Source organism: Oryza sativa, chromosome 1, assembly GCF_034140825.1.
Source record: "Oryza sativa Japonica Group chromosome 1, ASM3414082v1".
Taxonomy (NCBI): Eukaryota; Viridiplantae; Streptophyta; class Magnoliopsida; order Poales; family Poaceae; genus Oryza; species Oryza sativa.
Genome location: NC_089035.1, coordinates 12422681 through 12493780, shown reverse-complemented (window position 1 = coordinate 12493780; position 71100 = coordinate 12422681). Strand labels below are relative to the sequence as shown.

Here is a 71100-nt window from a genome sequence, read left to right as displayed (position 1 = left end):
CGTCGCCGTCGTCAAGCCGAAGAGCGCCGCCGTTTCAACCTCGTCGCCGTCGCCGTCCGTTGGTCCTCCGCCGTCGCTTTGGTCGCCGGTGAGTTCGCCGTGCCGTCCGCTACCCGTTGGTGCCTTCCGTCCGCGTCGCCGTGCCGTCGTTCGCCGGCGAGCATGCAAGCCCGAGCCGCCGAGCCGCCGCCGCCGGTGGTGACGTCATCGCTGACGTCATCGGGGCCGTTCGCTGTGAGCCGGTCGTAGACCGATCGATCTCGGCCGTCCGTTTTGGATTGGTTCGATCTCGGCCGTCCGTTCGCGTGAACCGTCGCTCGTGCGCCCGGTCCACCAAACCCTAGCCGCTGACGCAATAAACCTCTTTTCCTTTTCAAAAATAATTCATTATTGCGTCATAATTCAATTTAAATCGATATAAGTGTTTTAATCCGATTTAATCTTCAAAAATTCATAACTAATTCATCTTAGCTCCGATTTAGTTGGTTCAAGTCTCTAAATTTTTCTAAAATTGAGATTTACACATTAAAAATATCCACATGTACTGTTCATGCTTGTTTATGTGCTGTTTTGGTGATTTTGCTCTTTTCTGCTTAGATTCCGTCGTTTCCGGAGAGTCCGTTTTCGCAGAAGAAGAGTTTGAAGAGTTCCAAGGCCAGCAAGGCAAGTCACACAGATCCCAAACAACCCTTTGAGCATGTTGATCCTATTTAAAGCTATTGTTTCTATTCAACTATTGCATCTATTTTCGAATGTCATTGGGTAGAATTGACCTATTCTTTGTTATGGCCCTTTTGTACATTGATTACCTTATTCCTTGATACCTTGGGATATTATAATTTGACTAGTTGAGCTTTATTTATATTGGTTCAACTAGATATTAGATATAATTGCTTAGCCCTGCTTAGAAACATTAGCTCACTTATGGGATAACTAATGATTCACTATTATTTAATGATGGTTTCATGATAGTTCACGATGGTCTTTCGTGATTAGTTAATTAATTAATGTGCCAACTAAAACCTGGTAATGGTGGGTTGTGAGCACATGGTTTTGTTGGTCGTGCTCATGACAATTAAGGACCGGTTCACGAGTTTCGGTTGTGAAACATTAACCGTGCCAACCACAAGCCAGCATGGGCAACGGCTTTATCTTTTGTATAGCATGGTTCATTGCGGGGCACCAGACTGAGAAGTGGCGGAGATAAGCCCACGGGGGTCGCTGGGGAGTCCATGCCTTGTTTATAAGGGGGTGATTATGATCCAGGAAGGTGCGCTGCAGTGGATTGTGTTATGCGAGGGGTATTGTCACAACTCCTTTCCGAGATACCGTGGTGGTATTGAGGCACATGGTGACATGATGTGGGGTTGTGTCTTGTGGGTACAGTGGTACACCTCTGGCCAGAGTAAAACTATTCGAATAGCCGTGCCCGCGGTTATGGGCGGGTCTAACAATGTCTTTCGTGATTAGTCTCACACCTCTCATCATTGTAAAAGATGCTTAAACTGGTAATAATTTGTTTAGCTCCTGGTTCGGAATGGTATATTCCTGGTTTGGAGATAGAACTGTGCAGCCGGGGTGGTTGTTCAGAATGGTTGGGCCTATACAACAGGGTATGTTGTATAGCGTTGGATTAATATTGTTTAATTACTTAACTGTTTTATCAAATTCTCAAATGTTTGTTAAATGCTGCTTTTGCAAATGCAACCCTATTATGTCATCCTTTGTTATCCTGTGCACTTGCATATTTGCCGCGTGGCTTGCTGAGTATGTCATATACTCACCTTGCAATCATTCATCAGAGGAAGAGTTCTACAATGAGGCTGATGGTGTGGAGGATTAGGTGTAGCCTTGGTCAAGCTGCCTGTGGAGTGGAGCCGTCTGCGCCGTTTATTTATTTTCCGCTGCTTAGATCTTTATTGATTGAGAGGAACTATCTACCTCTATAATGACAGTTTATTCGCTTATTAATTAGAGTAATATTTGTACTCTATTATCAATTTGTTATTGTGTGCCTCGGCTGATTCCTGGACGAGGGTTCACACACATGTAAGCGTTTGGAATTTTGGATAGAAATTCCAGGCGTGACACTGATCTTGCACCCAAACCAACCTCAGAAGAAAAGGTGTGTGCAATGACAGAGAAAATTGTTTGTGAATTTGGAAAAGTGACTAAGAAACCATCAAAGGGGCAAAGCGCAAAAAACCCGAGAAGAATACGAAACAAGGGGATAGTAAGAAGCAAGATGATAGTTCGAAACCAGATGATAAAGTCCCTCCCCCATTCAAGAAGCATTCCATATTTTTTAAGTACCTCCTGTACTAGAAAGATCTGGAGGCTCGACATGCCATAGACGTCATGCATCTAGAGAAGAATGTGTTTGACAATATAGTTGGAACATTGTTGGACATGCCGAACAAGACTAAAGATGGTCTGTAATCAAGGATAGACCTAGTCGAGATGGGAATCAGGGAAGAGTTACACCCTCAAGAAGGAGAAAAAAATGGCAAAGTATATCTTCCACGAGCCTGTTTCACACTGACACCTGAGGAGAAGAAGTCATTTTGCAACTCACTCCGTGATGTCAGAGTGCCCATAGGTTTCTCATCAAACATCAGTCGACTAGTTTCAATGAAAGATTTGTCGGTATCTAGTTATAATTCACACGACTGTCATGTCTTGCTCACCGTGTTTCTTGCAATTGCAATAAGGGCCATAAAACCGCAGCATTTAAAGGTTGCTATCACAAGGTTGTGCTACTTTTTCAACGCAGTGTCATAGAAGGTCATTAGTCTCGAAGAGTTAGGAAATCTCCGTACATTCGCACATGAGACACAGTGCCAACTTGATATGTGTTTCCCTCCGTCATTTTTTGATATGATGGAGCACCTCATTGTTCACATAGTGCCGCAGATGGTTGCGCTTGGCCCATTGTACTGTCGCGACCGAGAAAATTGCATTTTCCCGAACGCTAGTGTATTAATCCCCGTCCCAGGAAAAGCCGGGGTACACCATACAAACATGATATAAAAGACACATCTTTATTATATCGATAATATTTACATTATTACAAAGGCACTTAAGGCCTGACAATCAAAAATAAACAGCAGCGGACTAGCGGGCCTACGGCTCCATCTTCACAGGCGCTCAACTTGGGTATAAGCCAGGACTCCACCTAAGACTTCTTCTCCAAAGCTTCTCTTACTGAAGGGGGAAAAGATTGAGCAAGAATGAGTACAACCACAGTACTCAGCAAGCCACACCGGAGATGCATAATTAATGCAAGGGAGTACAAGGGGATAATAATATAGGGGTTAAGTTTTGCAGTAAACAGCATTTAAAAGTCACTTAGTTGCCCAAAGCCATTTTATAAAGACGATCCTAGAGCTACACAGTATTATTAATCAAGGCCGTGAACCCACACGAACCTGCCTTAACCCAAGGCCTACGATGATTCAGACCGAACTGGCAACCCGACCCTGGGTCCCAGCTCGTCCCAAGCCAACCCAGGCCAACCATTCCACATTTTAGTTGTTAAGCAGGTTTTAAGAATTAAAACACTAACTTGGGTACATTGCTCGGCTTGCCCATAACCGAGGGCGCGGCTATTCGAATAGATTATACTCTGATCAGAGATGTACATCTTTACCCACAAGACACATCTTCCTCACGTGTAACCACGTGCCACATACCACCACGATATACGGACGGAAGACGTGACATAGTTTCCAACCCATCCTAGCCATAGACAAGAGTACCGACCCAACCCCACCTACGGCCGGAACCTCCGGGACAGGTAGGCAGGAATGAGCCCCCAGCAGCAGGACACCAGCCCTGTGCCATGACATCTCGACTACCGGGCCGCAGCTCGTGTAGCCTTCATTTGTCCTAGAGATGTCCATCGACCCCCGACTTCGTCCATCTCCATCCGTGTACTTTTGTTTATAACCAGACTGAGCCACAAACTAAGCCTTACCCACTAGACATGTGGAAGTACGGTAGTGCTTTGCAACAGAGGCCCGAGCTTAATCCTTATAGTGGCCGGGGTGCTACTTCCCACAACTGGCATGCACCCAAACCCCACCGAAAAACAGGTTTTAGGGGCTTTGAAAGAGGAAGAGAGGGGATGTCCAATTCCACCATAATCCAACAATTCCATAATGTCCAAATGATATGAGAATTCCCAAAGTCTAAAGTTATAAAACCACCTAATGTTGCCTAATTAATCAGCGAAGCATCTACCTAAATTCATACTAGTGGAACCATGAATAGAGTACCCACTAGTTGGGGTTTTGTTTTCCTAGGGTGAACAAGGTAATAATAACAATAGCAATAATAAGGTCTTAACAAAGGTAAATAGGCATGGCTAAATAAAACAGTGATAACGCGGGAATTTAAATAAAGCGATAATGCATTAATTTAAATCAAAATAATTTTATAAACTGGGATTCAATATGCTCAAGGATGATGTGACTTGCCTTGCTCGCTTTCCCAAACGTCGGCTTCAACCTCCACGAAGAGCGGATCTTCCGAAGCTGCAGCGTCTACACGACCAACGGAAAGGAAAAAGGCTTTTACTCTAATAAACTCCATATAACAAGCAGAAACAAAGCACAAAAATGGGTTCTTGACTTCTTAAGGAAAAATTAGAGACTTGAACGGTCCAATTCCGAGTTCAAATGGCCAAGTTATGGCCATTTGAAGGTTATATGCTCTTTAAATGAATATTTGCGAATTTCTTTATTTAAATTTAATTTAAAATCGGATTTATTGCGTCAGCCGAGGGGAGGGGCGCGCGGACCGGGTCCACGGGGGTGGGGCCCATGCGGCAGCCTCACGGTCCACGGTGGACCGGGTGCACCCGGCTCACACCAGCCGGCGCCGTGGGTCCCACGCGTCAGCCGCACCCGAGGGCGCGGGCGGCTGACGGCCGGGCCCCACATGGCAGCCGCGGGGCGCGCCCGAAGGCGGCCTCGCCGGCACAGCCGACGGGAGGCGGCGCACCCGCGCCCCGTTGGTCGCCGCTAGCGACCACCGGCGCGGCGGAGCGGCGCCCGAGAGAGGGGAGGGAAGGGGGAAGCGAAACGGCGGTCCACGGCTCACCCCGGGTCGACGGCGGCGACGGGAACGGCGACCGGAGCGGAGGAAGGCGGCGGCGCGGCTCGGGTAGATGGGGACGGCGGCGTTCCGGAGGTTGGCGACCGAAACGGAGAGGTGGACGAGGTCGGCGAGGTCGCGGCGAACCCAAAGAAGGCGACGCCGAAACGGGAGAAGGTCCGGGGCGACGACTGCGGCGGACCGGAGCTCGGCGACGACGGCGGAGAGAGAGAGCGAAGGCGCGAGCTCGATTCCGACGGGGAGAGGGAGCGGCGAGTGGCGGAAACGGTGGAGGGAGGCACGGGGAGCGTTTATATAGTGTTGGGAGGGGGAGAGAACGGCCGGATGAGGGGGAATCGGCCGCGGAAGATCCGGCCGCCATTGATGCGCCGGTGAAGTTTAGGGGGAAACGTTTCCGAACAAATCCGAGGGAGAGAGAGAGGGAAAAGTGGGGGGAAAGAGGGAGGGAATCACGGGGAGTGATTTCCCCCTCTTTATTGCGCGCGGGGATGGCGGGAGGCGGCGGGATTCGCGGCGGCGGCGGCGCTAGGGCGCGGGCGGGGCGGCGGGAGCGGCGGGAGGATAGGGATGACAGGTGGGCCCCACCCGTCAGCGAGGGTGGCGGGCGGGCCCGCCCGTCAGCGGCGCGCGCGCGGGGAGAGGCCGAGTGGGCCGCGGGGAGAGGAGGGAGAGGGGAGGGAGATGGGCCGAGCCGGCCCAAGGGGGAGAGAGGGGGGAAAAAAGGACTTTTTAGAGCTTTTCTTTTTATAAAATCATTTTAACTTTGTTTATTTCTTAATAATTATTATTTGTGCTCTGAAAATTCCACTAAAATTTGAGGGCTCTTTTTAGACCAAGGAGAATTTAACAAAAATTCTCCGGGCCACATTTGAATTTTTCTTGTACGTATTTTAGTGTTTGCCAATTTCTTTTCAAATTTTAATTAATTCTATTATTCCTTTTAGAAAATGATTTTTATTTCGGGATGAATTTATCAGGACGTGACATTGTACCTCCATCAAATGTGGTCATATGAGCGTTACATGGCGGTTTTGAAGGGTTATGTCCGAAATCGTGCACATCCAGAGGGATCAATGGTTGAGGGTTATAGTACTGAAGAGGTTGTCGAGTGCTGAATCGATTACCTCAAAGATGGATATGCAATTAGAGTACCTGTGCCCCAACACGAGGGCAGATTGAGTGGCAGAGGAACGATAGGAAAGAAGAGATTCGTCACCCATGATCACAAATCATTCCAAGAAGCTCACTTCAGCTTGCTTCATCAGTTTGCTATCGTTGAGCCGTACATCGATCAACATATCGAACTAATACGAGCTAACAATAAGGGTCGCACCACCGAGTGGATAATGAAAGAACACAAGCGTCTCTTCATAGATTGGTTGCAAGACCTAGACTTACCTGAGGGACAAACTACCGATGAAATAACTATGAAGCGGTTGGCTTGTGGTCCATCAACTACAGTAAATTCTTGGCAGGGATATGACATTAATGGATACTCGTTTAGTACAAGAGCCCAAGATAATAAGACCTGTACGCAAAACAGCGGTGTCCGTGTGGAGGCAATTGATGAAGCCGGGGAAAAACAATCATACTTCGGGTTTATTGAAGAAATATGGGAAATCGACTATGTGCACACAATGTAATTCCCCATATTTAAGTGCCAGTGGGTAAAATACCCGAACGGGGTCAATGTTGATAAGTTCGGTCTTACTGTTGTTGACCTAGCGAGTGTGGGTCACAAGGATGACCCTTGGGTACTCGCCAATCGCGTGGCACAAGTGTTTTACGTGAAAGACCCATCAAATTTGAAGAAAGATATAGTGCTACCAGGGAAACAAAAGATATTGGGAGTGGATGGGGTTGAAGATGTCGAAGATTACAATCAATACGATAGTATGCCACTTTATAGTCAGTTTGTACAGAAGATTAAGAATGTCGAGACATCTACTCAGAAGATCGTGAAGCCTTACATGTGCATGGACGGTGTGGGAAAAAATGTTAAAGGGTAATGATTGTTGAGTCGCATGTAAGCATATAAGAAGTTAGTAGTTATGTAATGGTGGTATGTAAAGTGATTTGTGATCATATCGCAAATTGACGAACAATTGCACGCAGCATTTTGCATATTAGTTTGTACTAATTTTATGTGCAATTACCATTTGTAGGGTAACATTTACAGTTTTTTATTTTTTAAAAGTTTTTTTAAAAGAGGTTTAAATTTTAGTAGCATTTTGTTATGTTCACTTACCATTGTTTGAAAACTTATTTTAAAAAGTTTTAGAACAATGGTAAGTGCACATATAAGTAATATAAATGTTTGAAACATTTAAGTAATATTTACATTTGAAAAGTAGTAATACTAAGGTTTATCTATTTGTATGTACAATTACCATTTTTATTACAACTACTGTAGACATTTTCAAATCACAAAAATAATTTTAAAATAATTCTGAAATAGAAAGAGTTAGTCCTGCAAAAATCTTCGCAGGAGAGCGGTCCGCCTGCGAAGATTATTATGCCGAGTAGGGTTTACATCTTCGCAGGCGGACCGTCCGCCTGCGAAGATAGTAAAAACGATCTTCGCAGGCGGACCGCCCGCCTATGAAGATCGTTACCCTATATAAGGGCAAGCCCGCAGCGCCAAAATTTCTATGTCCAGGCGGGAACCCTAGAAATTTTGGCGCCGTCAGGCTGCCAAATTTTTTCGCCTCTGTCGTCCTCCGCCGCCGCCCGCCTGCGACCTTCACCCTCCAACCGTCGTCCTCCACCGCCGCCGACCATCGTCCTCCGCGCGCCGCCGGCCTTCGAGCTCGCACCGGCCTCGTGCTCCACCACGCCGCCGGCTGTCGATCCAGCTCCACCGCCGCCCGGCCGCTCCACCGACCGTGCCTCTGCCGCCGCTCCACCGCTCCGCCGCCGTTCCACCGCTCCTCCGCCGCCGCCGCCGTCCACCACGCGCGCGCAAGATCGCACACTAGTGCTCCACCACCGCCGGCCGCTTCCCCCCGGCCCCTCCACCTCGCCGCCGACCTCTCCACTGCCGCCGGCTGCTCCACAGCCGCCGCCGCCATCTCTCTCTCTCTCTCACAGTCGTCCACGAGCGGCTTCATCATCGGCCTTTCGTCGTCCACGGGCGAAGACGTACTCGGCCGAACGGCTTCGTCGGCCGGTTCGTCGTCCACGGCCGAACCTCGTCGTCGGCCCTTCCTTCGTCGTCCACGACCGAAGCTCATCGTTGGCCGTTCGTCGTCCACTGACATGTGTGCATGTGGGTGTTCCTTTTTATATATGTGTGCATGTGGGTGTGAGGGGGTATATATGTGTGTGCATGTGGGTGTGAATGGGAATGAGGGGTGGGTGATATGTGAACGAGGGGTTATATGTGATTGTGAATGTGAATTTGGGAATGTGGGTGATATGTGAATGAAATTGGGAGGGTATGTTCAATTTTGCAGGATATGTGAATTGGTCAAATTTTTTAAATAACATATAGGAGGGTATGTTAACATTTTTTAAAAAAAATTGTGGAGGATATGTTTAAATTTGTAAGTACTAATTTAGCATTATTAATTTAGCATAATAGTAAGTACTAATATATAACATTTCGCAATTTAAATTTGTTTGTACTAATTAATTTAGCATAATAGTAAGTAGTAATTAATTTCGCAATTTAAATTTGTTTGTACTAATTAATTTAGCATAATAGTAAGTACGAATTAATAACATTTCGCAATTTAAATTTGTTTGTACTAATTAATTTAGCATAATATTAAGTATAATTAATTACATTTCGCAATTTCATTTTGTTTGTACTAATTAATTTAGCATAATAGTAAGTATAATTAATTACATTTCAAAATTTAATTTTGTTTGTACTAATTAAATTAGCATAATAGTAAGTACTAATTAATAGCATAAGTACTAATTAATAACATATCTATTCTAGCATAATAGTAAGTGGTAATTAATTTCGCAATTTAAAGTTGTTTGTACTAATTTGAGTAATTTAAAATGTGGAGGATAACTTTTTTTTTATGTTAGAGGTTTGAAACGATGGCCGATAGTACTAAGGGGACTGAAGAGAAGGGTTTAGGGGAGCAAGAGCAGTCCCTTGCTGTTGTGGTTGCTCCGGAACCAATGGTTCCACCAGAAGATAGTTCTGGCAGCGATATAGCTCACGAAGCGATCCTTGTCCAAGCCCAAGCCCGAATAGAAGGAAAAAGGGCGACGGTGAAGAAGGCGACAAAGACTACATTCCCCCTAAAGAAGCGGTAAGTAAACTTAATATGTAAACTGTTCACCGTGATAACTATTAGCCCGAGCTAATTCAAAACTTTCATGTATACCTTCTCGTAGGAAACGGCGCCATGGCGATCAAAACGGCAGCCGAAGAAAAAAGTTCCGTTGCAAATTGACGAGGTACCAGCTAACACAACCGGCTCAAAGAAAAGCGAACGGTCAGCTAAGGCGAAGAAAAGCAAGCGCGAGAGAAGCGTAAATAGAAAGGATGAAGGGTTCCATGTTGTTACCCATGTTTCGCCAAAAGGAGAGCCGCTCGCCCCTAAGACGGCACGTGCGAAATTCAGTTCACAGTGTGGCATAATAGTAACAGAAAAGATCCCCATCACGGTCAAGGACTGGGATCATATATCGAATGGGGATAAGGAAGTCCTATGGAAAGAGTTGAAGAAAATCTTTCAGTTCCCGGATGGATCAGAGGCAGCAGTGAGGAATTGTGCACTGCAAACAATGGCCAAGTCTTGGCATGGTTGGAAAACCACCTTGAACACGAAATTTGTGAAGACGGGACGCACACCGTTTTCGACGTATGCCAACATAACCCCGAATCAGTGGGACGACTTTCTGACGTTGAAGAACTCCCTGGAAGAAATTCAAAGGAGCCAAAAGTATGCAGAGTTGGCCAAGAAGAACAAATTTCCTCATCACTTAGGCTCCGTGGGATACGCACCAAAGTTGAGCAGTGGACAAAAGAGGAGGAGGAAATGAGGAAGAAGGGGCAACCGGTACCAATGGAGGAATGGACACAGAGATCAAGGAACTGGGCAAGAGCTAGAACTCCTAAGATCACGGATGAAGGAAAAGTATCGTTTGAAGATCCGGTGCTGCAGAGCGTTGCCGATAAAATAGAGAATTTATCCAGTTCACAGAAGAAAGGATTTTTCAAGCCTAAGAGGGAGAAAGATGTGCTAAGTACGGCGCTGGGTACTCCTGAGCATGGGGGAAGGGTTCGAGGTGTGTCGAGCAAGATGAGTTGGAAGGAAGGGTTCAAACATGACCCCCACAAGAAGCGTGAAGCGTACAAGGATAAACTTAGAGACGAAGGGGCTGCGGAGTTTGAAAGGCAAATGATGGATTTCTGCGTCAAGCACATGATTTTGCCTCACCCCGAAAGCAAAGAACCTGAGCCAGATTACCCCTTCGATGACCTCAAGGCGAATACACCCTGCAGATTGCATGTTCCCATTGGACGCTTCGGGAAAACTCTTGAGGCCGCTACAGCCATTGCTATCCCTGGGAGAACATACAACGAAGAGTTCATACCCGATGTGTATGCCAAGGTGTAGCTGCAAGTGGTCCACGAAGGGTTTGAGTCCTACGACATTGACTTCCCGACTGCAGATGGTGTATCCGTACTTGGGGATGCGGTCGATCTTGTAATTCTCTGGCACAAGAATCACATATCCTTTGGATTGGGCACTGACGCCACGCAAAAACCTGTGGTGCCAAAACCGGGGTTGGGAAAATCTCCGAGATCTCCTAAGAGGAAGGTGACTGATAAGGTGGAGGAACCCGAGATGCAAAAGGAAAATCCAGTGCGGAAAGTGCCACCGAAGATTGCAGTGCCAGAGGCAGCCATGGAGATTCCAGTGCCGGAAGTGCCCATGGAGATTACAGTGGCAGAACCAGAGGTGCAATTTGTGGCATCAGTCGGGTCAGAAATAGAAGAAGTACCAGGATTGGAATGAGACGGTACAGAGCCAAAAATATTTGAAGACCCTTCTCCTGCGAAAGACCCCGAGGTGCAAGAGACCACGGTCCCTGAGAAGGCCACTACCAGTTCTGAGGTGCCTAGAGTGCTTAGGAGCCACGACTCCAAGTCCAAAGATGAGAACAAGGAGAAATTCATGGTAACCGTCTGCAGAGGGGGTAAGGAACGTGCCAAGCTCAGAGATGATGGCCCCTAGAAGGCCGCTGAACTAGCCGGGCCAACATACTTCGCAACCGATGATTGCCCGGAAAAGTACGAACATGGAAAAGCACTCTTGCCGGAATGGGCACTGAACGAAGGACCATGGGAGATGAAAAGGTTACATACCTTCTACATGGAGGCCAGCAAGAAAGGCTTGGGCAATATAACAGCTCGATCACCGGCATATTGTTTCGGCGAAGAATGTTACGTATGGCTAGATTTCTCAGATCTCCACGCCATATATAGTCGGGATAAGATGGACGTCAACTACGTCGGTGTTTGGTGCATGTGAGTATGAGTTTTAATTAATTATATGAAAAATATGTACAATACAAATCCATGTGATTGTTACTAACAAACTTCTTCTGTAGGATGCAATACATGGATGCTAAGAAGACAAAAGAACCTATCGGCTTCTTGGATCCAACTCGGATCTACCAAACACATCATACCGTGAGGCTAGCACCAGGGTTAGACCAGCTGAAGGACAAGACTCCAAAAGAGATAGCTGAATACAAGAAGGGCTTGCACAAGGAGAAATTGATTACTGTCGCACAGTACATTGGACGAGCCTTCTTGCACTTTCAAAATAAGAGAGTCGTCATAGCCACTTATAATTTTAAGTCGGGTACATTTATCTTCTACACATATGTCTTATTTTAGCTGGTACTAACTAACTATGTTGTTGTTAATATGTAGCGATCATTATATCTGTTTACTCATCCACCCTAAAGACAGAACCGTGGTAGTCTTGGACCCTCTCGATTACAAACACCAGTCATACAAAGAATTTCTAACAATCTTACAGTAGTAAGTGATTATGACTCTTGCATTTTTATATGAATGTATTATGAATAAATATCCTCAATATGAAATGGTACGACATCCATACAGTGCGTACCAGTACTACAAGTTCAAGGGTGGAGAACAGACCCGAACAAGGGAGAAGCTGCTAGTACGTACCTATTGGCCGTTAATACTCCACTCACTTAATGTATACCAATTGTTTCACTAATTGCAATTTTTAACTATCTTTTATGATATGTCCTGAAGTGTTACAAGCAACTGCGAGGAACGGTCCTTTGCGGGTATTACGCTTGCGAATTCCTTAGAGTTAATGGGAGGTACAGGACTAACGCGGAGGATGTAAGTCTCTATACTATGTGCTAGACAACTTCATATATTTATGATACTAATATATTGTTTATCTTCAATGCATGCAGTTGCCAAGATTAGAATGTCGAACAAGCTTTAACGATACATGCATCAAAAATGTCCAGCGTGATCTGTGTCACTTCATCCACCATGAGTGCTGTCATGTGAAAGGATATTTCTTCGACCCAGAGGGTGCCTGTCACGCCCGGAATTTCTATCCAAAATTCCAAACGCTTACATGTATGTAAACCCTCATCCAGGAATCAGCCGAGGCACACAATAACAAATTGATAATAGAGTAAAATTGTTACTCTAATTAATAAGCGAATATAAAGTCATTACAGAGGTAGATAGTTCCTCTCAAACAATAAAGATCTAAGCAGCGCAAAATAAAATAAACGGCGCAGGCGACTTGTCACGTCCTGATAAATTCATCCCGAAATAAAAATCATTTTCTAAAAGGAATAATAGAATTAATTAAAATTCGAAAAGAAATTGGCAAACACTAAAATACGTACAAGAAAAATTCAAATGTGGCCCGGAGAATTTTTGTTAAATTCTCCTTGGTCTAAAAAGAGCCCTCAAATTTTAGTGGAATTTTCAGAGCACAAATAATAATTATTAAGAAATAAATAAAGTTAAAATAATTTTATAAAAAGAAAAGCCCTAAAAAGTCCTTTTTCCCCCCCCCCCTTCCCCTCTTGGGCCGGCTCGGCCCAGCTCTCTCTCTCTCTCCTCTCCCCCGCGGCCCATCGGCCTCCTCCCCGCGCGCGCGCCGCTGACGGGCGGGCCCGCCCGCCACCCTCGCTGACGGGTGGGGCCCACCCGTCATCCCCTACCTCGCGCCGCGCCCGCCGTCTCGCCCGTGCCCTAGCGCCGCCGCCGCCGCGGAATCCGCCGCATCCCGCCGCTCCCGCGCGCAATAAAGAGGGGGAAATCACTCCCCGTGATTCCCTCCCTCTTTCCCCCCACTTTTCCCTCTCTCTCTCCCTCGGATTCGTTTGGAATCCTCCCGCAAACCTCGCCGGCGTCTTTGATGGAGCCCGAGATCGCTGCGCCGGTTTCCTTCCGCTCCGGCCGCCCTCTCTCCCTCCCAACGCTATATAAACGTTCCCCGTGCCTCCCTCCTCCGTTTCCGCCGTTCACCGCTCGCTCTCCCCGTCGAAATCGAGCTCGCGCCGTCGTCCTCTCTCTCCGCCGTCGCCGCCAAGCTTCGGTCCGCCGCCGTCGTCGCCCCGGACCTCCTCCCGCTTCGGCATCGCCTCCTTCGGCTTCGCCGCGTCCCCGTCGACCTTGTCCACTCCTTCGTTTCGCCCGCCGACCGCCGGAACGCCGCCGTCCTCGTCGACCCGAGCCGCGCCGCCGCCTCTCTCCGCTTCGGTCGCCGTTCCCGTCGTCGCCGTCGACCCGGGGTGAGCCATGGACCGCCCTTTCGTTTCCCCCTTCCCTCCCCTCTCTCGGGCGCCGCTCCGTCGCGCCGGAGGTCGCCGCCGGCGACCATCGGGGCGCGGGCGCGTCGCCTCCCGTCGGCTGTGCCGGCGAGGCCGCCTTCGGGCGCGCCCCGCGGCTGCCGTGTGGGGCCCGGCCGTCAGCCGCTCGCGCCCTCGGGTGCGGCTGACGCGTGGGACCCACGGCGCCGGCCGACGTAAGCCGCGTGCACCCGGTCCACCGTGGACCGTGAGGCTGCCGCGTGGGCCCCACTCCCGTGGACCCGGTCCGCGCGCCCCTCCCCTCGGCTGACGCAATAAATCCGATTTTAAATTAAAATTTAAATGAAGAAATTCGCAAATATCCATTTAAAGAGCATATAAACTTCAAATGGCCATAACTTGGCCATTTGAACTCGGAATTGGACCGTCCAAGTCTCTAATTTTTCCTTAAGAAGCCAAGAACCCATTTTTGTGCTTTGTTTCTACTTGTTATATGGAGTTTATTAGAGTAAAAGCCTTTTCTTTTCCGTTGGTCGTGTAGACGCTGCAGCTTCGGAGGATCCGCTCTTCGTGGAAGTTGAAGCCGGCGTTTTGGGAAAGCGAGCAAGGCAAGTCACATCATCCTTGAACATATTGAATCCCAGTTTATAAAATTATTTTTATTTAAATTATTGCATTATCGCTTTATTTAAATTCCCGCGTTATCACTGTTTTATTTAGCCATGCCTATTTACCTTTGTTATGACCTTATTATTATTGCTATTGTTATTATTACCTTGTTCACCCTAGAATAAACAAAACCCCAACTAGTGGACACTCTATTCCTGGTTCCACTAGTATGAATTTAGGTAGATGCTTCGCTGATTAATAGGACAACATTAGGTGGTTTTTATAACTTTAGACTTTGGGAATATTCATATCAAGATAAGGATTGTTGGATGAAACCCATAAGGGTACCCGCCATGCCTCTACATTGATAAGTTCGGATATACCTACAAACAGTTAAGAAGATCCAGGAGACATCAATATTTGAGAACGTAGTAGTCGATGGTTGGTAATTAGTCTATCAGGTATCAGAAAAGGGTCAAAGGTGATATGGCAGAAGAACAATTTGGATGCTCCCCATCTCGAGGAAGCACTAAAGATGATCATCGGCAATTAAACCCTAGTGGCATAGATACAGATAGCAAGCAATGTATTTCCCTGAAGGTAGTCAGTGCAGCTTTTTGACAAACCACATCAAGGTTTCACTGAAAGGCAGCAAGCCAAAGGACCTCATCGTCCCCAGAAGCGTCCGCAATCCACATTAAAGAATACCACCTGTTAGAGATAAGCCGAAAGAAGATTGATAAAAGAGATTGGCAAAGATGTTCTCTAGCATGAAAGAAGTAGGCCGAAAGGTGATTGATAAACAGAAACATGCTCTGCATCGCTCAAGGAAGACCCCTGATTGTAATTGCCCCGCAACAGTCACCTTGTCATTAAGTAAGCAAGATGACCTAGGTAAAAGTGTTTCTATGAAGGCAAAGAGTGAAATCTTCAACTCGGTATCAGATGCTACACGGAGTGAAAAGTGCAAGCACCGGTTACCAGGCAATGCCATGTCTTGGGAGATGATCCAATGGGAAAGAACACATCAAGGTTAAAGGTGTAAAGGAATACGTTGAATGCTAACTAAGGACAACCTGAAGAGAATAGTGGAAAGTAAACTGAACATAAAGAAAGTGAATCCGAGTTGTCTGTTCGTGGGAACTATTCCCAGTTATGAACCAAGTGATATGTTCGAAGATAGTCTACAGAGGTCAGATTAAAATCACATCTAACAACGAAGCTTCAAATTTGGCAGGATAATGATTAGACAATAACAAATCCAGCAATAAAGCCATTTGGGAAGACGTCAAAGTATCGCAAGTGGGATAAGTTGGTTCTCTTGGGAAGCATAATTCAAAGGCAAAGTTACCGACCCTTGCATCGAATAGCAGAAGTAGCTAGCACCCGGAGAGCAGGAAAGCTAATATGAGGCAGTTGGTGGCAAGTTAGAAGTAAATGACAAGCATGGTATTCTCATGATGACAAGCATGGTATCTTAGTAATGACAAGCTAGTGTTGACGCATGACATGAAGTGGTAACTTGTATGAGGGTGACTCCAAAGATATGAGTTATAAGAAGTTCTGGAACTGAAGCCCCATCTTCCAATGCCGCAGCCAGTCGAAATCAGCTAGAGGTGCAACCAGGGAAAAGTCATGTGAAGAGAAGATTCCATCCGCAACAGGAGGTCAAGCCAAGCAGTTCCGAGTGGTGAAGTTTTGCTGAAAGTTTGTGAAGACGGAGCGGAAGAAGTCAAACAAGAAGAGAAGACCGCCCAACCTATCTTCTTGCTAGCCTCCTTGAATCTCGGGGACGAGATTCTTGTAAGGGGGGTGGATTTGTCACGTCCTGATAAATTCATCCCGAAATAAAAATCATTTTCTAAAAGGAATAATAGAATTAATTAAAATTCGAAAAGAAATTGGCAAACACTAAAATACGTACAAGAAAAATTCAAATGTGGCCCGGAGAATTTTTGTTAAATTCTCCTTGGTCTAAAAAGAGCCCTCAAATTTTAGTGGAATTTTCAGAGCACAAATAATAATTCTTAAGAAATAAACAAAGTTAAAATGATTTTATAAAAAGAAAAGCCCTAAAAAGTCCTTTTCCCCCCCTTCCCCTCTTGGGCCGGCTCGGCCCAGCTCTCTCTCTCTCTCTCTCCTCTCCCCCGCGGCCTATCGGCCTCCTCCCCGCGCGCGCGCCGCTGACGGGCGGGCCCGCCCGCCACCCTCGCTGACGGGTGGGGCCCACCCGTCATCCCCTACCTCGCGCCGCGCCCGCCGTCTCGCCCGTGCCCTAGCGCCGCCGCCGCCGCCGATTCCGCCGCATCCCGCCGCTCCCGCGCGCAATAAAGAGGGGGAAATCACTCCCCGTGATTCCCTCCCTCTTTCCCCCCACTTTTCCCTCTCTCTCTCCCTCGGATTCGTTTGGAATCCTCCCGCAAACCTCGCCGGCGTCTTTGATGGAGCCCGAGATCGCCGCGCCGGTTTCCTTCCGCTCCGGCCGCCCTCTCTCCCTCCCAACGCTATATAAACGTTCCCCGTGCCTCCCTCCTCCGTTTCCGCCGTTCGCCGCTCGCTCTCCCCGTCGGAATCGAGCTCGTGCCGTCGTCCTCTCTCTCCGCCGTCGCCGCCAAGTTTCGGTCCGCCGCCGTCGTCGCCCCGGACCTCCTCCCGCTTCGGCATCGCCTCCTTCGGCTTCGCCGCGTCCCCGTCGACCTCGTCCATATGGAGTTTATTAGAGTAAAAGCCTTTTCTTTTCCGTTGGTCGTGTAGACGCTGCAGCTTCGGAGGATCCGCTCTTCGTGGAAGTTGAAGCCGGCGTTTTGGGAAAGCGAGCAAGGCAAGTCACATCATCCTTGAACATATTGAATCCCAGTTTATAAAATTATTTTGATTTAAATTATTGCATTATCGCTTTATTTAAATTCCCGCGTTATCACTGTTTTATTTAGCCATGCCTATTTACCTTTGTTATGACCTTATTATTATTGCTATTGTTATTATTACCTTGTTCACCCTAGAATAAACAAAACCCCAACTAGTGGACACTCTATTCCTGGTTCCACTAGTATGAATTTAGGTAGATGCTTCACTGATTAATAGGACAACATTAGGTGGTTTTTATAACTTTAGACTTTGGGAATATTCATATCATTTGGACACTATGGAATGGTTGGCTTATGTTGGAATTGGACACACACCTCCCCCTCTATTCAAAACCCCCAAAATGGTTTTAGGCTGGGCTCGAGGTGCGTGGTTGGGTTTTGCTAGTCGTACCTCGGGTACTATAAGGATTAAGCTCGGGCCTCTGTTGCAAAGCACTACCGTACTTCCACATGTCTAGTGGGTAAGGCTTAGTTTGTAGCTCAGACTGGTTATAAACAAAAGTACACGGATGGAGATGGACGAAGTCGGGGGTCGATGGACATCTCTTGGACAAATGAAGGCTACACGAGCTGCGGCCCGGTAGTCGAGATGTCATGGCACAGGGCTGGTGTCCTGCTGCTAGGGGGCTCAATCCTGCCTGCCTGTCCCGGGGGTTCCGGCCGTAGGTGGGGTTGGGTCGGTACTCTTGTTTATGGCTAGGATGGGTTGGGAACTATGTCACGTCTTCCGTCCGTATACCGTGGTGGTATGTGGCACGTGGTTACACGTGAGGAAGATGTGTCTTGTGGGTAAAGATGTACACCTCTGATCAGAGTATAATCTATTCGAATAGCCGCGCCCTCGGTTATGGGCAAGCCGAGCAATGTACCCAAGTTAGTGTTTTAATTCTTAAAACCTGCTTAACAACTAAAATGTGGAATGGTTGGCCTGGGTTGGCTTGGGACGAGCTGGGACCCAGGGTCGGGATGCCAGTTCGGTCTGAATCATCGTAGGCCTTGGGTTAAGGCAGGTTCGTGTGGGTTCACGGCCTTGATTAATAATACTGTGTAACTCTAGGATCGTCTCTATAAAATGGCTTTGGGCAACTAAGTGACTTTTAAATGCTGTTTTCTGCAAAACTTAACCCCTATATTATTATCCCCTTGTACCCCCTTGCATTAATCATGCATCTGCCGGTGTGACTCGCTGAGTACTGTGGTTGTACTCATTCTTGCTCTATCTTTCTCCCCCCTTCAGTAAGAGAAGCTTTGGAGAAGATGTCTTAGGTGGAGTCCTGGCTTATACCCCAGTTGAGCGCCTGTGAAGATAGAGCCGTAGGCCCGCTAGTCCGCTGCTGTTTATTTTTGATTGTCAGGCCTGAAGCGCCTTTGTAATAATGTAAATATTATCGATATAATAAAGATGTGTCTTTTATATCATGTTTGTGTGGTGTACCCCGGCTTTTCCTGGGACGGGGATTAATACACTAGCGTTCGGGAAAAGGCAATTTTCCCGGTCGCGACACGACTCCATCCCACAAGCAGCTTAATCAGGGCTACGCCTAATCCTCCACACCTTCAGCATCACTGTAGAACTCCTCCTCTGATAAATGATTGCAAGGTGAGTATATGACATACTCAACAAGCCACGCAGCAAATATGCAAGTGCAAGGGATAACAAAGGATGGCATAATAGAGTCTCATTTGCATAAATGGCATTTAATAAATACTTCAGAATTTAATAAAACAGTAAAGTATTTAATTAATCAATATTAATCCATCGCTATACAACAGACCCGTTGCATAGGCCCAACCATCCTGAACAACCAATCCCGACTGCACAGTTCTATCTCCAAACCATGAACATACCATTCTAAACCAGGAGCTAACAAGTTATTACCAATTACATCATCATTTATTACGGTGAGAGGTGTGAAACTAATCACGAAAGACATTGTTAGACCCGCCCATAACCGCGGGCACGGCTATTCGAATAGTTTTACTCTGGCCAGAGGTGTACCACTGTACCCACAAGATACAACCTCAACATCATGTCAACCATGCGTCGCGATACTTAACAAGTACCCGAATAGAGATTGTGACAATACCCTCTGCATAACACAATTCAAAGCAGCGCACAGTTCCTGGATCATAATCACCCCCTTATAAACAAGGCATGGACTCCCCAGTGACCCCCGTGGGCATATCTCCGCCACTTCACAGTCTGGTGCTCTACAATGAACCATACTATACAAAAAGTAAAGCCGTTGCCCACGCTGGCTTGTGGTTGGCACGGTTAATGTTTCACAACCGAAAATCGTGAACCGGTCCTTAATTGTCATGAGCACGACCATCAAAACCATGTGCTCACAACCCACCATTATCAAGTTTTAGTTGGCAAATTAATTATTTAACCAGTCACGATTAACCATCGTGAGCTATCATTAAGCCATCATTAAATAATAGTGAATCATAAGTTATCCCATTTATATGAGCTAGTGTCTCTAAGCATGGCTAAGCATCCTAAGCACTTTAGCTAAAACCATATAATGTTCTAGCTAATCCAATTATTAACCAGGTGACAAAGTATAAGTAATCAATATCAGAGGACTATAACAAAGGCAATAGGTTATTCCCACCTAATGACATTCAAAATAAATGCAATAGTTGAATAGAAACAATAGCTTTAAATGGGATCAACATGCTCAAAGGGTTGTTTGGGATCTGTGTGACTTGCCTTGATGGCCTTGGAACTCTTCAGAGTCTTCTCCTGCAAATTCGGACTCTCCGGCAACGTCGGAATCTAAGTAGAAAAGAGCAAAAACACCAAAACAGCACATAAACAATCATGAACAGTACATGAGGATATTTTTAACATGTAGATCTCAATTTTAGAAAAAATTAGAGACTTGAACCAACTAAATCCGAGCTAAGATGAATTAGTTATGAATTTTTAAAGATTAAATCGGATTAAATCATTTATATAGATTTTAATTGAATTATGACGCAATAAAGAATTATTTTTGAAAAGGAAAAAGGATTTATTGCGTTAGCGGGCTCGGGTTCACGGTGGACCGGGTGCACGGGGACGGTCTACGGAACGGACGGCCGAGATCTAATCTAATCCAAAACGAACGGCTGAGATCTAATCGATCCACCGCGGGTCTACAGGTGACGCAACGCTGACGTCAGCGATGATGTCATCACCGGCGGCGGCTCGGGACCACGTGCTCGCCGGCGAACGACGGCGCGGCGGCGCAAACGGAGGACACCAACGGGTAGCGGGCGACGCGGCGAACTCACCGAGGGCTTAAACGACGGCGAACGGCAACGGACGGCGACGGCGGCGAGGTCGAAGTGGCGGCGACGTTCGGGTCGACGACGACGGCGGTGCTCCGGCGATCCTCAGTGGAAACGAAGGACGGGACGAGGACGGCGACGACTTGGCTATCCCGATGGCGGCCTTCCCAATCGACGACGATGACCGGAGCGGCGGTGGCGCACGGCTGGGCTCCCTTCGGCGGTGGCGGTGCACGGGCTAAAGTGGAGGCGGCGCTACAGGCGGTGGCGAGCTAAAGCGAGGGTTGCGGCGGATAGAGGAGGTCCCGGGGGTCTTTATATAGGGGCTAGGGGCGGCGACGGAGGCCCACGGTGGCCAGCGGCGGTGATGGAAAGTTTTGGCTAAGAGGAGAGAGATCGATCCGAATCGAACTCAAATCCACCGATTTCCAAAGGAAATTAGCCGACGATTCCAAAAGAGAAAAGGAAGAGGGGATCCCGGGGATCATTTCCCCTCTATTGATTTGATCGGATCGGGAAAGGGGCGGGCGAATTTTGGAAGGGGGCGGCGGCGGCTTGCGCGGCTAGGGCGCGGCTGCGGCGGCGCGAGGTGGACGACGACCCTGACAGATGGGCCCCACCTGTCAGCGGGAGAGAGAGGGGGAGAGCGGCGGCTCGGCTCGGCGGGCTGACTGGGCCGAGGCGCGCTTGGGCCGGGGAGAGAGAGAGGTTTTTGGGCCGACTTTCGGCCCAAAGCCAAAAGAGGACTTTTAAAACCTTTTTCATTTTAAATTATTCATGAAATGATATTTCATTGATTAAAAATACTTCCTTGGCTCAAATAAATCCCAGAAAAATATAGGAACTATAGAATCAAGAGAAGTATTTAATAAAATTTTATCTAGCCCACTTTTATATTGGAATTTATTATTTAAAATTAGATCTTTTCTTCAAGGCTTTTAAAATCATTTCTAATAATTCCATTTAAACAACAATTTATAAATTTAGGATTTTTAGGGTGTGACAGTGCCCTAGCCACAAGTGATGAATTCAAGGATCTTCGAGAGTGGAACAGTGCTATGCCATAATGTATTAACTAGATGGCGTATTTGAAGTGACAATGTAAAAAAATATTGTAATATATATATTTTGGCAACACTTTTGAGTAATGTAATATATGTACATTTATCAGTACTAAATGCTTGATAATCTTCCAATATATGTACATAATAATCTACCTGCAAGAATTTCTATTATTTAATTTAAAAGTAATTTACGGGCAAATTATTATTAAATTTTAATATTTTCTACCTATCTTCGCAGGCGGAAGTTTTTTTTTTTTTGCAGGCGGCCGATTCCTATTTTCGCAGGCGGACCGGACTAGCCAACGTCTGCCTGCGAAAATTATCTTCGCAGGCGGACGGCCACCCCGCCTGCGAAGATCGGCGATCTTCACAGTCGTTGGCTTACAGGCGGATGGCCGCCCCGCCTGCGAAGACCCTTTTCGGCCGCTTGCGATAATGCTTTTCCTAGTAGTGTAATTAAGCTTAGATTTGTAAAAATGTAAACACCGATCCAGTTCAAGGAGGCGGCAAACATAGCGAAAGATTTGTTCTAGAGTCAATACGCCATTTCTCAGCAGTTAGATAGGTATACAGTCTAAAAAAAGCCAATGAGGATTGATCGATCTCCTGCCAATCCCAGAAAGGGGCAGAGAAATCAATCACCAATTCACCATTAATTCTAACGCAAATGAAGTCCTATATATGGTGTGTGCAATTATATATCCTATAAAAATCTTATATATTCTAAAAACATAAAGATTTGATCCATGAGAAAGGAGCCATTTTTAATATTTTTATGACTATATGATTAGAAAATAATAATCAAACATGCAAGTTGAAGTTTGTATCGATGTCCTAAACAAATACTCCATCCAGTCTAATATATTTGACGTAAGGAGAACTAAACTCATATCTCCCAGCGTCAAATATACTTGACTAGAGGTGGTAAAAAAGGATGGGTTGCACGCATAGTAGCCAGGGTTTCAAATTTCGGAAAGAACCAAAATTTCGGAGGGGAGCGGAAGAACCGAAATTTTGAAAATTTTGGATTTTTTCGTACGAATTTTTTTTTGAAATTTTGACTGATTTTAAATGGATTTGAATAAAATTTGACCAAATTCACAAAAAAATACAAAAAACCGAAAGTTTCGGGCGACATATGAGCATTTCGGTGGAGGGCGAAATTTCGGAAATTTCGTTCCGAAATTTCAAACCCATTAGTAGCTTGTTTGAAAGTGTCAACTAACTGAACTAGGGGGCATGCTGTTACACACTAATTAATGTAATCCAAAAACACACCATGCCATGATTGCTGCAGGTTGAGTACGTTAGCGTATCTGCTCCCTCCGTGCCAAAAAAAAAAATAAACCCTAATTTCCGTGTCCAACTTTTGACCGTCCATCTTATTTGAAAAAATTATAAAAAAATTAAAAAGACAAGTTATGCATAAAATATTAATCATGTTTTATCATCTAACAACAATAAAAATTCAAATTATAAAAAAATTTCATATAAGACGGACAGTCAAAGTTGGACACGGAAATATAGAGTTTGCCTTTTTTTTTGACGGAGGGAGTAAGAAGGAATCGTGACAAAGCATTTCCTGCAGAATTTCTTTCTCCGGTCCTAGCATGTTCATTTTTAGTAAATCATGGTTTTAACTAGGTTTAGCGTAAATAAAGAGATAAACAGGCATATTACATACCCCGTAATATGGTGCATGATACGACAACCGGTGTCTCAGCGAGACGGCCATAATAGAATAGCTCAGCGAAGAAGCGAAGCACCGGGGCATCAATACAACCCCTCCTGCGAGCCAGGAAGTTGACATGGGACCAAATTTGACCTCCGAAAGAAGCAAAATATGCACTCAAAGGCCTAACGCAATCGAACTCAGCACCCTGAAAAATATGCACGTAGATGAATCGTGCACTAAGAATTAAAAATGCCTTCGAATCAAAGAGAACCATGTGCGCAAAATAAATTAAATTATATTCATCCCCTCCACAGAAAGCTAAATATCGACATGTCACAATGTGTGTGGTCCGTCATATATAATCATATATAGTAGCCATATATAAAAATTGCACAAACACTAACTTTCACACTGTTGCACTTTTTCCCAAAATATGATGCAAAAATTTAATAGTTATATAATCATATATATTTGTAGCTTTAGGGTCTATTTAGCACAACTTCAGCTCCAGCTCCACCCCTCCTAGAGCTAGAGCTCAACTAAACAGTTTCAGCTCCATCAAAACTAGGAGTGGAGTTGGGTGGAGCTCTCTCACAAAATGTACTAGAGTTGTGGAGCTGGGTTTAGTCAGCTCCACAACTTCACTCCAGACTTAACTCCTGGAGTAATATTTAGTAGTTGGAGCTGTACCAAACAGACCCTTAAATAATAAATAAATTTTGGGGATATAGAGGAGCAATACAAGTAATTTGAAAAAAAAAACTCGGCCGGTGGAGAAAAGAGAGAGACCGTCCACACGGTATTTCATTAAGAAGAGCTCAACCGGAGCCAGGCCAAGAAATATCACGAAAGAATAACGATACAAGTAAATTTAACATACCGGATGATTGAAGTTGTAATAATTGAGGGCGATGCGGACATGCGGGCGAGCAATGCAGTCACTTATCTCTCTGCATGTGATTTATGTATGTCAGAACTGCAAGAGAAACCATCCACACACAACTATGCTTAAATAAATACACTATTATAATTAAATATTTGTGTTTTATTAGGAATGTAAAATTTGGTGTAGTATCAAAATTTCAGTACGCCTTGTTTTTAAACATCACTATTCAATGATCTCTGACAGAACATCGACAGACAATTTATAGCTGCAAAGGAATGACAAATTCTGGTCAAACACACCAATAGATTGACAGTCTTGGGTATATATATGCTAATCCGTTCGTAACCCTGAAGATTTCACTTAACTATATATATGTACTATGAAACAAACTGATCTTGATATCTTACAGAACTGCTGCAGACCACGAGATGGAAACCAAATCATATATATGTAGATAAAGTAAATTTAATCCCAGCATTAGATTAGGAAAAAGTACAAATTACCCTCCGAACTATCAAGGTCGATTGAATTACACCTCCAAACTTGAAAACCAGACATTCTACACCCCTAACTATTGAAACCAGACAAATAACCCCCCGACTCAATCTGGAGTGGTTTTGGGTCCACGTGGCAGTCCAGTCAGCACTTTTTTAAATAAAAAAAATCAGTGGGTCCCTTCTGTCTTCTCCACCACTCTCTATCTCTCTCTACTCTATCCCAATCTCTCCCCCCCCCTCTCTCTCTCTTCTCACCTGCACGGCGGCGGCCACGCGAGGGCGGGAGCAGGCGGCACTGACGGCAGCGGAGGGCGGCGGGCGGCTGAGACGGAGGCGGAGTGGGTTGCCGGCAGCTTCGCCGTGGTGTGGGCTAGCAACCACCTCCTCGGCGACGGCCACATCACGGTGGTGCTCCTCCGGTCGTGGTCGGAATTCGCGCGCACGGGGACGTTCGCCGGAGGCCTGAACCTTGACCGGTCGGTGCTGAGCCGTCCCCACTCCCCACCGAGGTACAGCGCCGCCGTCGACGGGATGTTCGTGCCGTGGGACCACGAGCACGAGTTGAACCCGCTCACGGCGAGCCGCGGAGGCGAGCTTCGTCGAGCAGCTCTACTACGTCGAGGCCGCCGACATCGCCATGCTGCGCGAGGAGGCGCGCACAGCGCGCGACGAGCGGCTCTACTCTTTCTTGTTCTTAGCTAATTTTGCTTTCAGTTTTTTTGGTGGAGGATTTTGGGTTGGAAAGACAAGGTCGGGATCTCTTTTAAAGTTTGTTTTTCTTTTCTTTTCCCTCTTGATCGGTGGATCGATCTACTATCAGTACTAGTAATATGTCCGTGCTAAACGCTACGGTGTAATTATATTTGTCTTTAATAAAACTTTAAAATTATTAAGCTTTAAAATGGATTCAGATGTCGCGAATAGAAAAATTATATAAAGGCATGTCACGAATTCGAATGTTCCCTTAGGTCATTTCCATTCATTTTTCTTGTCTTATGCACTTAAAACATATTGATTTTTCTATTTGTTATATCTCTGGAGGCAAAGCGACCTTCATTAGCAGAAGCATTTTGATCCATATCTAACAGACAAAATATAAACAAACATTAGTTGAAACCAATTCACAATGTTGCGATCTTATATTGAAATTATGGAAATCATATACATCATTTTGATATCTCAATAGCAGCATGAAAACATATACATCATTTTGATTTCTCAATCGCACCATGCCAATTTGGAAAACATAGTGGAATATTGAAAGTAATAAACTCTATGGTTTAAAATTTAGACCATAACTTGTTGATCCTCAAGCATTGATAAACTTCGAGAGCATTGATTGTGTTATGCAGTATACAATAATACATTTGCCCTTCAAGTACACAGCGGATAAGACCGAACAAAAACCCTCAAGGGTGGAAGGACTATTTAGCCAGGCATTGCATCTCTGGCAGTTTCTAAAAGTTGAGACTTGAGAAGAATAAAATGTCTCTCACCCACTTTCTTCTCGATTGGTTTGTTTCCTTCTAATGGAGCAAAGCTATATCTTTACTACAAGAAGCACTTTGCCCTTGTTCTGCACATGTGAAAAAATTAGCTATTCATGCACATTTAGCTATTCATGTGAAAAACAAATTATACGGAATCCAAACTGGGTACATCATGTCAATGACCTATATAACCAACCGTTCAAATCTTACCAAACTCTTTTGCTGAGCAGTAGAGCAATGAAAATACTCCACGAATCACCTGTCCAGGATAATCAAAGGAATTCTGCTCATGGCAAAGAAGACAAAAGAGTCTTATACTGAAGCATTATATGTATTGACCCCTCCTAAAACTGTAGCACTTTAGAGATAGCTCAATGTTGTTCATATGTGTTTCTGTTGGTGACCTAATTTAATTTTAGACTGTCTGAAAATGAAAATCTAATCCTGGTCACTGTTAGGGTATAGAGATGTCTGAACGCAGATGTTCCATGATATGCAATCTCCTACAATAAAGAAAATGATTTACTCTGTAATATATGAAACCAACTTTTCTGCTACATCTAGGAGTCTAGCTTGGTTAGATGGAGACTGTAAAAGAGCTCTTCAGTAACAAGCGCTGATCCAATTCATAGTGCAGTTATATTCAGACCGTCTTTATAGTGGCATATACCTTTTTTCATCAATAATATCCCAGGCTATGGTCATCCCAGCATGTAAGTATAATGCATACTCGAGTTTAGACAGATTCATAGCACTATGCTGTTAAAAGAGAAACTCTCATGGGTCTCTGTGAAAGATATTGCAGACAACGTGATCTAGAAAAACGATACGTCTGTATATATATTTTCAGAATTAATTCTTGGCATTTAATACTCAATTGCAGCAGAAAATAGCCAAATGACTGCCCTAACAGTCCACTAATTATTGCATGTGGGTTGAAAACAAAACTGACAAATGAATTGAGGGTCCATATCCAGTCATTAACCGAAACTTACATGCCTTACGGGGGACAAACATGATCATGGTACATTGCTCCACCTTCATGTAGTTGTTATCCATGTTTTCTTCATGCCTATTTTCATCAGATACATCAGATACTGGTTATAATGGGTTGCATGGCTGTTTTTCCGAGATTACAAGTTGACATTTCCGCCAACAGTGTGCAGAGCTGATCTAACTCAATGGCACTGCAGCACTTCATTAGCACGTACTGCTTGTTAATTTTGTTAATAATACTACAACAATTCAGACCCTTATAAATGGTTATACTGCTTTCTGAGCCTGTATTTTTGTACTGTCTGAAATATGAAGCTGGACTCATGAGAAATGAAATTGGAAACGTGCAGTGCATATTTATGTTGAATCCTGGAAATGCTGGCCTCATGATCAAAGAAGTAAAATAGCAGGGCTACGCCACACACTCCATGACCATCTAACATAGAAACTCAATCATGCATGATATTCCATCCAGACCAATCTGAATTACATTTGTTGAATCGTCAACCCAATTGAGACCATATGAATCCTTGCAAACAAGCGCATTTATCATCGACCTAATATACTTCAGGTGTCAAAGTTAACCAAATTCCTCAACTCAACTGAGACCACAAAGAATCCTTACACCCAAGTGCATGTATTGTCGATCTAATATACTGCAGTGTGAAGATTAACCAAATCAACACCAGTTCATGTGCATACAGGTACATATAAAAGGTGGGTTTTATAATTCGGGCTGTAATGAAAATCGTACTGATGTTTAGAGGCACACTTATCAGTTAAGAAAATAGCTCAAATTGTTGCGATAGATTCAAATGATATAATTACATGTCCTGCCCTATCAAATTCTTAGAAAAAATTGTTCCACCTCCATCAATTCACCACTGACCGAAACTTTTGAAAGTGAAGTGTGATAGTGGAATAGTTCTGTTTGACTTTTTTGCGTGGCATAGGCTCAGCATATTTGGTTCTTTTTAAATGGACAACAATTATCAGGAAAGCATCATTCCCAATCAGCATTATGCTATATAGTCATGCATCTGAAATAAAAGAAAAGAAGACCTCTATGGTACTGATATATGGTATAAATAGGCATGTAATACCTCTAATAACCATTAGAACAAAACAGGCCATGGACACTGTAACTGGCAAATAGACCTAGCACATTCCATTCATAACACACAGCAAATAGGAGGACATACATAATAGTTGCTTGAAGTGCTTGAAGATCATATTATTTATTCACAAGGAACATGATGTTCTGAAATTAATGAAAATATCAACTTTCCTAAGCTGTTTTCAGAGTAAAGCTCAGAATTTATTTTAACTCTCATTAGTTTGCTTTTGAATTTTTCATCTGATTAACAGGATGGAAGAAAATTTGATTCAGACAAATCTAAATGGTTCAGAAATAAATCAATGTAGCAGAAGCAATGGAAAGTACCTGTGGTGTGGTAGGGAGCACACATGCCTCGTGACGCGGAGGGGTTCTCCGCCGGCCATGTCATCTTTGCTTGAGGAGGATAGTCTCTTTTCTCAATATGAGAGTGAGACAAATTTTCATTCAGGCAAAAATACAAGAGTGAGGGTATCGGTGGCGGCGCGAGCGGGAGGGATCGGCACATCGGCGGTGCACCTTGAGTCCTTGACGACGGAGGATTGAAGGCGGCAGCGACAGCGGAAAGGAGGGATCAGGGCATGCTGCCCACGGAGGTGGAGGAGCGACGCTATTATCTTGATGTAGTAACTGTTTAACATGGATAAAACTTGGTTTATCTTAAAGAAAACAAAAGGATTCCCAAAAAATAGAAGCATATGAAGGTGAAATGCTGAGCATACGTTTGCTATTTTGTAGCTGGGCCAAAAGGAGGAGGAGTCGTAGACAGGCCGCGGCGTCGCGTCGATGGAGGCGCTGGGTGTCGGCGACCGGCCTCCGCAGGTACGGGAGAAACGAACGCGGGCGAAGGAGATGCAGCGCGTGCTCTGCGGGGGGCTCCGACTGCGCCGCGTCAACCGGCGGCGCGAGGTGGGGAGGGAGTGGAGGAGCCCGACAAGGCGATGGATGCCCGCGTCCGTCCCTGCCTGGTCGCCGCGGGGGGGACCTAGGTCGGCAGCGGCGCGGCGGCGGACCTGCGAGGCGGCGCGAGCGCAAGGGAGTGAGCGGCAGGCAGCGATTAGGGTAGGCGATGCGCGAGGGAGAGGTGCGGTGGGGCGTGGTTAGGCGGAGAGATTATAGGGAGAGAGATCGCGGTTTAGAGGGTGAATCGCGGATGGGAGAAGGTGGGAGCGACGTGAGGCGTTGGATCTGTGAGAGGGCATCCTGACCGATCAACGAGGAATGAGGAATGTAACATTGTGTTGGTGAATTATAGGGTAGATCAGTAATCAGCCATAACATGTTTTGTCGAGCTCACAAGATTGGAATCTCCCGCTAGGGAATCAATTTTCAACTGTAATTTGCCCCGCTTTCTGCGGTGAGATTTGCAGGTGCGTAATATGTAATTCACCATTTTCATCGCTCATCGCACTCTTGCTCATTTCACCCCATTGTCCGGTGCAAAGTGGCAAAGCATAGTATAGGAGATAAACAGACATGTCTGGCATTGAAGGGGCGCCCACAGCCGCCGACGCGCGGGGCTCGGGGTGGCGGGAGGAGGGGACGGCGGAGGGCGGCGCTTGGGGCGGCGGAGGGGATGCTCACAGCCAGCGTAGCTCGGGGAGGTGGAGGGGGCAGCGGGCGGAGCTCCGGCGGCGGAGGAAGCGCCCGCAGCTACCGCCGCGCGGCTCGTCAAGGCGCTGGAGCCATCCGCTGTCGTCAGCGCTCGAGCCGCAACCGCCATGATTTGAGAGAGAGAGAGAGAGAGTTGGGAGAGGGAAAGAGAGAGTGGAGAGATATCTGACAGGTGGGTCCCTTCGTTTTTTAATTAAAAAATTACTGACTGGACTGCCACGTAGACCAAAACCACTTAGAAAACTGCTCGGGGGGGTTTTCATCCGGTATCGATAGTTGAGGGTGAAAAACGTCCGGTTTTCATGTTTATGAGGGTAATTCATACTCACCCAATAGTTCAGGGGGTAATTCATACTTTTTCCCATTAGATTATCTGAATACAAGAAAGTTGAGCATCCGAGACGTGTACCGTCCATTTCATAGTTTTCTTTCTTTTTCTGTCCCAAATTAAACGCGAGAAAAATTTCTAATCTTTTAACATGATGATGAATACTAGTCCATCCAAAAAAACCTCAATCCTAGCAACGAATCTGGACACGCATATGTCCAGGTTCGTTGTTAGGATTGAATTCTTTTTTGGATGGAAGGAGGGGTTAGGACAGACGAACAGTGCAAAATTGCAGAAAAGATGTGCTGCAGCAGCGAATCAAGAAGAGGAGAAGGGGTTGTACGAACCCTGAGACATAGTCGAAACGGCGAGGACCTTTGCGATTTTCGTATTCAATCCATCGTTGCACGATCCGTCGCCGCTCGTTGAGGGGCGGAGGCTGCTCGCCGCCGTCGCAGCCGTCCCAGTGCAGCAACGCTGGCGGCCGGAGCAGGTTAACCTCGTGCTCCGCCTTCCGCTCCATCTCCATCAGAAACTTCCTCGCGTCATCGTAGGCAAGGATGAGCGGCCCATTTGGTTGGAGGAAGTTTTTAGTAGGGATTGAGAGTTTAGAGGGATGAGGCTATTAAGTGTTTTGTTTGGTTGGGAGACATAGGAATTTTGGTGGGATGGGGATGGAGAATTGAGGAAGGAAATTGGGAGGGAATTCCTCCTTTACTTTATCTAAGCAAATCACAGTCATCCATTTTTATTAATGACCTAATCTCCAACTAAACTCCCTATCAATTCCATCACCTCTACTAAACAAGATATTGGAATTAAAAATCAAATTCCCATCTTAATCTCATCATCAATTCCCTCGTGTAAACTCCCAATCCCCTTCACTCGAGTTACCAAACAAGCCGGAGGGAGCCAATCACAGATCCCATTAGCACCGATTGAGTCTCCGCTGGCAATTGAATTGAGTTTGGATGGAGAGATTTACTGGCAGGAGGAAGATTGTTCACGAACCGGATGGGCCTCGTTGGGCCCGAGGAGGCCCAGCTCCGAGTATGCCGTCGGCCGGAAGAATAAGTCCACTTTGAATCCCTTAAAAGTGACACGAATCTAATCCGTTACCTCCAACCGCAATACCGGATAGGACGACTCCCCGAACTATTCAAACCAGTGCAATTTGACTCCCTCGGCACTTTTGGACGGCGGTTTTGCTGGCGTGGCGTTGACGTGGCGATGTTGACCTAGTCTGTGGTGCTGACGTGGTGCTTAGGTGGCATTATAATTAAAAACTATGTGGGCCCCATTCATCATTCACACAAAAAAAAGTTGTGGGACCCACATGTCATCCCCTATCTATCCTTCTTCCTCCTCCCTCTCCCTCCCTCTCTTCTCTGTTTCTCTTCCTCCACTTCGGCGCGGGATCTGGAGCGGCGGCGGCGGCACTCCTTGCTATGTGGCAGCCTCTACTTGCCACATAGAAGGAAGCTCTTTACTGATAGGCTAGCCTAGGCTTTGATTCGTGGTTTACTTCAACACTGGGCTCTTCTTAAAAGCAAAACCGGTCGCATATGTCGATGAGAACCCGTGCCACCTTAATGTTCCGAATAGTGAGTTCGACTATGATCGGATATCTCCCAGGTGTGGTTGCAATCTTCGGGTGGTCCGCATTTGAGAACTCAATCTTATACTAAGACTATTTCATCTTGGCGGCAGCCCCCTGTGATGTAGAGTAGACTTCGCGTTCTACTTTCTTGTATTCCCTCTTTGAAGAATATGATGTAGAACCGCCGAAGATATGCGTAACATGGAGGTCTAAGTTTGGAAACGTGGAGTCAGAGTCGGGGGTAGCTGCCTCAGTAGCCTCTTCGACAACGCGTACTCGCTTCCCCTTCTCAATTGCCAGGTGTCGTGCAAGCTCCTTCTTGATGACGTGGCAGTCCTCCATGGAGTGGTTTTTTGTCTTGTGTATGGGGCACCATTGTCGTCGCGAGTCGTCGGCCTGGGGGTTTGGGCGCTTGGGTGGGTCTGCCTGTTCAGTGGCAAGAACCTCTCCCGAAGACTTGCTCTTCCCGCTCTTGCAACTTCTCTTCTTGCTCGACTCTGGTGCGTCTTTGTTGGCCGCTTTCTTCTCCTCGCCCATCTTGCTTTTTCCATCTTTTCGTCTTAAGGCATCATCGGCATGAGCGCATCTGTCGATAATCTCAAACAACTTGCGAGCAGGGGTAATCCGCTGTGTTGCCAATTCCTGGGTAGTGTATCGATCTCGAACGCCTGACTTGAGTGCGCGAATCACTATGCGAATCACTGAAGCATCGTTGATTTCAGGGATCGTATTCATGCACTCGTTGAAGTGCCGGATATTGTCCCTTAAAGATTCACTTGGGTTCCGAGTTAAGGCGTGTAGGTCGTCCTCGATCGCGTGGCGCTTGTATGTCCCTTGGAAATTGAGTAGGGCGGGAGGTGGACCAGCCATGAACGAGCATATCCTTTCAATGCAGCCGGTAAGTAATTTGCCAGCACGATGTCGTCTGCACCAGCAACGTAGAGAATTGTGGAATAGACTTGAAGAAACTCTTCAGAGTCTGTGCTTCCATCATACTTCTCAATTGCTCCTTGTCTTAACTTCTCGGGGCATCATACATCTCGAAGTGTAGGCGTGAACGCCCTACACCCGCTTCTTGGAGCGAAGGGTGGTCGGCTCCCGTGTTGTCGCCGGGGAGGTCTATCCAAGGAAGAGGACGACGAGGATGATGATGACGGATCGCTTGGACTTGGTGCCCGACTTCTGGAGCGTCGCTCACGTCGTCTGTCTCGCCCAGAATCCGGGGGAACGCGAGTTGCACCTCCGTTTGTTGTTATTGTCCTGCCGCTGATCTCGATCATTGCCGCCTTGATCTCGCTGGTCGTTATTGTTCATGTCACTTGATCATTGCGGTCCTACCAGCCTCGATTTCTACTAGGACCGCCCTCCTTGGTTGGCGTTCTTGACTCGTCGTGAGGGAGAACGAAGCTGGTGACGACCGTTATTATTCTAATCTCGACGTTCCCTCCGTCAATCATCCAAGTGTTCACGGAGATTGTGATTCTCGCGAGGCGGAGGGGTTGGATCATGGGAGATGTGTGGTGATTGTACACGGGGGGGGGGGAACATTCACCAGTAGGGTTTTCACCTTGTGGGTTCCCATGATCCATCTGCTCGTGGCGGGTCTGTTGACACGAAAAACACGCACTAGCCTGGGAGATCTGCTACCTTCGAATCCGATCCATGGCATTACCAATTTTGGTCGTTAATAGGGTCCTGCAGCGGTGGCTCAGTTGCAGCCTCTGTAAACACGCTATTGAGATTGGCCACAGTTTCTCGTAGTCGTGCTGCCCATTGATCAACTTCTGGGTTCAAAACGCGATTGAAAGGGCTCTCTCTCAATATCGAGTCGATGGCTTGCAGCTGCTGAGCAAATGTTCTAGCCGCTGCGGACGTGCTGGTCTCAGCCACATTGGTCATGTTCACGTCTCGCAGCGAACTCGACGAAGAGGATTCTTGGTCTTCCAAGAGATGTAAAACCGAATGCTCGTGAGGGTCGATGTCGACGAATCCCACCAACCGATCAGAAGTCATCGTTGCGCCTCGTTCCTTTGCAACATATCAAGATTGAACTTGGGATTGTTGAATCTGGTGGTGCGACGACTTGATGGTGTTGAGGAAAATCCTGCAACTTGAGAGGTTGTGTGACCTCGACTTGTGGATCGGACAGAAGGTGATATTTGTTGGTGAAGTACATTGAATACCACGCTGTTTACAGGCGTCGAGTTCGGCCTTCACATGTTGTACCACCTAACAATCCGCTAAAGAATGCTTGGATGTCTTATGGATGACACACCAAGTTGTTGATCTCTGGATGTGCTACTCTTTTTTTTTAGAGAACCCTTCTGATAACTCAAGTGAAGCTGATCATGCTATGAGTTTTACATGTCAATAAGTTTTGTGTGTAAATCAATATGCTGTAAGGATCTTCTCTGGCACGCAAAGGGTCCTATTAAATGCAAGTTCTTCCTCTGGTTTGCATTTCAGCGGCGCTGCTGGACAGCCGACCTCCTCCTAAAGCTAGGCTTGGATAGTCACTCGGCCTACCCCTTCTGCGCCCAAGAGCTTGAGACGGCGAACCACATCCTCCTCGATTGCATGTTCGCTCGGCAAGTTTGGCTCCGTGTGCTGTCGCCTCTTGGTTGGACTACCCTCTCTCCTTCCCGTGGTAGCTGCCTCTAGGATTGGTGGCCTTCTTCTAGGGCTTTCTTGCCGGGGCATCTCCATGCCGGTTTCGATTCTATGGTCCTCCTGGTCTCTTGACAACTATGGAAGGAGCGGAACTCTAGAGTTTTTGACTTTGCGTTGTCCTCGGTCTCGGGGGTCCTTGAGTCCATCCTTTATGAGGGCCATCTATGATCTTTAGCTGGCATTGCTAATTTTGGGGTTCTCCTGGGAAGGTAGTGGCTCTGCCCCCTTCCCGCAATTTGGAGTTGTTTGTAGCCGTCACAGTAGTCGTTCATCCCCTTTTTTAATTTGGTCTTTTCTTCCCCTTTCTTGGCATAAGTCGGTCTGACTGATTGCATCGTGTAACAAACATTCTATTCTTCTAATATATTGACGTGCAATCCTTTTGCGCGTTCGAGAAAAAATATGCTGTGAGGAAGAAATATAATTAAATGGTTAGCATTATTTTCATTTACACTGTGAAGTCGTTTGATTCTCAGCAAGAATTTCCCTTTTTGCTTATCACCGTTATTTTATGACTAGCAAAATGCCCGTGCGTTGCACCGGGTAATGTCGCGTTGGATAAAGTTTAACTGAACAATTTTTTAAGCAGTCTAGTATGACAATAATAATTACAAATTATTCCACGTGTATATGTATGATATGAACTATGTTCCTGACACGATAGCGTAACGATTGTACCATGGGAGGAACAGACAGTGAATGCCTATGTTCCTACACGTTAGCGTAACGATTGTACCATGGGAGGAACAAACAGTGAATGCCTTGGGTTACTTTCATGCAAGAGTAGATGTATGAAAATTTGTGTGAATAACAAAAATAAAATCTTTATTTAAAATAGGTGAGTTTATCATAAAACTAATGACAATAAGGACCTAAAAATGCTTTTGCATACTTACTCATAGTGTCGTAGTGGTGACGTGTGCTTTATCAATCTGTAAACTCGTCCATCAGACACCTGCAAGGAAAAAATTACCTAAGTTTGATAGATTAATTTTATAAGATATCAATTTATCTCAACATAGGGTAAGAATGAGGCTAAGTGTCCATATGTCACCAAAATTAATATAAGCATTAAATTTTACTTCATGATACCGTTGAGAAAAATGAATCAAAATTAACATTAGTATCCGAATAATGAAAAAATAAATCCTAAATCATAACTTCCATTGGGCCAAAATGATAAAGGCAATAACTTAAATATTCTAGTCAAATTTCTCGTTCGTTCCATTTAGCTAGACATAATTTTATTTGCATAAGAAAAATTATAGTGCACTTTTAGGAGATCAAATAATGGCTTAAACTGATTAAATGTATTTCCGTAAATATGAAAACATTAATTCGGGCAAAATTTGAAAGAGACCTCATTTTGGCCCGAGATCCGGCCGCGGCCCAGAAGGCACCCGCCAGCCCATTCACGCGCGCCTCCGCGCACGTGACCTGTGAGTGGAACGCGGCCCGCTCTTGATTGAGAAACCAATTTACAGAAAACTGGCTTACAAACCATCGGCAACTTATTCTAATCTAATTAAAATGTTTTGATGATGCATGTGATTACTTGTAGTATGAAAATTACTCAACAGTTAATTCGGTCTGTATCCTCGGTTAATTGAATGACCAAATCAGGAAGAAGCAAAGGGCCTCTAGCCGGACGTGGCTCGCTTGCTCCCTGCAAATACAGAGTCTGTGCTCTCTTCGACATGGCATAATAAACTCATTTGTTGCAGTACATGCCCACAAGTTCTGTTGTCAACAAAGTAAAATATTGAACCAGAGCTTTGATTAATCGATCACCGTCTCACGTTCCTAAACATGACGGCACCGGAGTATACCATCCATGTCCCAGTCAACTACGTGTAACGAGACGTTCGCCAGTGTTTTTTTTTTTTTTTGTCTCCGCCCTTCTCGATCAGCTGAGGAAAAAGTACACCGAAGAAGATCCCTCAACTTGTCATCGAATTACAAAATCGTCCCCCAATCGTAAAACCGGATACAACACATCCCCCAACTTACAAAACCAGTGCAAACTAGATCTCTCAGTGGTTTTGATCCCGGTTTTGTCCCACGTGACGGCTGAGTCAGCGTGGGACCCATGTGGGTCCCACATGTTAGGGGTGTCCCTGTCAGCACCTGCTTTCTTTCCCCTCTTCTCTTTCTCTGTCTCTCTCCTTCCTTCCTCCCTCTCGCTCTCTGCTCTCCCGGGCAGCCGCGGCGAACGCCTGTGGGTCGGCACGTTCGACACCATCGAGGAAGACGCGCACGCGCACGACGCTGCCATGCTCGCCCTGTGCGGTGCCTCCGCCAGCCTCAACTTCTCCAACTCCGCCTGGCTGCTCCACATCCCGCGCGCCCCCGCCCCCCGTCGTCTCCGGCCATTAGCTGCCCGACATGCAGCGCGCCGCCAGCGAGGCCGTCGCCGAGTTCCAGCGCCGGGGAAGTACCGCCACCTCCGGCGACGCTGCATCGACCGCCCCTCCGCCGACACCCGTTCTGTTAGCCAACGACAATGCCTCTCCGTCGTCCACTCCTGCGGCGGCGGCTGCATTGGACAACGGCATGCTCCGGCAACATGTTCAGTGGCATGCACGCCGATCTGTACTACGCGAGCTTGGCGCGGGGGCTGCTCATCGAGCCGCAGCCGCCGCTGACCATCGTGGAGGGCTGCTGCGACGACGAAGGATACGGCGGCGTTGAAATGGAGCTGTGGAGCTAGCACCAAACCAAACAATGCGACTTCATCTCTGTTTCTTCACTAGATTGTTGGATGTTAATGTCAAAGCATATCAGTAGTAGCATAGCGAAAGGATCGTTGTGCCTGCAAAAAAATCCCATTTCATTTTGCATGGTTACAAATTCTTACCCTTCTCTTTTGCTCGAATACATTATATTGCAGATGAATTCCTTCGGTGAGGAGGAACTCCTTCGGTGAAGAGGATTCGTGTTGATATTTGCCACACAACCGGGCGACAGAAAAACAGGGAGATATATAGCACCGGTATTGAGTTTGTTGTGTATTTCTAGATTACAGAGATAAACCTTATCAATACTAACTAACACAACAAACTCAATCCATACCTATAGTTACAATATTTCATGTATGAAAGTTATCTCTAACACTCCCCCTCAATCTATCCTGTAAGGTTTAGATTGTTTCTGAACATTACCAGCAGTTTAACAGTTAGTGTCTTGGTAAACCCATCTGCAACTTGATCCTTGGTGGATATATACTCAACCTGCAACAACTTCCGTGCAACACGCTCTCGAACAAAATGATAATCTACTTCAATGTGTTTTGTGCGAGCATGAAACACATGATTAGCTGATAAATATTTTGCACCAATATTATCACACCATACCTTAGCTGCTCTAGGCACCTGAACTCCTAGCTCATGAAGTAAAGCATGTATCCACATAATTTCAGCTGTGGCATTAGCCAAAGCCTTATATTCTGCTTCTGTACTAGATCTGGATACAGTGGCTTGCTTTCGCGCACTCCATGACATAAGATTGGGTCCTATAAACACAGCAAAACCTCCAGTGGAACGCCTATCATCCAGACATCCTGCCTAATCTGCATCAGAGAAAGCACTAACAAGCAGGGAATTAGACTTACTGATCTTCAAACCAAGTTTAATTGTATGCTTGAGATATCTCAGAATCCTCTTGGTAGCAGCCCAATGATCTGTTGTTAGAGCATGCAAATACTGACATACTTTGTTCACTGAATAAGATAGATCTGGCCTAGTCAAAGTCAGATATTGCAAAGCACCAACAAGACTTCTGTACCTTGTACTATCAACTGGTCCAAGAGGTGTACCTTCATGAGCACTTAACTTTTCTGAAGTAGATAAAGGAGTGTTTACAGCTTTGCAATCACTCATGTTTACTCTCTTTAACACATCCTTAGCATACTTTTCTTGTGTCAAAACTATACCATCATCCACTGTCCTTACTTCAATGCCTAGAAAGTAATGTAACTCACCTAGATCTTTTAATGCAAACTCTTGGTTAAGATTCTTAAGCAAAACATCAGTAGCAGTACTCGAAGAACTAGCTACTATAATATCATCTACATATACCAGCATGAACATTGTAACATCTCCTTTGTTATAGAAGAATAAAGACGTGTCAGACTTAGATGACTTGAAACCTAGATCATGCAATTTTGTGCTTAGCCTAGAGTACCATGCTCTAGGAGCCTGTTTCAAACCATACAAAGCCTTATCCAACTTACACACATAGTTACCTTGTTCATATCTTGGTGGTTGTCTCATGTAGACTTCTTCCTCTAGAACTCCATGAAGGAAGGCATTTTGCACATCTAACTGTCGTAGAGTCCAACCTCTAGAGACAGCTATAGACAATATAGTTCTGATAGTGGCAGCTTTTACTACAGGACTAAAGGTATCTTCATAGTCTATGCCATATCTTTGTTTGAATCCTTTTGCTACAAGTCTAGCCTTATATCTATCAAGACTGCCATCTGCCTTTCTTTTAACTTTGTACACCCACTTACAATCTATCACATTTAATCCTCTCTTAGGGAAAACTAAGTGCCAGGTTTTATTTTTCATGAGAGCATGATATTCATTGTCCATTGCCTCTTTCCAGTTTTTATTTCCTAAAGCTTCATTCAAAGTTTATGGTTCCCCAGATGATGTAAAACAACTGTATCTAACAGTACCATCAGTATAAATTTTCTCCTTTCTAATCCCACTCTGCAACTTGGTCTTTGGTCTCATTACCTCAGAGGACACAGATGGCTGTGCATGAGCTGTCGGCGCACTTGATCCCGTCGGCACATTGATAGCGTGCATGCGTGCGCTGACGACTGGGGTTGACGCGGCAGCTGGTGATTGGTTCCCAGCAGACGAGCGCGCGGGAGAACGCTGCGGCGAGGACGCCTGCTCCCCCTGGCTCGCCGATCCCGAGGAGACCGCCTGCTCCCCCTGGCTTGATGTCGCATCAGGAGCGGGATCCAAGAGGGATTCTCCCGCCCGATTCTCCGATGCTATGTGCACCCGATCAAGTGCACCAGCATCAGTATTTTCTCCAGCGTTTTCATTCCCATTTTCTCCAGTAATTCCATCATCACATCCTGTATCTGTTGCTGCATCTACACAAACTTCATCAGTAGCATTTGATACATGAATATTAAACATTTTTTGATCATGTTGTTCCTCTCCCCCTTGATCAAAAGTACTATTTGTAAGGTTAGAGGGAAGCAAAGAGATTTCAGCTCTAAGGCGGGCACCGGCATTAGGATGAAGATTTGCAAAGGGAAAGACTTGCTCGTCAAAGGTGGCATCACGAGAGACATACACCCTACCGGTAGAGACATCTAAGCATTTAAACCCTTTGTGAAGATTACTAAAGCCAAGGAACACACATTGCTTAGACCGAAACTGGAGTTTATGGGAATTGTAGGGGCGAAGGTTTGGCCAACAAGCACAGCCAAAAGTTGGAAGGGATTTATAATCCGGAACTTGCTTAAACAATCGTTCAAGGGGTGTATCAAACTGTATAACTTTGCTAGGGAGACGATTTATGAGGTAACAAGCTGCTAGGAAGGCTTCATCCCAAAACTTGAGCGGCATGGAGGCATGGGCGAGGAGAGCTAGGCCAACCTCCACTATGTGATGATGCTTGCGCTCAACAGCTTCATTCTGTTGATGTGTGTGAAGGCAAGAAACATGATGAGATATTCCTATCTCATTAAAAAAGTTGTGCAGTTTGACATACTCACCTCCCCAGTCAGTTTGCATAGTAAGAATTTTTCGATCAAATTGTCTCTCAACAAGTTTTTGGAACTCATGGAACTTTTGGAAAACTTCAGATTTATGTTTAAGGAAATATATCCAAACAAACTTGCTGTAATCATCAATAAAACTAACATAATATTTCTTTGCTCCTACTGAAGTAGAAGCAGGACCCCATATATCAGAATGAATAAGTTCCAAAAGATTATTTGAGACACTAGATGATCTAGGAAAAGGTAATTGATGACATTTGGCCTGTTGACAGGCATCACACACAGACTCATTGACTGAATTGCTAAGACATGGCAATTTATTTTGACTAAGAATCCTAAGGACGACTGGCTTGGATGGATGACCAAGATGACCATGCCACCGTTTAAACGATGGCGCAACTGCATAGGCTTGTTTCAAGGGTGTGCCGGCAGGAAGGGGATAGAATCCTCGCCGGCATGGTCCTTCAAGAATTGTCCTCCTCGTGGCCTTGTCCTTAATAAGAAAATATTTGCCATGAATTTCAAGAAAAGCATAGTTGTCCGCAACAAATCTATGAATAGAAACTAAATTTTTTCATGCTTGGGGAACATGGAGTATAGTTTTGAGATGCAAGGGACGATTCAGAGTAGGAACAATAGCATGACCAATATGTTTAATATTCATACCTCAAACACTGGCGGTGTGAATCTGATCTGTTCCCTTGTACTTCTCCCTTGTTGTGAGCTTATCTAGCTGACTTGTGATGTGATTTGTTGCTCCGATGTTGACATACCAATTTGTGTCAACATCGTAAGCGTAGTTCGCCGCAGCACCAAACCTTTCTTCAGGAACATAGCTGTCATCGTAGCGATGCCAGCAGTCACTTGCAACATGCCCTCTTTTGTGACACACTTGACACACTGGGCGTGTGTCATTGCTGCGTCCCCGTCTAGCATTGGGGGCGCCTGTACCGCCGCGGCCACCACTGCGGCCGCCGCGAGAGTTTCCTCCACGGCCACCTCGTCTGCCACGGTTTGCAGCGTTCGCCGGGGTGGTGAGATATGCGTGACGGATCCGGATCCTGTTTTCATAGCTTAAGAGTTGAGAGTACACATGAGAAACAGAAAGAGGAGCAATTCTTGTCGTTGCCATTAGTCCTTCTACTGTTGGATCAAAGTCGCAGTTGAGGCCGTTGATGATGTACACGATGAGTTCATCGTCAAGCGGCTTCCCTGCAGCCGCCATCTCGTCGCCAAGAGATCTCATCTTGGCTATGTACTTAGTGATGGACATAGGTCCCTTCTGAGTCGTCGTTAGAGCGAGGAGGACGTTGATGGAGCCTGCCTTGGACTTGCACGAGAACATGTCGTTGATCATCTCCCATGCTTGGGCCGCCGTCTTTGCGCCGGCGACTTGCTGTAGAACCTCCCGTGATAGAGAGGAGAAGAGGAACCCTAGAACTTGTTGGTCCTGGGCGAACCACTTGTTGTACTCCGGATTGGAGATGATGGTCTTGATCTTCTTGTCGCCGTCTTCTTTCTCACACTCCGCCGCTGGAGCTGCAGTCGCGCCGGTGATGTGTCCCTCTAGCTGCGCCCCTCGTAGGGTGGTGAGAACCTGCGCAAACCATATATAGGGAATGGTTTTGTTTGGTGAGTTTCTCTGAGATCTGAATCCCAAACAATGAATTGGAGATCGCCGCCGCTGAGGAGGAGCTCGCCATTGCCGGAAGCAGAGACGAACTAATCTAATCTAGCGGGGAGCTCTGATACCAAGTGGAACTCCTTTGGTGAGGAGGATTCATGTTGATATTTGCCACACAACCGGGCGACAGAAATACAGGGAGATATATAGCACCGGTATTGAGTTTGTTGTGTATTTCTAGATTACAGAGATAAACCTTATCAAGACTAACTAACACAACAAACTCAATCCATAGCTATAGTTACAATATTTCATGTATGAAACTTATCTCTAACAAAATGGAGCTGTGGAGCTAGCACCAAACCAAACAATGCGACTTCATCTCTGTTTCTTCACTAGATTGTTGGATGTTAATGTCAAAGCATATCAGTAGTAGCATAGCGAAAGGATCGTTGTGCCTGCGAAAAAATCCCATTTCATTTTGCATGGTTACAAATTCTTACCCTTCTCTTTTGCTCGAATACATTATATTGCAGATGAATTCAATGATCGTTTTAATCCACGAATTATCAAAATATCAAGTCTTTCTGCTACTACCCATGATAACACACCACCTTTTCAGCAGGTTTTACTACAGTCACAACAAAGCAACACAAAAGTAACGACGGCGACCTCAACATCCAAAGTCAAACACTCTCACAGGCGGCGGCGCGCGCGGTCGGAGGGTGGTGCGGCCGGCGACGGCGGCTCCCGAGTGGCGGCGCGCGGGCTCAGGGCGGCACGAGCTCGCCGGCGGGGGAGGCGGAGGAGGTACGCGCGGACGTCCTCGCCCTCGTCGTCGACGTCGCCACCGATGACGAGGTCCGCGCCGCTCACCAGCTCGCACGCTTCATCGTCATCGACACTCACCACCTTGATCCGGCCGTTGCACCGCCTGGCGACGTCCTCCCACCTTGGTCCTCCCTCCCAGCGAGCGGACGATGAGGCCGAGCGGCGTGGACGATGAGGCCGAGCGGCGCGGAGTCCGCGCCGCTGCTCCCCCATCCGCAGCCGCACTCGCCTGCCGCCGCCGCTGCCTCTCCGCTACCGTGCTCGCCTGCTGATGACGCCTCACCCTGCCACCGCCCTCCCCTTCTCCCGTGTCTCTGCCGCCGCATCGCCGGCCGGCCGTTGGACCTCCTGGCCCCGGTGACCCCCTCCAGCTCCCGCGTCGTCTCCGCCGCCCTCCTGCTCCCGTGTCGCGGCCGCGATGCAAGTGGAGAGGCCCTGGGGCGCGGTGGAGCGGCACAGCGTTCGCCTCTAGGCTGCCGCCGGGCGCAGTCTCCCTCGCCAGCCGCCGACTGCCGCCCGTCACGCTCCCCCCTGCCGGCCGTGCTCCTCGAGAGGAGAAAAGTGAAAGAGAGGGGAAGGGAGAAGAGGGGAAAGAAAGAGGTGCCGACGTGGCCTCCTGACATGTGGGGCCCACGATGACTCAGCGGCCACGTGGGACAAAACTAGGGTCAAAACCGCCGAGGGATATAGTTTGTCCTGGTTTTGTAGGTTGAGGGATGCGTTGTATCCGGTTTTGTGGTTGGAGGACGATTTTGTAACTCGATGACAAGTTGAGGGACCTTAGGCGTACTTTTTCCATCAGCTAATAACATCATGCAGCTCCAATATTAGCCGGACAGCCCAGCCCACCAGGCCCACATCGCCAAAACCCTAACCGCACGGACGCACCAACGCGGCAACGCCGCACCCCGTCCCAACCCCCACACGGGCTCAGTAGCGCCGCACTCCATCGGTTGCCACTTCTCTCTTCCCTCAGCACTACTACGCCAAACCGACGGCCGCCGCCTCCTCCTCCTCCTCCCCCTCATGCCGCGCCGCCATCGCCGCCGATGGTCCCGGCGCCGAGCCGTCCCCAGCAGCCTCTCCACCTCGTCGTTGCGCCGCTGTGCTGGTCAAAGCTGGCGGTGTACGATGAGGGCGTGGCCCATGAGCACTGGGCCACGCCCGAGCCGCCGGTGGTCGCCCTCCTCCTCTCCATTGTCCCACTGTGCCCAGTGGCATGAGATGCGGGTGTAGATTATGAGCAGTACAACCGCTGCCGATGTTTACCGTGCTCACACAGGTCACAGCCTCCTGAGTCCTGACCTACTTATTCCTTCTGCCGGCTGCAATTCGTGTTTGATTTATGTGAGTTTTTTTTTTATCTGTGCGATTTCTATTCGTCTCCCTTTTCTCTTTTCCGTTTTGGTTTCTATCTCTCAGTCCGTCTGTGTAGTTCTAAACCTCTCATATTTGTAATATCTGATTTTGTGTTTTCTCCGTTTTACGTGATGAGTCGGTCGCTCAATCGGATTTACGTACCAAATTGGGATTTACGTACCAAATTATGTTGCGTCTAATATACCAAACTGGAGTAGTATTAGGTGTGGGTTTTTTCGTGGATGCGGTGAAAAAGAAAGAGCGACGGACAAAAAAAAAACACATGAAAAGATGTGACGATTGGGAAAATATGAATCTTTTTAATTAGTTATTATTATTATTATTATTAATATTATTATTATTATTAAGAAATATCGTCATAACGTTGGTACGGGCATATCAGTAGCTAGTAAACTTAACCGAAATTTGTTGAAACTTGGCGGATCAGTCAGAAAGGTGAATTGCGGAGTTGGGACTCCTCGGGCCCAACGAGGTCCATCCGGTTCGTGAACAATCTTCCTGCCAATAATCCATATAAATCTCTCCATCAAAAGCCCTAATTCAATTGCCAGCGAGGGACTCAAATCGGTGGTGGGATTATCGACATCGAAAAGCTAGCTAGGCAGCTAATTATGGGATCTGTGATGGGCTCCCTCGCCCTCGCCTACCACGATGCGAGGGAGTTTCGGATGGAGACGAAGCGGAAGGCGGAGCACGAGGTTAACCTGCTCCGGCCGCCGGCGTTGCTGCACTGGGACGGCGGCGACGGCGAGCAGCCTCCGCCCCTCGACGAGCGGCGACGGATCGTGCAACGCTGGATCGAATACGAAAAGCGCAAAGGCCCTCGCCGTTTCGAATATCTCCCAGGGTTGGTACAACCTAAATCTCTTTCTCCTTTGATTCGCTACTGCACATCACTTTGCAGTTTTTCACTGTTCGTCCTAATTAACCATGTTAAAAGATCAGTAGAAATTTATCATGTTTGTGAGAGAAAAAAAATAGGCAACTGTAAAATAGTACTATATGTTAATGATCTAAAAAAGAGTAGTAAGATCTCGAATGCTCAACTTTCTTGTACTATTCTGATAATCTAATGCTGGGAGGATTAGATTTACTACATCTGCATGATTTGGTTTCCATCTCGTGAGATCTGTTTGTTAAGTGAAATCTGCAAGGTTACGAGCGGAACAGCATATATATATATACCCCAGACTATCTATTGGGGTGTGTTTGACCCGAATTTGTCATTTCTTTGCAGCTAATCATTGTCTGTTGGTGTGCTGTAATAGATCATTGCTTAGTGATTTTTAAAAACAAGGCATATAGAATTTTTTTATACCAAATTTTACATTCCTAATAAAACATAAAAAATTAATTATAATAGTATATATATTTTTTTTTCTAATAAATTTTATTTAAGCATGGCTGTGTGAATATGCATGGGTTAACACAAACAAGTAGTTGTATCTATGTACATGGTTTCTATTGCATGCTGCTCGATCTGACATACATAGATTACATGCAGAGAGGATGGTGCAAATGATGCTCGGCCAAATGTCCGCATCGCCCTCTATTATTACAACTGCAATCATCCGGTATGTTAAATTATTTGTGTTGCTCCTCTATACCCCTTGTGACTTATTTATCATTCTAAGCTACAAGTATGATTATATGGCTACTAAAATTGTCGCATCGTATTTTTGGAAAAAAGTGCAACAGTGTGAAAGTGTTATTTATGATATTTTTTTCGTGTATCAAAGTATGTACTTATATAACAAAATGATGAACCACACACATTGTAACATATCAATATTTATCTTTCAATGGAGGGAATATAATTTTATTTTTTCTGCACACATGATTCTCTTTATTTCGAAGGGATTTTAATTATTTGAGCTCGATTTTTTTCCGTGCATATTTTTCAGGGTGCTGAGTTCGATTGTGTCAGGTCCCTGAGTGCTCATTTTGCTTCTTTCAGAGGTGAAATTTGGTCCCACGTCAACTTCCTGGCTCGCAGGAGGGGTTGTATTGATGCCCCCGTACTTCGCTTCTTCGCTGAGCTATTCTACTATGGCCCTCTCGTTGAAACACCCGTTGTCGTATCATGCATCGTATTACGGGGTATGTAAGGCCTGATTTAGTTCCTAACTTTTTTCTTCAAACTTCCAATTTTTCCATCACATCAAAACTTTCCTACATAGACAAACTTCCAACTTTTCCATCACATCGTTCCAATTTTAATCAATCTTTCAATTTTGGCGTGAACTAAACACACCCTAATTAATATGCTTGTTTATCTCTTTATTTACGCTAAGCCTAGTTAAAACCATGATGCTAACAAGACCGAATGAAACATGCTAGGAGAAAAAATCCTGCAGAAAATGTTTTGTCACGATTTCTTTTTCTTTGATGCGCATCAAAGCATGCATATGCATGTTTCGTTGTTAGGATAGAACTCAACCTGCAGAAATCATGGCAAGGTGTGGTTTTGGGATTACATTAATGTGTGTTAATTACAGTAAGGAGATTACAACAAGCAACAAAGCCTGAAGCCCCCTAAGCTTTTACACTGAATCTGATTGCCGCTGGCATGCTTCCTAGCTCTTCCCTAGTTTTGCCTTGATGAGACCAAAACACCAAATTATTTTTATCAACCCTAGAAGGAATAACCTGATGAGCCATTGTATCATCACTTCTAGCCATGTCATTTAATTTTGGAGCCACAGCCAACAGAGTATTTAAAGCTATCCCATGTTTGTTCAAGTTGTGTAACCGCATGCCCCCTAGTTCAATCAGTTGACACACTTTCAAACAGGCTACCCAGTACATTCTTTTTTACCACCTCCATCAAGTATATGAGTTTAGTTTTCTGTCCCAACGTCGAATATATTTGACTGGAGGGAGTACTTGTTTAGGACATCAATACAAACTCCAATGCATGTACATGTTTGATTATTATTTTCTAATCATATTGTCATAAAAATATTAAAAATGACTTCTTTCTCATGAATGAAATCTTTATGTTTTTAGAATATATAACATTGTACTGAGGCTTAATTGCACACATAATATAACTTCATTTGTGTTAGGATGGAGGGAGTCCTTTGTTCTTTTTGAAGAAAGGAGGGAGTCCTTTCTGGACTCCCTTGATTGATATTTCTCCGTGCCCCATTGTGTAGGATTGGCTGGAGATCAATCCTCATTGTCCTTTTTTAGACTGCATATACCTATCTAATTGCTGAGAAAGGACGTATTGACTCTAGAACACCACTTTTGCTATGTTTACTGCCGCCTTCTTGAACTGGATCGGTGTTTACTTTTTTGCAAATCTAAGCTTATCTCCTTTTTTTGTCGAACTAAACCAGTGCAATTTCAGTAATCCCTTCATCCCAATATAAACGTAACCAGGTTGCACTTATATTGGGACGGAGGGAGTAGCTTCTTCCATATATACACGCATGCATGTGCCTGATCATTCTATTGAACTGTTGATGACAGAGGAACCACTGTTCGTCGTCAGGAGAATAGAAGGTCTTCAAGAGCCAGTACACCACACCACTAAAAGGGAACTGTCGATAACAGAAGAGCCAGGGAGAACAGAAACGGTTCAAGAGGCGCCGCTGGTCCAGTACAGAAGCAGTTGTGCGTTTTGCAGCGACCGGCATTACGAGGTTTTGCACCCCAGCGAGGAGGAATTCGTGTGTGGAAAGGAGGGCCAGGAAGTGGAGCCATCCGGGTGGTTCTACTGGATGATGGACATCGGCGGAAGGTTACCCGATCGCATCCTTGTCAGACCAAGATGTTTTTTGGATGATGTGAGCGATTTTTGCTCTTTCGTATTTTATGTATTTTTCATATGGCTCGCCAGACTAGCGAGTGCAATCAAAGTAAGTAGCATAGGTTAGTTGATGTACCAAGTTATTTACCCGGCCCGCTCAATCTACGGATGAAAACGGATTGAAATTGGATGGAAATTAGCTCTAGCTGTATTATATTCATTTTCATATTTTTGGAAACAGAATTGAATTAAAAATTCCCAGTTGAATCAAATATTATTGAATACAGATATGGAGCGAAAAAGAATAATAGAATATCATTATATTCGTTTTCGTATTTTTGGAATTGGAATTGGAATAAAAAAATCCCTTGAATCAAATATTATTAGCGAAAAGAATAATAGAATATTATTAAATACAAATACGGAGTGACTACAAATGGAACAAATAAATACGGTACTAATATTTGCCGGAATGTTTAAAAAAAAACTGAATTTGAGCTTTCCAAATCAACGAAAAGATATGGCTTGTTGTTTTTCTAAAAAGTAGGTAAAAAAATCCTAATTTTTATATCATCAATTTTCATTTGTGCGTTATAACCGCCTATGAAAATCGATTTTTCATAGTTAGTTCTTAAGAGACCCGTATGTGAAAGTGATTTTTCACTTTTTGTCCCTTAATTGAACCCAAGACCGATTTCTCTGTACAGACTTACCTACCATCTCATCTATCAAGCGTATATTGTCTAGATTAAGGATGCTATTCATTTTATTTTACCTCTTCAAAACTTATATTGGTTCTGCACTTCAAATAATTTATCTACTATTATAAAAATTGAAGATATTTTTGCAGGTACTTTGGTACGTACGTCATCCGCGTATGAATCTGCTTTCAAGTTCGTTCATTTTTTGGAAATACATATCCATATTTGAGTCGGGTTTAAAGTTCGTTCGCTTTTAGAAATATAAAAGGAGTTGTATAAGAAATCTCTTTAAAAAAGATTTGTATGCTAACTTGACATGATTTTCTAGAAAAATATATATATATCTAAGAAAATTCTCACAGTGAACAATAATAAGATTAAAATAGCCTGTATCCGTTACAATGCACGGTTATTTTTTTCTAGTAAAATAAAAAGTTTATAAACTACAATAGTATATCCCGTCGAGCTAATGTAGAGCACGTTTTCATCAGAGGTCGTTTCAATCATAGGTGAGATTTTGTAAAAGGATATATGAAATTTTGTAATAAATATTATTTAGAACGAAAAATGATCTCAAATGATAAAGTTTTCATTGGATATCTCGTCGAGCTCTATGATTTTTATATAAAGTTTGTTTCCATCCAACTTGATATAATAAAATTACATATAAATACGTGTTTTTCTAAACATTGAACTCTACATGCGGATATCCGAAAAAAAAAAACTTCAGATAGTTTTGGATGACTTCTGATTTCCACCATACGTCTTCCTGTCTTCATTTTCGTATCTGGTAGTATGAAAAAATTATCTATTCCAACAAAATACATCTGGATATAAGAAACTATCCGAACGATTTCATCCTTTAGCTCAACCCTGAATCTATGAGATTATTGGTGCTTACTGGACAGCTTATTGGTGCTTACTGGACAGCTTAGGATCCCGGAAAATATATAGTACAATAGTGGAAACTTAAAAATTATCATTATTAGATAAAAAATGGATGTTTGAGATTTTTTTCCACATCACCAAAAGTAACTTAGGCGTCTATTTCTGGATCCATTGATATTTTTCAGATTTTCATTACATATGTGATTTGTACTACTCTGTTTCAGATTATATATAAGAAAGTAATATCTACAACTCAACATAAATATATTATGAAAATATATTTAATTATAATTTAATAAAACTAATTTGGTGTTATAAATATTATTACATTTATCTATAAACTTAATCAAACATGAATTAGTTAATTTTGATCAAAGTCAGAACGATTTATAATTTAAATGGGAGTGAGTACACATCCTATATACTTATATAGTTTTTTTTAGATAATGAAATATAATATCTCGGCCTTTACTCAAAAGAGCTACAGCCAATTATTACATAGTAGTTTTCATGAACATAGTGTAAATCTAAATGAATAGAACACACCAAACATCACTATTATTGAAACCAGCCTAACGTAAGGAGATCACAATTATTGAAGTCTATTTGTAAATCTCCAACCATAATTAGCAAATAGTTGCATAACCGTGGTCTCCAACTTTCGGCATGCAACCTTCAGAAAATCTTCATCTTCATCACACCTTTGTAGTTGTGCCCAAAACCGGAGCCAATGAGTTGCCCTGAAAATAACCTGCATATAGGAAAATGATGGTGATTTGTCAAAAACCATATCGTTTCTACTCAGCCATATTGCCCAACAAATGGCAGAAGCTCCAACAAGTATCAGTTTACTCATTTTCTTATCAACTCCTAAAAGCCACCCATTAAAAATATGAGATATGCTAACTGGAAGATTAAAACCAAAAGAGAACTGAACTGCTCTCCATAGAAATTTCGTAAAATGACAATCCATAAAGAGATGTTGAATAGACTCATTATTCAAACAAAAAGAACACCTCAAGCTGCCATTCTAGTTACGCCTTGCCAAATTATCCTTAGTTAACACAACCCCTTTAAGCAGGTACCACATGAAAATTTTAATCTTAAGTGGCAACTTAAGCTTCCAAATACACTTGTTTTTCTCGATATAGCCATTATTAATTAAAGCTAGGTACATAGACCTCACCGAGAACAAGCCATTCTGATGGAAATTCCATCTAAAACTATCAGACAAATCATTCAACTGAATATATACTATAGAGGCACACAACTGATGCCAACAAACAAGATTCTGACCAACTAAAGCTCTCCTGAAAGAAACATTAAGCGGAACATATCCCATAACAGTGGCAATAGAAGATGTTTTCCTCCGAACAATTGCGTACAAAGATGGATATTTATCCTTAAAAGCCAAGTTACCAATCCATCTATCTTCCCAAAATCTGATTTGTTCCCCATTATTAACAATCCAAGAACCCATATTTAAGAAATTACTTTTGACATTCATAAGACCAGACCAAAAATGGGAATCACCTTGTTTCCTGTCAACTTGGGTTATAGATTTATTATAAAGATATTTCCTCTTCAATAAATCATGCCAAACCCCATCCTCATTAATTAACTTAAACAACCATTTACTTAAAAGACATTTATTTTGTATCTCCAAATTATGAATCCCAAGACCCCCTGGTCCTTGGGTTGACAAACAACATCCCACCTAGTGAGCCTGTATTTTTTCTTATGGTCATCCCCTTGCCAAAAAAAACCGCGATCTATAATAATATACTTATATAGTTCATCCCGACTAAGTGTAGTTAATACTATTTCTCTCTTCTCTTATTAAGCCACACCACCCTAATTATTTCTAGCCTTTGGATGATAGATCTATGGTTCAAATTGTCTCTTCTTTATTCTCTCATAAACCCATGCAATCTCAATTATTTTTAGGCTCAAATTGTACTATCAATTTGTTTTAGTTTTGATAATCATATTACATCTTATTTGTACATATTATGCAACTTAATTTTCCACAGCAACACGGCGGGGTATTCATCTAGTTTTTCATGGGATCCTGGTCCTTAGGGGAAAATTCCGTGGGCCAAGATTACCTGAGCGTTTGGAAGACCATAGGGGAAATCTGGGAATGCATTCTTCTCGGGCATCCCAAGCCTGAGGAAGAAATCGGACGGTCCCACCAAAGTGAGTATAATTCAGCAGCGTTGAAATGGTGATAGCCTTTGTATGCTTCTCACTAGCAACGGCGGCTAGCGAAAATTTTCAGTATTTGCCATCCAGTTCACACTTATTTTAGGATTTGCCATCCAATTCGCAACACTTTCAGATTTTACCACCGGGAGTGCAAAATTCTTCATTCCGTGCCACTCCCATCCGATGTGCGTAGTCTCCTTCCATCACTGTTACCATCGCCGAGCCCTCGCTTGCACGGAGGCCAAGCTGACCGTTGTCAAGAAACCCATCATCGCCACGCCCGGGAGAGGGGCGTCCGCTAGCCACCGGCTGCTGCTCACCTTTGCCGTCGAGATCGACTCACGTGCACTTCTAGTCCCCATCCGTGAGGCTCTCCTCTCCTCGGCTCTGTCGAGATTTGGCTCCGCAAGAGCCACTATTCCGCCATTCTTGAAGCAAAAACGAGCAAAAAGATTCTTGCTGCAAGGCGAGTCCGTTTCCTTTCCTTTCGGCGGCCGATAAGATGCGGAGGCGGCCCTCACCGGCGCCGCCAACGAGTGCAAGGAGGTGCGTCTGGAAGAAGACGAACCAACACGGCATTAGGGATGAAAGGGACGGGCTGACGGGAGTGGCAAGGAATAAAGAATTTCATACTCCCAGTGGCAAATTCTAAAAGTGTTGCGAATTGGATGATAAATCCTAAAATACATGCGAATTGGATGGTAAATACTGAAAATTCTCGCGGCTAGCTGGCCTGCTTTGGACGACCTGAAGGGGCAAGGCCAATTAGGTCCTTTTGCGTGGAAATTGTGTGAAGGAGAAAATAGAGAGAAAAAAAATGATCTAAACCCCAAAATAGCATATTATCAGGCTGAAAATATAATAAGCGACATTTTTATCAACTATATCGTAGATGGCGTTACATTGAAGCTAAACTAGAAAGTGGCATATTCTTAATTTTCTCATATCGACGCCACATGTTCCACTTGGAAAAAAAAATGAAACTATGCCATCGATAAAAGTAGGTTACACTTAAATACCAAAACAATTTTTTTCGTAAAATGACACTATCAATCCATGGCTACTACATGCTAGAACAAACTACTCTTTAATCCTTCCCGACCTTCTCTTCCAACTTTAGTTATCCCTCCCGTAACACCAACAATGACGGCTTCCTGGACTGCTCACGCATGAAGATGGTGTCTGCAACGTGGCGCTAATGTATAGAGTAGTCACTCACCGCAAATTCATTCGGATAAAGCCAGCACCACCACTAGCACCAGCCACACCCAAGTGCTAACCGTTATGTAGCACCTAGGTAGCCCAAAATAAATATCATCTTGCCGAATATGGACTCAGGAGTAAGAAAAGTAGCTCCTCTCCACCATTAACACACGCATGCACAGAGAATTTAGACTATTTACCATTCAATTCGCGTGCCTTAACTTTTTTACCACCCAATTCGCGTGCCCTCTATAATATGTTATTAGGAATGCTAATTGCTCTACTTGGTACCACTTTCTCAGTTTTTCATTTATTTCTCATTTCTTAATCCCATTTGTATTTTTTCTCAAACTTTGTGGACTGTTTTGCCCCTGGGCCCACTGTCAGATGAAAGGAAGAGAAATCCTTTTCTCTGGATCGAGATCCCTCCAGTCTCGTCTCTGTCTTCGTTCGGCTTGGCCGTGAGCGCCAACCTCGTCGCCACCGTTCGCCGCCGGGCGCTGCCAACCCCGCCGCCGGGCGCCGCCACCAAGCGCCGCCGCCGGCACTCGACGCCCCCGCAGCCAGGCGCTGCCACCAAGCGCCGACGCCGGCAGTCGACGCCACCGCCCCCAACACCCTGCGCCAAGCTGCGCCACCATTCCGCTGCCGTGCGCCGTCGCCGCCATTGGGGGCCCAGAACGGACACCCCACCGTCCCCAGCTGCCCTAGCAGGCCCCTGGGACCTTGTATCGTCCCCAGTTGCTGCCATAGCCGATCCCTGGTCCCTGGGACCTTGTATTTACAGGACACAGAGCTAGGGCAGTACTAGTTCATATTTGGATGTATTAGTTAATGTATTGTGTATACTATATACATAGACATATTTGGTTGTTTATGGGAGTGTACATATCTGAAATTGGCAACAATTTTCCATGTGATGTGATAGAAGATATACTAGGTGGCAGCTGGAAATTGGTTCAGTTTCAGGCTTTCAGCAGCACAATACAGACAGCTTCAGTTTGCACTTGTTCCTGTTTGGGTTATGTAATCTGAAGAAAGGAAGATGGATAGTTGATCATATGTTCATTTTGTGATGATATAAAATACCTGTCAGTTAACTACCTCAGCATATGCCTACAGCTTTGTGAGACCATATGCTCATGTGAGAAATGCCTACAGATTTGTGCAACGTTGCAATGTAAACTTGTTATTTTCAAGCAGACAATGGGAGAGATGTCACTTGGCAGCATATACCCAAAAATGTCAAATTTTGACAGCATATACCCAAAAATATCAAATTTTGACAGCATGTACCCAAAAATGTCAAATTTTTACAGCACATCTCAAAAATGTCAAATTTTCACAGCACATACTCAAAAATGTCAAATTCACAGCACATACTAAAAAATGTCACTTAAATTTTGGCAGCATGTAGCCATAATACGTTGTTCGTACAAGAAGCCAAACAAGTCTAAATAACCAAATTTGAGAATTCCATCCAGATTACATAACCAAATATAAGAGGTTACATAACCAAGTCACACAGGTTCATATTGCAAAATAAAGCCTATGTTTGCCACTAGAAAATCGTCCACAAATGAAAATACTACTTAGAATCACTTATTTTTTCCCTTTCTTTGGAGTGATCTTCTTTGCAGCTCTTGGAGGCCTTAGAGGGGTTGCCATTTGACTTGATCCTTGTTCACCAGCATTGATCAATGCCATTTGCCTAGAAGAAAATGAGTGTTAGTAAAATTAAATACATGATTAAAAATACCATTGAAATAGAAAAAAATATGTACCTTCTAGTGATAGGACCAGGACTAGTGCAAGTGGAATCACTTCTTACGACTTTTTGTCGTTTTGGTGTGCTAGGGCCTGCTGCACCACTAGTTGAGCCTACTGGCCTTCCTTGTTTCGCACGACTCTTCCTGAAAATGTAAAACAAGTAAATAGATATACAATATGCAAAAATAAGTAAATGTATGGTTTTACCTTTTTTTCTTGGTACCATTTAAAGGACATTTTGAGGATGATGGCCTATGTCCCATGGCAAGACACCTCTTACACTGAACCTGCCACTTGCCTTTGGTCCTAGGCTTGCTTTGTCCTTTCTCAAGGCACACAACTATTCTATTCTTCCTTTGCCTCCCTACTCCTTTTTTAGTCAAAGGTGGCAACAACTTGAAACCAATATTAACCTTGGGCCATTGAGACTTATCTAGAAATGGTTGAATAACGTCTGCATATGCAAGCTTAAACTTTTCCACTGAATAGAAGGGATCCAAATAATCAGCCATTCTAGGATTTCTATGTGATATAATGAGAGCTAATGCATGTGGGCATGGTTTCCCAGAAACTTGCCACTCTCTAAAGGTGCATGTATGTTCTGTGAGATTGACTGCATGCCTAATAATGTCATGTTCAGGAGTGATCTCAGTCACCTTTGCCTGGTCTCTATTACCTTGAACTACCCTCAAGTGGCCCAAAGTTCTAGTCATCGTATTCAGTTGCTGAATTACAACAGGGAGCATCACACCATCCAATTTATTACCTATCCTCCTCCTACTGGCCAATAGATCCATTGTCTTCGATCTGATGCCATCTGCAAGCTCTACAATTGGAAGATCTTTCTTTTCCTTAATCCATTTGTTCCACGACTCTGCTAGGTTATTGGTGACGAAGTCACATTTTATGCCTTCTGAGAATTTGCTCCTCATCCAAAGCAGTTTATGATATATTTCCAAGTATGGCTTCACATCTGAATTTGCCTCATGAATTTTATTCATGTAATAGTCATACCTATCTGGCATGAAAGACCTAGCTGCATGGTACATGTTTCCAAAGACTGGACCATGAAATTTCTTTATGAAATTCTGCATCAAGTGCCAAAATCATTCCCTATGCTCAGCTGCAGAGAAAACATATTTCACGGCATTCTCTAGCCCCTTACAAGCATCTGAGCTAATTGCTAGGGGTGATTGATCCCCTATTGCCTTATGAAGCTGCTGCATAAACCAAGTCCAATTATCAGTGGTCTCACTTTGAAAGAATCCAAATGCAACCGGAAACATCCAGTTGTGCCCATCTATGGATGTAGCAGAAGCTAAATGACCATTCCAAGCTCCATTAAGTGCTATTGAGTCTATGCTCAAATATGGTCGACATCCATTTATGAAACCATCAATGCAAGGTTTGAATGCACAGAAAAACTGATGAAAATAAACCCCATCTTCATTCTCCAGTACATCTATCTCCACAACACTTCCAGGCATTTTCAGCTCAACCTCAGCCTTGAAGTTGAACAAATATGTGAAGCTCTCATCCCATGACCCAAAAATCTTTTCTAAAGCCTTCTGCCTACCTTGGCACACTGTATGGTATCCTATTGTGACGTTGTATGTGGTCTCTAACTCCTCTTTCAACTTCGTCAGACCCATATTTGAATCCTTCTTCAAAAAAGGAATTGCCTTCTCTGCCACCCACTTATATGTTGCCATCTTGGTCTTTACTCTGCCAGTTTATGAACAATGATGGGGAAATTTATTCAAAGTAACCTGCAATAAAAGTTGGATTACTTAGTACCATGCTACAATTATTAAAAACAAACAAGAATTTAAAGGCCGATACAAATCTAAGTTAGTTGTTAGTACCCTAACAGATTTTTCATCCGGCATCAACCTTGCTACAATAGCCCATGGACATCCCTCAGCCTTGCAAAAGCCTCTGAACCTTTCTTTATCACTCGACTCTGTCCCAAGCTCAAACTGACCCTTTATAGCGTGTTGCCGCACAGCTGATCTAAACTCAACCATACTTAGATATGAACTTCCTGTAATCATTGGAGGGTCATTCCTGTCATAGAAAACTTCAGATTCACCCGGAACCACATCACTAACACCTATGTCAGCCTCATTGTCTAAGTTCCCTTGGGCATGACCTGCAGCCGGACTAGGTGCCGAGTCCAATTGTTTTTCAGCTTCAAGTCTAGCTTGTTCTGCTCTCTCATCCTCAGCTCTAAGACCAACAAATGCATACATTTCATCTTCGTCCATCACAGGCATTGATGACCCTATCTGTGTCTCTGCAATTGGAGTTATCTCCACTCCATCCCAATCAATGACATGCTGTTGAACCTGCTCTGTTGGAATTGGAGCTATCTCCAAACTCTCCCAATCAATGGCATGTTGACTGTTACAATCTGTAGCATCAGCATGCCTAGCTGTAACAACCTCATCCATGACTGTCCCATTAATCTCTGAAACAGAAGAGCTAGTAACAAGCTGAACAGGTTTATCCACCACATCCACAAATAAAACCAACCTCCTCTCACTCTTCCTAACAAAAAATGCATGCACTAGATCCATATTGTCAGTAAACTTTGTTTCCTCACCAGTGCCCGTGTCATATCCACACACAACCACCTGCTGGCACCTACCCCAATTTATCTTGGCTGCAAAGTCCTTTACCAATCTCTCTAATGTGCATTCACGATAGTCCACAACCCATTCCTCATATTTGCGGGGTACATGAACAAAACTACCATCATCAAGCTTAGCAATGTACTGACTGAATTGAACACACACCCTAAACTCTGCATCAGGATCGATCCTATCGTATATGAACACAAAAAATGAGAGATAGATCCATTAGTTTTAATACTAAATCGGTTATCACCTAGGTTATTGATCCTCCTGTTGAACAGAAATAGAAGATGATGGGTCTATGGCCTTACCCAGTAGATACTTCATTGGGAACGACGGATGACCTCGCTGCTTGCACAGTACTCTCCACGGGAGCCGCCATAGCCACCTCTCCTTCTCTCCCTTCAAACCCTAGGCTGCACGGGGGAGGCGCTCGGCCGTGGGGCGCACAGCGGCGCTAGGCCTGGGGGCGGCGCTAGGGTGCGGTGGTCGGCGGCGGGGTGGCGGCGCTCGGCGGCGTGGTGGGGGCGCCCGACGGCGGAGGTGGGGACGCCCGGCGGCGGAGGTGCTCGGCGGCGGAGGAGCTCGTCGCGCTCGGGCTAGTGCTACAGCGAGAGATCGATCGATCCAGAGAAGAGGATTTCTCTTCCTTTCATCTGACAGTGGGCCCAGGGGCAAAACAGTCCACAAAGTTTGAGAAAAAATACAAATGGGATTAAGAAATGAGAAATAAATGAAAAATTGAGAAAGTGGTACCAAGTATAGCAATTAGCAGTCCTAATGACATATTATAGAGGGCACGTGAATTGGGTGGTAAAAAAGTTGAGGCACGCAAATTAGGTGGTAAATAATCTAAATTCTCCGCATGCACAAGGGAGAAAGAAGAGAAGATAAGAGAGAAGAGGTCAAAAAGAAGAGAGACAGAGAGAGATGGAAGCGACGGTGGTGAGTTTGATGAGTTTGGTACTGAGCGATGTGCTAACACATTATTTATAACTTGATATAACCTTTAATACAACCTGTATGTAACTTTAAAAAAATTCTATGGTAACACGTTATTTCCATAAAAACGGGGATGTCTCATGATGAAATCCCCTCACTGGTACGCACACTAATATTTTTCCCTTCCTGTTTTGTATGAATTTTAAAACAAATCTAACGGTTCAAAGTTATGGGAAGTTACAATGTAGTAATTAGTTAGACTACAACTATACTGTATTTATATTTGATGAAACTGGGGGGAGAGAATTTATGGATACATGTATTTTATAGCAAAAATGAATCCAATTCTCTCGTGTCCGACGGAGCCTGCTAGCCACCTTCACGACGCTTCCGGCTCCCACCACGTCCCACGTGCCAGTGTGCCACGCCACCCCCCTCCCTCCCGCCTCTTTTTCCTCTTTCCCACCCACCTCCTCCCCATTAGCGCCGCCGCCTCCCTCTCCTTCCTATGCCTAGCGGCGGGGATGGGGTACAGGGAGGAGTACGACTACGTGTTCAAGGACATGCTCATCAGGGGCAGCGGCATGGGGAAGTTGAACCTGCAGTTTGCACGGGAATGAGTTCACTTCAGCCTGGAGACCTGTTCTACCAACGGCCTTGATTCGCTACAAAGATAGACAGCGTCGACGACAAGCTCTTTCAAGCCCCAGCTACTACTTCATTCGTATCGTCACTCGTCCCCATCCTCTATTCCTCTATCACTACTACCTCGATTATGCGAGCGACTTAGTTTTGCTCTTCCTTTGATTATCTTAGATTGATTGATTGATTCTAATCTATAAAAAATCAATGTCTATTTGATTTTTATTCTATGATGAACAATTAGTATCTGAGATTATTCATTTTAATATTAGAAGATTATTGGCGAAGTGATTAAGGAGATGATTGGATTTGCAGGTGAACAGGAACTGTTGCTGGAGTTTTGGACCGGTCAGACCAGGCAAGGGTTGCCGGACAGACCGGTGTGTATCGAGCGGTCATACCAACCAGCCCGTGGTCTGACCGGCCGACTCTGTGTCGGTTTTAGTTTCGGGTTGTTTCATTGGATATCCGTGGATTGTTTCGTGTTTATGGCTTCTAGATGGATACTATGCGTATGTAATACTGTTGTTTCCTAATAGTGAGTCAAGTTGGAGATGGCTTGGTCTCGAAATATGGTTTCTTTGTTTGATTCATGTGTAGGTGTCTTGATGCCTCGGGAGAGTATTGCCGGTGATGGATCGGGAGTCAACTTGGAGATAAGGTGATGTCCAGATGGTCAGATATCATGCGGGATACTTAGGCTAAAGATCAATGCATGTGGTTGGTGGCATACGATGAAGATATTGTGTGCGTATGGGATGCGGAGTCGAATTTGGAAGGAGTCCAAATTTGGTATAATTGGAGTTTGTAAAGTTGATTTCTTGTACGGGAAGGTTTCCTAGGTGGATTAGGACTTCTTGTACGAGTTTGGTTCTTGGCTCTAGGCTGCCTACCTCATGTATAAATAGAGAGGGAATGTGTGGCCTCTCGGTATCGCTTTTGAGAGCATTGAGTTGAGAGTTGAGTTAGGGTTTCGAGTTTAGTCGAGATTTTCGTGATGTCGCGACCGAGAAAATTTGCATTTTCCCGAACGCTAGTGTATTAATCCCCGTCCCAGGAAAAGCCGGGGTACACCATACAAACATAATACAAAAGGCACATCTTTATTATATCGATAATATTTACATTATTACAAAGGCACTTCAGGCCTGACAGACAAAAATAAACAGTAGCGGACTAGCGGGCATACGGCTCCATCTTCACAGGCGCTCAACTAGGGTATAAGCCAGGACTCCACCTAGGACTTCTTCTCCAAAGCTTCTCTTACTGAAGGGGGGAGAGATAGAGTAAGAATGAGTACAACCACCGTACTCAGCAAGTCACACCGGGAGATGCATGATTAATGCAAGGGAGTACAAGGGGTAATAATATAGGGGTTAAGTTTTGCAGTAAACAGCATTTAAAAGTCACTTAGTTGCCCAAAGCTATTTTATAAAGACGATCCTAGAGCTACATAGTATTATTAATCAAGGCTGTGGACCCACACGAACCTGCCTTAACCCAAGGCCTACGATGATTCAGACCGAACTGGCAACCCAACCTGGGTCCCAGCTCGTCCCAAGCCAACCCAGGCCAACCTTTCCACATTTTAGTTGTTAAGCAAATTTTAAGAATTAAACCACTAACTTGGGTACATTGCTAGGCTTGCCCATATCCGAGGGCACGGCTATTTGAATAGATTTACTCTGATCAGAAGTGTACATCTTTACCCACAAGACACATCTTTACTCCGCATTCCATGGCCTTGGAACCCGTCGTAAACATGTGACATAACCCTTCACCCATCCTAGCCGTGAACAAAAGTACCGACCCAACCCTGCCTACGGCCGGTATCCCGGGACAGGCAGGCCAGGATTAAGCCCCTAGCAACAGGATCTAGACCGGGTGCGCCACACGCATAGGGGTGAGACCACCCGCGTACTAGTCCAGTGCCATGGCATCTCGACTAACGGGCACCGACCCGTGTAGTCTTCATTTGCCTAGACATCTCGATTACCGAGCCGCAGCTCGTGTAGCCTTCATTTGCCTCAGAGATATCCATCGTCGCAACGACTTCATCCATCTCTATCCGTGTCCTTTTATTCAGGACTAGACTGAGCACCGAGTTAAGCCTTACCCATTAGACATGTGGTTAGTACGGTAGTGCTTTGCAACAGAGGCCCGAAGACCGGTCCTTATAGTGGCCGAGGTGCTACTAGCAAAACCCTGCACCTCGAGCCCAGCCTAAAACCATTTTGGGAGTTTTGAATAGAGGGGGGAGGTGTGTGTTCAATTCCATCACAAGTCAACCATTCCACAGTGTCCAAATGATATGAGAATTCCCAAAGTCTAAAGTTATAAAACCACCTAATGTTGCCTAATTAGTTAGCGAAGCATCTACCTAAATTCATACTAGTAGAACCATTAATAGAGTACCCACTATTTGGGGTTTTGTTTATCCTAGGGTGAACAAGGTAATAATAAACAATAGCAATGATAAGGCTATAACAAGGATTAATAGGAAGTGCTGAATAAAACAGTGATAACGCGGGAATTTAAATAAAGCGGTAATGCAATAATTTAAATCAAAATAATTTTATAAACTGGGATTCAATATGCTCAAGGGTGATGTGATTTGCCTTGCTCAGAGAGAACGGCCTTCCGAACCTTCGGCGACGACCGCAAACCACGCTTCGAGAACCTTCGGAACGACAGAAGCTACGCGAAGCACACAAGCAAAGCTACAAGCCTATAAAGAAGCAATAACAATATATAAAAAGAAAGCACACGGTTCTTTAGGTTATAACAAACATTAGGAGACTTGAACAGGTCGATTCGGGGTTCGTATGACCAAGATATGATCATCCGAAGTTTAATGTTGTTACATGGAGATTTATGGATTATTGTGATTAGGTTTTGCAATTATAAAATATGTGTAAGCGCTAGCCTGGAAAAGACAGGAAGATTGCGCTGTTGACATGCGGACCCCACATGTCAACCTAAGGGACCACGGTAGACCGAGTACACAGAGACGGTCCACAGGTCGACGGAAGCGAACCCCGTGTGTCAACCGAGGCGAGTGGCCGACAAACGGACTCCACTAGACACCACGCGGGCTACACACGTGGAAACCACGCGACTACCGAGCGGGCACACCAACACGGTCACCACGCACACACGAACGACTACCGACACCAGTACACGGGTACCGGGGTCGACAACCGCACAATGGGCACGGGCGACACCGAAAGGACTAGGACGGGGCAGCGAGAGGACGGATCCTTACCACCACGCGACGAGACGAGAGAACGACGATGACGAACGGGCGCGGCGGAGACGGACGGGCACAACGGAGACGAACGGCGAGGGGACGGCTTCGGCGGCGATCATTGGACGAAGGCGTGACACGGCCGACACGAGACTTGACGACATGGAGCCGAGGACGAAGACGACGACGGGGCTGCAGCGGCTCGCTTGACAAACCACGGGCGGCGAACGCGATCGGCTTGACGGAGGGACGAACGCCACGACGATCGGGAACGACGGGAGGACGACGACGACGACGACCGGGGCCTGCGAGGAGGCGACGAGGGCAGCCGGCAGCAGCTGCACAGAGGTGAGGCCGGCGTGGGACACGCCGCTGCGAATCCGACGACGGAGGCGGCCGCGAGACGATGAGCCGGCGAGGAGGAGCGGCCGACCGAAGGGACGTCGGCGACGACGAGGATGGAGAGGAGGCGATGCCGAGGACGACGTCGCTGGCTCGCCGTTGCGATGCCGGAGGTGGAGATGGCAACGTCGGCCGGCGCACGGGCACGGCGGAAGGGGCTGCCGAAGGCGACGTCGACGAGGAGGAAGGAGAGGCCGGCGCGGCGGCTGCGGTGTTCCGGCAAAACCGAGGAGCAGCCGGAGGAGAGGACGACGCTGCGACGTCGATGGAGGAGACGGCGATGTCGGTTGGCGTACCGGCGACGAACAGCAGCCGGCCGGAGACGGTGTAGTGGCGACGACGCCACTAGACGCCGGCGGGAACGCGCGTCCGGTTCTCTCCGCGCTAAACGGAGGACGGCCCGGGGGAGAGGAGGCGGCTGCGAGTCCGAGGGTGGCGACGGCGCAGCCGAACGGCGCTCCGGCGAGGAGGGAGAGGCGGCTGGAGGCGGCCGGCAGCACGGGAGAGAGAGGAGGATGGCGGGGAGAGGCGGGGCGGCCACGGGAGAGCGCGGGAGGGGGCTAAAACTGGAGAACGGATCGAGGGGGTTCCATTTTATAGGGGAGGAGAGGGAGCCGGCCACGGGAGAGGCGGGGAACGGCGGCGGAATTCGTGGCCGGCGGCCATGGAAGGTGGCCGGGGTTGGCGCGGGTGTTCTTGACGATTGGGGGCACGAATCAAGGGGGAAATTAGGGGGAATTGAAGAGGAAGGAATGGGAATTAATTCCCCCCAATTAATTTTGGAATCCATGGTTTGATTTGCGCGGATTAGAGGGAGCAAGAAACTAGGGTTCACGGGAGAGAGAGAGGAGCTGTGCGGGAGGAGGACGACGACCCGGGTGGTGGGGCCCACGCGGGACGCGCGGTCAGCGCGCGTGCGGCGTGCGTGAGGGGCGGGGGGGGCGGCTCGGGAGGCTGGGGCGGCTGGGTGGGGCGGCTTGGGCCGGGACGCGGCCCAGGCGGGAGGGGAGGAAAAGGGAGCTGGGCCGAGGGGGAAGGGGAGGCCCAAGAGAAGGAGGGAGAGAAGGAGAGGGAGAGAAAGAGAGGGAGGAAGAGAGGACTTTGGCCGCGGGCCGAGAGAGAGAGGACTTTGGGCCAGACTTGGCCCAAAGGAGGAAGGAGGATTATTTTTAGGTTTTTCTTTTTAATAAACTTTGATCATAGTTGTTGTTGCTTAATAAATATTTCCGGTGCTCTGAAAATTTAAGTAAAGTTTGAGGGCTCTTTTTAGACCAAGGAGAATTTAACGAAAATTCTCCGGGCCACATTCGAAATTTTCTTGTACGCATTTTAGTGTTTGCCACTTTCTTTTTGAATTTTAATTAATTCTATTATTCCTTTTAGAAAATGATTTTTATTTCGGGATGAATTTATCAGGACGTGACACGTGAGAAGTGTTGTTGTTGCACTTTCTAAACGCAGAGAGAAGTGATAAGGTTATCATCTACTTTGAGAGTTCTTCCATTTGTATTTGCTCGGGTTCGGCGGTCTAACTGGAGAGTTACCGGTGGTCAGACCTGCGGCATTGCGGCGGTCAGACCGGCTGGACACTGGCGGTCAGACCGGCGACGTCGTCAAGAGGCAGAGGTGACTTCGGGACGATTAGACTAGGCGATCTACACCGGCCAGACCGACAGCACCGGCACGGTCATACCGGCAGATCAACCTCGGTCAGACCGATCTACATCGATTCGAGGGTAACTTTTAATTCTGCTAAAAGTTTTGGTTTTTGGGTACTCCAACCATTCATCCCCCCTCTGGTTGGCTTAGTTCTTGCCGTTCGATCCTATAAGTGGTATCAAAGCCTTATTTTCTTCTTTGGATTTTAACCGATCTAGAGTTTTAGCCATGGCTAATAAGTTTACAACAAAGTCCCATGTTTTCGATGGATTGTATTTTCCTTATTGGTGTAATAAGATGCAATCTTACATTATGGCTGAGGATTATGATATCTGGAGAAAGGTTGCTAATCCTTATGTGATTCCTGATCAGATCAATATTGCTGCTTTAAAAACTGAATTTGAAAACAATTGCAAAGCTCGCAATATTTTATTGAGTGGAATTTCTTGTTCGGATTTTGATCGTGTTTCACATCTTCAAACCGCCAATGAGATTTCGAACGCTTTGAGAAACTTTCATCAAGCAACTTCAAATATTAAAGAACTTCGTCGGAATCTTTTCAAAAAGGAGTACATGAAATTTGAGATGAAATCTGGAAAAGATTTCGATGACTATCTTTCTATATTCAATAAAATTTTGAGTGATCTTAGATCTGTTGATTCTGCTTATGACACAAATTACACACAATCTGAGGTTTCTCGTCACTTTTTGAATGGTCTAGATATGTCTATTTGGGAGATGAAATTTACATCTATTCATTGATATGTCCACTTTGGCTTTGGATTCACTTTACACAAAACTGAAAACTCATGAGATGAATATTTTCTCGCAAAGTTAATTGATTCTAAGTCTAGTGTTTTGGTTTCTCCCTCGACTTCTTTGGATGTTGGTGCTTCTTCATCAAATTCTACTGCTCTTGCTTTAATTAATGCCATGATCGATGAGCAGCTCGAACAGTTCGAGGAGGAGGACTTGGCTTTGGCTGCTAACAAGTTTTCTCGAGAGGAGGTCCAACTTGTTGCTTCGAGTGTGGTGCACTTGATCACATTCGCTCGCATTGTCCTAAGCTTGGAAGAGGCAAGAAGGAAGACAAAGGCGGTGGAGACAAGACCAAGGACGTCAAGCCCAAGTCCAAGAGCACGTTCAAGGGAAGGAAGACCAAGGAGAATCTCAAGAAGATGTTGAATTAAGTCTATGCCGATTTTGAGCCACTAAGCGATGTAGACGGTGAGAGTGAAGATGAAGATAAGGGAAAGAACATCTCCGGTGTTTGCTTCATGGCACGTGGTGAATCGGACTCAAAGTATGAGGACAATGAGGTGAGTTCTCTTGAGGAAGCTACTATTGTTTTAAGTGCAAAAAATAAGAAGTGTAAGAAGATGTATAAAGAACAAGAGTTTATTATTGAATCTCTAAATGTTGAAATTACTAGATTAAAATCTCTTATACCCAATGATGATGATTGCAAAAGTTGTCACGTTTTGATGCATGAAATTTCAAAAATTAGAGATATCAATGTTTCACATGATTTGAAAAATAAATCTTGTCTTGCTCTTGGATTTGCTTTGCTCACACACACTTTGGATGGGTTGTTTTTAACTAAAAAGTTGTTGAAAAAATATCAAACTGCCTTTTATGCTAGTTCGATGTTTAACATGATTTGTGCTAAAAAGTTAAAACAACAACATGGTGCTTTGGATTGCTCAACATGCACACTAAACAAGATGAAAAGGAAAGATGCATTAGGTCATGTTGAGTACATGGAGAAAATTGTAAAATCTGATGAAGTGCTTTCTTGCCCCAAACGTCGTAAAAGCAAAGGTGTCATGGTAGATTATGAAAATTGTGCTAATTTAGAAAAATAGTTTTCTTATTTCAAAAGTTCTTTGGAAAGATTTTCTGATAGTAAGAAGCAACTTAACATGATTTTGGATCAATCTAAAGTGACTAGTTACAATAGGGGTGTTGGTTTTGATGTTCATGACTATTTCACCAAAAATCAACCAAATGTTTTGAGTGTCACTTAACATGGTGAAATTTTGACAAAAAACTAGTGCTAAGAAAACAGTTTTAAAGTCTGCTAGAATTATGCGCTCTCTTTCTGCAACAATAAAATAAACAAAAACAAATATTTCAAAACTGTCTTCTTCTAAAGAAAAGTACACTTGTTCTTTTTGTGGTAAAGATGGTCATCTTGTTGGTTTTTGTTTCAGATTAGCTCGTAAACAGAAAAAAGAGAGAGAAATTGCTTTTGCAAAATCAAAGTGGCAAAAATTTGGTTTTCCCTTTAGGAAACCGGTCAGATCGTAGAGGGTTCCGTGATCGGACAGGCAACCGGTCAGATTGGCAGAGGTGCCTTGGTCAGATCGGGCCCCGGTCAGACCGGCGGTACAGTAGCGGTCAGACCGGCCTCAGAGAAATTTTTCTGAAAATTCTCAAACTGTTTTCTCGCGTGGATATATGCCTATTGGTTCTACTGGTCGTGTGTCTCAGTACTGGATTCCTAAATTTCTTTTATCTAACCCCAATACTGAGGCTTCGACATCCTCTTGTGTGTAGGCTTTGGTGGCGAGGAAGAGAACGTGTGGATCGTGGATGCCGGTTGTTCGTGGCACATGACCGGTGATAAAAATTGGTTCTCCTCCCTTAAATAGGCATCAAGACAGAATCGATTATCTTTGGTGATGCTTCTACTAGTGCCATTCTTGCTATAGATTGTGTTAAGGTAAGTGACAAGTTTGAATTGAAAAACGTAGCTTTGGTTGAGGACTTAAAGTGTAATTTGCTTTCAGTTTCACAAATTGTTGATGAAAATTTTGAGGTTCACTTTAAGAAAACTGGAAGTAAAATATTTGATTCTTGTGGTGATTCTGTGTTGAATTTTTCTCGTTATGGAAGAGTGTTTAAAGCTGATTTTGAAAATCCTGTTTCACCTGTGATAATATGTTTGGTTGCTAAGTTTAGTAAAGATGTGATGTTTTGGCATCGTAGACTTGGACATGTTGGTTTTGATCATCTCACGAGGTTAAGTGGTTTGGATCTTGTTCGTAGTTTGTCTAAACTTAAGAAAGATCTTGATTTGGTTTATACACCGTGTCGTCATGCTAAGATGGTTGCTTCTTCACATGCACCTATTATTTCTGTGATGACGGATGCACTGGGACAACTATTACACATGGACACTGTTGGTCCAACTAGAGTGCAATCTGTTGGAGGAAAGTGGTATGTGTTAGTTATTGCTGACGATTTTTCTTGATATTCTTGGGTTTTCTTTATGGCATCTAAGGATGAGGCTTTTCAACACTTTTGGGGTTTGTATCTTTGATTGGATCTTGAACTTTCTGGTTCTTTGAAAAGAATTCGAAGTGATAATGGTGGTGAGTTTAAAAACGCTTCTTTTGAACAATCTTGCAACGAAAAAGGTCTTGAACATGAGTTTTCTTCTCCTCGTGTTCCTCAACAAAACGGTGTTGTTGAAAGAAAGAATCGGTGTTTGGTTGAGATGGCTTGAACGATGTTGGATGAGTATCACACTCTAAGAAAATTTTGGGCGGAAGCGGTTAACACTGCATGTTATATTTCAAATCGGGTTTTCTTAAGGTCAAAACTTGGAAAAACTTCTTATGAGCTTCGATTTGGACATCAACCCAAAGTTTCATATTTGCGTGTTTTTTGTTGCAAGTGCTTTGTCTTGAAATATGGAAATTTGGATAAATTTGAGGCTCGATCTACCGATGGAATGTTTCTTGGTTACCCTGCACATTCACGTGGCTATCGTGTACTTGTTTTGGAAACTAACAAATTTATTGAGACTTGCGAAGTTTCTTTTGATGAGGCTAGTCCATGTACTAGACCAGAAATTGCAGGTACATTGTCATAGGTTCAAGGGGGGTGGTCGTATTTTTGAAGACGAGAGCGACGATGACGACGACGACGAGGTCGTCTCGGCTGGTCAGACCGGGCACCAGGCCGGTCAGACCGCCGGTACACCTCCGGTCAGACCGGCACAGGAGATGCGGTCAGACCTGCTAGGGTCGTCGGCTTCCAGTTCTGTTGATGCTGATCGTGATGGTCCTCCAGAGGCTACAACTTCGACCGGTGAGGGTACAGAACATGAAACAACTTTAGAAGTCGATGCTCCTTTCCACATTCAATGATGACATCCACCGGAACAAATCATTGGTAATCTAGGTGAGCGGACTACAAGGTCTAAGGTAACGACTCATGATGGTTATGCAAATTTTGCATTTTGTTGCTTCTTTTGAACCCAAATATGTTACTCATGTCTTAACTGATGAATCGTGGATTAACGCCATGCATGAAGAACTTGAAAATTTTGAAAGAAACAAAGTTTGGATTTTAGTTGAACCACCTTCTGGACATAATATTATTGGAACCAAGTGGATTTCCAAAAAATAAACAAAATGAGGATGCTTTCATTGTGAGAAATAAAGCTAGACTTGTTGCTCAAGGTTTGGATTTTGATGAAACTTTTGCTCCTGTTGCTAGAATTGAGGCAATTAGACTTTTGTTAGCTTTGCTGCTTCAAAAGGTTTTAAATTGTATCAAATGGTTGTTAAAAGTGCTTTTCTAAATGGTTTTTTATAGGAGGAAGTTTATGTCAAACAGCCACCAAGTTTTGAAAATCCTGATCTTTCCAACCATGTTTTTAAATTGTCTAAAGCTTTGTATGGTTTGAAACAAGCACCTAGAGCATGGTATGATAGGCTTAAGAACTTTTTGATTGCAAAAGGTTTTCAGATGGGAAAGAATGACAAAACGCTTTTTGTTCTTAAGCTTGGTGATAATCAACTATTCGTTCAGATTTATGTGGATGATATCATTTTTGGTTGTTCAACTCATGCTTTGGTTGTAGAGTTTGCTGAGACTATGCGTAGGGAATTTGAAATGAGCATGTTGGGTGAGTTATCATACTTTTTGGGATTGCAAATTAAGCAAACACCTCAAGGTACATTTGTGCATCAAACAAAGTACATGAAGGATCTTTTGAGAGGGTTCAAGATGGAGAATTGCAAGCCAATTTCAACACCAATTGGTTCTACAGCTATGTTGGATCCTGATGAAGATGGTGAAGCTATTGACCAAAATGAGTATAGAAGTATGATTGGATCTTTGTTGTATCAAACTTCTTCTAGGCCAGACATACAATTTGCTATGTGTTTGTGTGCACTCTTTCAAGCTTCTCCTCGTGCTTCACATCGTCAAATGGTCAAGCGAATAATGAGGTATAATTTGAATCATACACTTAAGTTTGGAATTTGGTATTCTACTTCATCTTCTATATGCTTTAGTGGATATTCTGATGCTGATTTTACTGGTTGTAGAATTGATAGGAAAAGTACTAGTGGAACATGTCATTTTGTTGGTACATCATTGATTGCATGGTCTTCTAGGAAACAATCTAGTGTAACTCAATCAACTACTGAATCAGAATATGTTGCTGCTGCTAGTTGTTGTTCTTAGATTCTTTGGCTAATATTAACTTTGAAAGATTATGGTCTTACTTTTGAAAAAGTAGCTCTCTTTTGTGATAACACAAGTGCTATTAGCATTGCTAAGAATCATATACAACATTCAAGCACAAAGCACATTGATATTCGGTTTCACTTTTTGAGAGATCATGTTGAGAAGGGAGATGTTGAATTGACGTTTTTGGATACAAAGTTGCAACTTGCTGATATTTTCACTAAACCTTTGGATTCTTCTCGCTTTGCTTTTCTTCATGGAGAATTGAGAATAATTCATCCTTTTGGCATGGTTTGACGGGGAGTTTTCGTAGCTCTTGGTTTTATCAAGCAAAATTTTGACAATAAGAAAAATTGAAAAAGAGAGCTTTGTTTAATATATATGGTATTTTCTTGTACATGCTAGCGATACTATAAAGGTTTATTTGTCTCTAGCATAGCTCGTATGTATTCTAGTCTTTTTTATGAGGCTTACATATTGCTTTTAAGGGAGATGATGCATGACACTTAAATGCTATACTTGAATTAAGCAAATATGCAATATTGATGCTAGTACATTGTTTGATTTGTAAATGCTTATGTATGTGCTTTATTGATTTGTTATTCCTCAAATATCTTTTTAATTGCTCATTGTGCAAGAGAATAAAAATATCTATGGGAGAAAAAAATGAATACCAAATCCTTGAAAACAGTCTTGATGACAAGGACGTACCCAGCATAATTGAGAGAAAAAATATAAGCAAAAAGTTCGAATAAAAGTTTAAAAATTCTCTTGGTTGTTTTGTGCTAGAGCTAATTTGAGAAAGAGTGATAATTGCAATAGCCAATAGATATATATGTATAGTGTTTATTTTTCAACCTATGTGTTTGTAACGGTGTTGCATTATAAATCATATGAAATCATGAATTTTGATTGTTGATTTGATCTTAAATGTAATATTTTTTGGTTCATGATTAAACTTTAGTGCATGCTTGCTATGATATGGATGGGTTCATCTTCTTATTATTGCAACACATGACATGATGTGCTATATGTATGATGCTAAGCTCTTGAACATTAGTAAACATAATTCCTACTCTTGATGAAATCATTGTCAAAATGGGGATAAGAGATACAAATGCATGTTCTTTTAGGTCAAGAGGGAATTTCTTTCTTTTCAAAAGTGAGAGAAGTTTTCTTTTGGATTTTAGAGCACTCTGTGCTTTTTACCACTTTTGTTTCTATTTTTCCAAATACCAAAACATTTTTTATGGGCTTGCCAATGTGTTCATCAAGGGCGAGATTGTAAAATCAAAGTGTGTTTGATTCTTATTCTGTGATGAACAATTAGCATCTGAGATTATTGGTTTTGATACTTGGAGATTATTG

At 44.6% G+C, this 71100-nt stretch overlaps 4 protein-coding genes and 1 pseudogene across 7 annotated transcripts in view; 2 read left to right on the top strand and 3 right to left on the bottom strand.

Annotated features, from left to right (window-relative positions):
* Positions 1-26080, bottom strand: part of LOC107281285 (uncharacterized) — a 27092-nt gene extending 1012 nt beyond the window's left edge. Inside the window, exons 1-6 of one of the 2 annotated variants that reach the window (XM_066304618.1) lie at positions 25047-26080; positions 24289-24358; positions 23418-23613; positions 20107-20172; positions 4479-4544; positions 3023-3204 (exon numbers count right to left, since the gene is read on the bottom strand). In XM_066304618.1, the coding sequence (XP_066160715.1) occupies positions 3176-3204; positions 4479-4544; positions 20107-20172; positions 23418-23613; positions 24289-24358; positions 25047-25192 (573 nt within the window). In that variant the 5' untranslated portion in view covers positions 25193-26080 and the 3' untranslated portion in view covers positions 3023-3175. Of the gene's footprint in view, positions 1-3022; positions 3205-4478; positions 4545-20106; positions 20173-23417; positions 23614-24288; positions 24359-25046 lie in introns of those variants that run through there. The other variant, XM_015786853.3, reaches the window with a different exon arrangement.
* Positions 26081-36708: 10628 nt separating this feature from the next.
* Positions 36709-37458, top strand: LOC136355219 (dehydration-responsive element-binding protein 1J-like; annotated as a pseudogene).
* A 6307-nt stretch (positions 37459-43765) lies between these two features.
* LOC9266039 (uncharacterized) lies at positions 43766-48233 on the top strand. Of its 2 annotated transcripts, none has more exons than XM_026025117.2 (5): positions 43766-44092; positions 44618-45037; positions 45695-45764; positions 46095-46290; positions 47668-48233. In XM_026025117.2, exons 2-5 carry the CDS (start codon positions 44802-44804, stop codon positions 48072-48074), a joined length of 909 nt encoding a protein of 302 aa, XP_025880902.1. In that variant the 5' UTR covers positions 43766-44092; positions 44618-44801; the 3' UTR covers positions 48075-48233. The 2 variants fall into 2 exon arrangements, with proteins under 2 accessions (XP_025880902.1, XP_015627913.1); XM_015772427.3 differs by having other exon boundaries at positions 43766-44157.
* Positions 48234-54327: 6094 nt separating this feature from the next.
* On the bottom strand, positions 54328-57977 carry LOC9271854 (uncharacterized). Of its 2 annotated transcripts, XM_015795460.3 has the most exons (5): positions 57665-57977; positions 56583-57540; positions 54925-56486; positions 54732-54860; positions 54328-54658 (listed from the first exon to the last, which is right to left on the bottom strand). In XM_015795460.3, exons 1-3 carry the CDS (start codon positions 57733-57735, stop codon positions 56451-56453), a joined length of 1065 nt encoding a protein of 354 aa, XP_015650946.2. In that variant the 5' UTR covers positions 57736-57977; the 3' UTR covers positions 54328-54658; positions 54732-54860; positions 54925-56450. The 2 variants fall into 2 exon arrangements, 1 of the variants encoding a protein (XP_015650946.2); XR_010736918.1 differs by lacking the exon at positions 56583-57540.
* A 2044-nt stretch (positions 57978-60021) lies between these two features.
* On the bottom strand, positions 60022-63497 carry LOC136353603 (uncharacterized). Its single transcript, XM_066304612.1, has 2 exons — positions 62203-63497; positions 60022-61665 (listed from the first exon to the last, which is right to left on the bottom strand). The coding sequence occupies exon 1, from the start codon at positions 63374-63376 to the stop codon at positions 62303-62305; it is 1074 nt and encodes a 357-aa protein (XP_066160709.1). The 5' UTR covers positions 63377-63497; the 3' UTR covers positions 60022-61665; positions 62203-62302.
* Between the last annotated feature and the right edge of the window lie 7603 nt (positions 63498-71100).

Bases quoted from the DNA above. Each gene is read 5' to 3' on its own strand.
- LOC9266039 (XM_026025117.2), top strand. From the start codon at position 44,802: ATGGGATCTGTGATGGGCTCCCTCGCCCTCGCCTACCACGATGCGAGG. The intron at 45,038-45,694 runs GTTGGTACAACC...GATTACATGCAG, and splicing joins CGTTTCGAATATCTCCCAGG to AGAGGATGGTGCAAATGATG. The intron at 45,765-46,094 runs GTATGTTAAATT...CATATTTTTCAG, and splicing joins ATTACAACTGCAATCATCCG to GGTGCTGAGTTCGATTGTGT.
- LOC9271854 (XM_015795460.3), bottom strand. From the start codon at position 57,735: ATGGCGGCTCCCGTGGAGAGTACTGTGCAAGCAGCGAGGTCATCCGTC. The intron at 57,541-57,664 runs GTAAGGCCATAG...CATATACGATAG, and splicing joins CCCAATGAAGTATCTACTGG to GATCGATCCTGATGCAGAGT. The intron at 56,487-56,582 runs GTACTAACAACT...CTTTTATTGCAG, and splicing joins CGGATGAAAAATCTGTTAGG to GTTACTTTGAATAAATTTCC.
- LOC136353603 (XM_066304612.1), bottom strand. From the start codon at position 63,376: ATGGATTCCAAAATTAATTGGGGGGAATTAATTCCCATTCCTTCCTCT.